Here is a 72,089-nt window from a genome sequence, read left to right on the forward strand (position 1 = left end):
TTTTCAAGTCCAAAAATTACAATAATTTAAAATATTTAGTATTGCTTTTAGAACATGATCAGTCCTGCAGAAAATATAAAAAAGAATTAATACCTAGAAGATAAAGCATCCAAAGAACACAGTAGTAAATGTTAATCAGGAAGCATTTTATGGAAAGACAGATGAGCCATGTACCTCTCACAGTCGTAAATATTCTTTGTGATTACTGTTTTCTTTGTTCCCTCCTAGAGAAGGTTCCTATATTTGTTTATTGCAGTCTGTTTATAGACTTAATGGAAACAGGTGAAGCAAGAATAAATATTTTCCTGATGAATGGGGATGCTTAAACCTCATATAATACAACCGGACAACGCTTCTCAATGTGCTGATTGTAAAAAGAGCACAATCCTTATTTGCTGATAGATTCAACTGTCATCAGGAGCCATTGTCAGAGGTGAAGGAAGAAGATTGCAGGTTGTATCTGCCTTTTTTTTTTTTTAAAGCTTTATCATATTTTTCTGTTGTATTTTACAAGCAGTGGGGGATGGTTACAAGTTAATGAGATATTGGAAGTATTTCAAACAAGTGGTACGAGTTTCAGTATCAAAACTAATAACAGGTATTGATTACAGATAACAGGTATTGCTGCAGTGAAAGATGACATGCATGTAAGAAATGTTTTTACATCTATCATTACAGGTTTGGTTATAAACATTCCCTCTCTAACAAGACTTGTATCTAAAATGCAAGTTGATGTTTAGTTGCATCTGAATGACCTCTGATTAAAGAATACTAATGGGCCTCTTTCACCGTTGAATTGTACTTGTGCAGTCAGCTATACATGTGGGAAACAAGCCATCAGAGTATGGCAAACATTTCTGGAAAAGTGGTTTCCAGTATTCTTTGGCAGGTTTGTGAGCGTGCAGAGTGAATGGGCAGTTTGCAAAGCAGGCACATTTTTTTAATGTATTTTATTCATCAGCTGTATATATGTTACAAATACATATTTTTGTGATTGACTTATATGCAGTGACTACACAGCAATTATCGATAGATACATAAATACATAAAGAACAAAGAGTCGTTTACAAAAACTTATGATGCACATGATTTTATCAGCTCTAGTATTGAATGCACTTTTTGTTTCACGTGGAAGTTTATCTATTAAGTGACTGATATGACTGATTGACAAGAATGGGAAAACCTTTATAGAGAAGACCAATAAAAATGCATTCGTTTTCATGTATGTAAACTGTTCTTTGCATTATATCAGTAATCTGGATGAACCCCTGTATATTTTCATGGCAGAAATAACTGCCAGAGAAGGGTGTCTGCAAAATTTCTCCAGGACAGTGATAACATGTGACATAATGGATTGTGCACAGTCCAAACCACTGTCAGACAGGCTTCCAAAGAAACTGAAGTTTCTGCAGCAGAGGCTACAGAATAAAGGTCTTCGACTTGATCAGCTCACAGCTGTTTCTAGTGTTAGGTAAGAACCTATACCAAGCTAGAGTTTAATTTCACATTTCACATTTCACCTTTCCCTGTCCTTGGTAAATAGCTTTTCTAAATACTTGTGAAATAAATGTTTTGTTTAGAAAGCTACAGCTCAGAGAATATTGAAGATGTTGATACAGCTCATAAACTATGCCAGTCCAGGCAGAAATATAATTTAAGAAACTCATCTTTTGCCTTCCAGTCTGATCCTTTTTAATGCCATATTAGATTGTTATTTACAGCTGTTTTTTTTTTTCATTAAGATAGGAGCAATTCTTTACCAGCAGCACAACAGGTATTTATTTGGCACGTATTAAGAGGTATGGTAGAAAAAAATGGATTTGTTGCACATTCTTGTTAAAATCTGAGCTTGTAACATCTACTTATTAAATATCAGTGCAATTAGCTAGTGACACTGATCAATGGAAAACATTATGAACTGAAAAGCTAGCTTATTTTGGTGTTCTCCTACATGATAAATCTTTTAAAATTTTTTATAACAAATTTTTCCATGCACCTTTTCTTCTCTAAAATGAAATTTCTAATGCCATGGCTTGTCACTACTGTTTTGCCAGCCTGTTTAAAACTAATTCCTAAAATCTTTGTAAAGCACTCTGCTTTTCTGCCTCCTACCGCACTTTTATATGTTTTAACTTAAAGGAATACTGTTCGGCACATCTCTTTTCCTTTCAAGTTACTTTCAAAGTACGTTGTTAAATATACAACTGTAAGGGCTCCTGAACTGAAAGTGGCTGTATGTTTTGCTGGGCTTCCTAAATATTCTGCACAAAACACAGATGTGACACATCTAGTATACAGCTTTGCCACACAGGTCTCCAAAACATACAGTCGGTTTTTTACGTTCATGTGAATTTTAGCACAGTTGTTCCAAACAGCCAATTCAACTCTCTTTCGCAGGGTGCAATGAAGGTAGTACAGTTTGGATACTCATAAGCATCCTATTTAATTCTGTATTACTCGTTCCCCAGTTTGAAAAACAAAACAAAACAAAACAATGTTTATTATTTCTGTGTTTAATAATATTTTTTTCTTTAATCTGGAGTTAAGCTTACCTTGAGCTTTTGCTTCTCATTCTTAAACGTGAGTATTTTTTAAAGCATTCTGAATGTAATGCTTCTCAGAGTTGCTGTTTTGGAATCTACAAGGTTTGTAGCAATATGTTGAATAACTAAACTGAAAACTAAGGACAGATGCCATTGCAGATTTCTTCATGCTTTCCCACTGACCTACCTTTAACTGCTTCGGAGGCACTTCTGCATTTTAGCACATGCTGTCATCAACTTTGTCACGTTCTAAGAGCTTCCAAAACATACTTGGTGCTGTCTAAATCCTGAGAGGTGACAGGTAAAACAGACAAATGTATCCTGCAAAAAAAGTGTAATTCAATTGAGTTGAGTTTCGCTGTTGATAGCATCACGGTTAAACACTGCAGTGTTCTTTCCATAATCCAGATCCAGATTTCTTACTGCAGCTCAAGTTCTACATTTTGAATTACACCATCCCAGCAATGATGAACAATTCTCCTGCTAACAAGTTGCTGAAACTACCAGCAGAGATGTCAGCTAAAAGGTGCACAGTTGTAGCACTACTAGTAGCAGTGAGAACATAAACTAACAGACATTTTTTGATGCTTCTTAGCACTCGTCACAACAAAATCCAACTCTTCAAAATTTAATTGCATCTCAAATTTCTATTGAGCTGATTACATTTAGGATATTAACTGCAGCTAGAATGTAAAATGTCATGCAGCAGTTACGAATCTCTAAGATTTTAACTGCAATCTTTTCATCTTCATAAAAAAGTTATTTTCACAGTACTGATGAATTTCTTAGCAGGAAAATGTATTTATTTATCTTCGTATTTATATGGCAAATGAATATTAACTTCAGTATCTCTGTGTATATAAACACAAAATGTAGCACTTTATTTACCCAGATACCAATTGTGTTGTAATGCTTCTAACAGTAGCCACACACACTTCTAACAGTGAGAATCCATGGGACTTACCCATTCGCACCTACAAAGGAAACTGCTGGAGAAGGGAACCACTACATGCTGTGCTGCATCTTGCATGGTACGGGTTAGCTGCAAATATGAAAATATGGCTTCTCACACCTGTTTAACAAGTTTAGCAGAAGAGACAGATTAATTGTAACTATAAAAAATAAAATCCAACTGTACTGCCAAGCTGGCATAAAACTGGAATGTATGCAATTATCACACTTGCTTAGGAGCAGAACTCAGAAGTACAGTTGGTTATTTGCGTGTCACAAAACTTGTATGGAGATTCCTCTGGCTGGAGGATTTAGTTTATTGAACTTACGCAGAGTTAAGCCTTACTCCTCTTGGTTTCAGAAAACAGTACTTAGTCAAAATCCAGTTGTCTCAGAAATCAGCTAAAATTTTCTGATATTCTTAGTAATAATTGGATCAGCTCCCAGCATTAAGAACATGAATATTCATTAAAATAGAAGCTGTAGTTCAGTTAATGATAATAATCTGTTTTTTTCCTGACTGCACAGTTCTTTTCAGTGCTTTGGATAATCGAGGAGAAACAGCAAAGGGAAACTATTGCTTAACAGTAAGACTTTCAGGTTGCAATAATGTACTGAAAATCAAGGGGCAATGTTTTGCACTGTAAAATGTCTTAATTTTTAATGCTTTTGGTTTACTGTATTAAAAATTACCACTGGAAGTTACAGTAATTTCTTGATATTAAGTTGCCATCCTTGTGAGGTTAGAAATCCAAGGGGAACAACCTGTAAGGGCCAGAGCCAGAAGAGATGTTGCAAGGCAAATCTCACAGAACATCCACAGCTGGTCAAGAAGAAACCATTGATTATGACTCCATCTTGGGAATAAATCAGCCAGCAGGGCTTTCTGAGAGGTGCAAAAAGTTAGCAATCCCTTGCTTTCCAGGAGTGAAAATGAAGGCTATTACTACAGCAATATGGAGGAAAGTGCTTAAGCCATCCATTGTATTGACTCCAGTGTCACCACCACGAATGCAAATGCATTTTGATGACTTAAGCAATCTGAGAAGGTAAACAGGAGAGGAATATACTGACCACCCTGCAATTCCTCCCTTCAGATTTAACCACACAGGAGCACATGGGTGAAATATTTGGTTTCAGCTCGCGTCATACAATTCTTTTGAGAAAAAAGGAACGGTAAACTTAGAAAGTCTCAAATAGTTAGGAACACAACCATCACATGCACATTTGACTTCAGGAGATAAAAGACTGTCACACAGAATAAGGAATGATACGATCGGTTTAACTCAAACTTGTGAGATGAGCTACATGACAAAAAGCAGTAAATGAATCAATACTTAGACCGTGCCCGAGGATATGCAGAAAGAGGGTGTGGGAAAGAAAGCTGGCAGTTTATGTCAAAGATGTATCTATCTCATGAAATTAAATAGTGCAATAAAAAGGTTCACAATTGAAGCCGTTTATCTCATTAGAAAAATAGTATTTTTTATTCAGAGGTATTTTCTGAACATTTATCCTTACGAGAACTGTTACCATGGGTGACATCAGCCTGAGACACAATGCTGACATTCCTGTGGATGGAAGACTAAAGAGTCACTGGGTACTTAAACAGATCAGGATGAGGTTTATTTTTACAAAGCACCTGTCAGTGCAACTGAATGGACAAATGTAGAAGTGAAAAACATTAATGAGAACAAGAAATTACTCATATTCCCCTTACGCTTCTTGAACAAGCAAAAGCTTTTCACATGCCAAGAAAATAACACTGGCCAAGAAGGTACTCTGGTGAAAAGATGACACAATAAATAAGATTTGATGGGTTAATGGCTGGGGGCAGGGAGGGGATACATCAACAAGTATGTTATGAACCCCAAAACAAATACAGAATCAGAATTACAAAATGGTCCGGGTTGGAAGGGACCTCAAGGATCATGAATCTCCAACCCCTCTCACCACATGCAGGGCCACCAACCTCTGTATTCAATACTAAACCAGGTTGCCAAGGGCCCCCATCCAATCTGGCCTTGAACACTTCAGGGATGGGGCATCCACAACTTCTGTGGGCAGCCTGTTCAGAATCTGTGTAACCCAAAGCAATCGACAGTTTTCAAAATTATTAAACTTACAGAATTAAAAACAACAACAACAACAACAAAAAGCCCAACAATTTGCAGCAAATGGGGAACATCTGTCAAAAGGAAGAATTTCACGTCAACAAGGGTGTATAATTAACAACAAAAACAATTAACTGAAAATTACCTTTGCCAAACTAGTTACATGTCATACAATCAGCTGAATGCGAGAGTGAAATATTGCCAAAAAATAAGGCAACATAATCCAAAACAGTGAATAATTTGATAAGAGTAACTTTGAGCCAGTTAATCGGAGAGCTCTCTTTAGAGAAACAATGGATGCATTATATGATCAACAAAGGAGGTGCTAATAAGAAAAAGTTGGCCAGCATCATGGCAAAAAGGTATTGTCAAAAACATGACCTGGCTCACAAAGGAAGGAAGCAAAAAAGACAAACAAAATTAAATAAATAAATGTACAACATGGAGTGATTGCCATCTTCTTCTCTTCCACTGTATCAGCCCACAACATTTGGTCTCCTTTCCAATGAAAAATAGGGAACATCGCAAATAAGAGAAGCCCCTTCTCTTGTGATGCATTCCACTGCTGCACCGTTCCCTCATTAAACAGCACTAAGCGTAGCATCAAGTTCAGTCAGCAAAGCAGGAGGGAAAAATGATTTCATGCAAATAAAGTCTTAAATCATCCTATGCACTGAAACAATATTAAAACACTGTTTTAGAACTCAAGATTAAAGAGAGAGAAAAAAAAGAAGAGACGACCAGAGTTACTTTCAAACATTTTTCATGGCAGATTTTTAAACCAGGGTCTTTGACAGATAGAGCTGTTGAAGAACAGACAGTGGCAGAAAAAAAATCGTGGCAGAGGACTGAAAGGGAAGATTTTTCAAGCAGTCTCATGAAGGCAAGTCAAGATCACAGTCTCTCTCTCCTATTTTACCTCACCCCTTCCCTTCTTGGTAATGGATGTTGTCCTGATCTGAGGCATTAATCCTGACATGAATGCTTCATTATGGAAAACTTAAAGGATTATGATTTAGGCTTCTGGCACTTTGAGGCCCAAGTGTGTAAATGCATGTTATTTCAGAGCCTCTGATTCTATGCATTTGATAGATTTGATGGAACCATCTTTCTCCCAGCTCAGACTAATACCAAAGGCTGGCTTCAGTTCTCATTTTTTGTTGTTTCAAAGTATGCCTTCATGCTAGGTTACAAATGTAACCATTAAGTCATGGAACCTAGGTTCAAGCTTGAAATACAGAGGGTACGATTGAATGTACTAGGCAATTAACACTGGGAAGATTGTAAAATATAGCGAAAGACACAAGAGTGATGCTATATAAGGACATCCAACTTTTCGTGTTACTATGACATTGGCTATCCTTAACACAGCACTATGAATGATAGCAACACAAGACATTTTTAAAGATTTGTTTAGCTTAGTAATCTCTGAAGTCCTGAAATCCAGGCACGCTGCACTAAATATTACAAAGTATACAGCAGAGTGTTTAAAGCTTAAAAATATTTTATTTACACTTCTCTTTATACACATTTTTATACAATGTTTTTTTTCAGTTTAAAAACTGAACAGAGCACAAATGCAAGTCTGAGCATACTGTACCCACAGCTAGGGAAAATTACCTTCTGCCAAAAAGAGACAAAGAGAAAAGGCTTTTTAAAACAGTTTAAAAGAGGCAATCGTAAATTTTTTCAGATAAGTATATAGCAGCCCTGATGTAGTCATTAGACAGTTAATCCAAATGTACATATGAGGTCACATATATATTTATATATATAACATTAATTTTATATAGGAAAAGTATTTCCAATTGCTAGACATAAACACAGCAGACTTCGAAAATAACTTTTCCTGTTATCAAATACATTCCTTTCAATACAAAGAATCTGATATTGTACACTAGAAACAAGTGGGATACTATAGCAGAATTGCATTCTCCAGCATATAATAATATACTTTAAAAAGATCTAAAAAAATAACAATATATAGGGAAAAATATTTAAAATTAAAAAACATAGCTCAATCTTCCCTTCACCTGTTCCCATAACTGATGTAGAAGTTAGGTGGGTTCCACTGAGGTAATAAATGCCCCCTAAGCACAGCTGCAGTACAGTCCTACGTAACACTGTATCTCCTAGACTCACAGCAAAGCTTTCTCTACCGGACCCATAAATAAAATCTACCATCTGCAAATAGAAGTGGTTTTCCCCTAGCCACCAACTCAATATTAATCCAAAGGTATCTGACCATGGAAAGCTATTTTAAAAGACTATCTAAATGTTAATTCTAATTTGGGGGAAAAAAAAGTAGTAGCGATCTAGTGGAGCTTTGCACAAAGAAGTAGGTTTTTCTGCCACCTGCCACATGACTGCTTTTACAATGTTTGCCTACAGAAAGGGAAAGTCTAAATTGTTTACAAACATCCAAACATAGAATAGAGATGCAAACGTAGTCATTAATATTTATTTTAAGCCGCTTCAAATTGCTTTACAAACATGAAAACCTCAAAATGTTAGCTACAGGACACTGGCAAGCTCTGTTCTAAATGGATTACGTGTATCTCTCCACTCTGTTCTCTCCCACATTCCTTCAGAGCACCCTGCCACATGGGACAGACCATACTGACTGAAGTAACTTCACCAGGTATTTGTTACTAAATGAAGAACAGGCTGGATGTTTTCTTTCATTACCAAACCCCCATAAGCACTTAGGCACGCGTTTAATCATGTTTGTGCCTTTATGCTTTCTTTTATGTAACTTAGAGCTTTATGAATTCTTTATATTGGACTCTTCACATGTGTAAAGTCCACATTTGAAGCATTAAAAAGAATGAGGGGCCCAATTCACTACTTTCCTAATGAAAAATACCTTTAAAAGGCAAATGTGATCTACAAATGTGATTGTCTCTATTTCTAAAAAGACCTTGTCATTTACAAAGGTGAAATAAATTTATTTTTAGGGTAATTTGCATCTCCCTATAATGCTTACCTTCATTTCACGAAAGAACAGACATAATGAGCTAAGCAGTGCTTTTCTTTTCCTTTTTTCATTTGTACCTGCTGAATGTTATCCTTCAGTTCCTGAGCACCAGTGCTTCGTTCTTGACGCAAATATGTACTGTATTATCGGCAGGAAAAAAGGCAGCCCTTGTGTTTGTAAGGCAGGAGGTCTGTAAGAAATAATGGCTGCAAACCTCGGAGACCAGAGAAATATTAAAGTCACAAACCCTTAGAACTAGTATGAACTGCCACACTGCAGAAAGTGGGGCATCCATATGTTTCAAAGGAGGTAACAAAAGCAGGTTGCCAGGTACATGACACACAGCTACTAGCCCCTCTCGCTGGCAGTGCTTTCTGAAAGAGCAGATCCTTAGAAAAACTACATACTGCCTCCCTGCAGTTGAATCAAAGGGGAAAGAATTTCAAAAGGGTTTTTTTCAGCCTAATACTTCCCACTGTGAAACCACTGCCAACACCTTGTGGAGAAAAAGTAAGCTATTTTTTCCTTATGTAGTAGTCTGCAAAGAATTATCTGTTCCATTACAACAGACATAGCAGCAAGCTGAATGGCAACAGGCAGCGTTAAGCCAACTCACAGAAGCACTATGCTTTTTATCCATTCTGGCTCATTTGGAAATAAAACTCCTTCCTGGAGTTAGATGCTAAATTAAGAAGTGAAGCCGATAATTTTTTGCTATAAGCGTGAATAAACTAGACTGTAACTCACTATGTCCACCTTTTCTTAAGAAAAGGCAAGTACATTTGCAATTTTAAAGGAGGTCATATGTTAAATTTTAAATATCTAGGCAAGATCAGATTTGCAAGTGTTGCAGGAAGGACGGAGTGGAAATAGACGAAACCCCCCTCAAACTTCCCAATCAAAAATTGCAACTTACCTTCTTCTTGACAAATGAAAGATGCTTTTAAAATCCTCCCTCTTTTACCCAGTTTACTTTCGTTTTTATTTTAACACTTAACAATCTGGGGCTAAAACTTTCAATAAAACAGAAGATACCCCTGTGACATAGAACACAACAACGATAACTGCCTCACAAGTTCCACTGCAGTGGAAAAGAGAACATAAGCCTTAAATTCGTGCTTGAAACAATAAAAACATGGTAGAAATGTGAATTAACAAAACATTCTCACATACCCCTGTGTTACAGCCAGCTTCTTGAAGACAAGACTGCATGGAGGCCCTAACCAACAGTTCAAGCTAGAATTTCACAATTCTGAACAATATATTTCAGATCTGGACAGCTGGAGATGAACAGGAACTTAAAAGCAGAGCATCTAAAAATGATCTGGTTCTTAATGCTTCAAGTATCAATACACACCAAAGCCTTCACTAGCAGTTGCTTTGCCGACGAAACTCAGAAGTTGCTTAAATACAGACCTGAAACATAACTTGAAACACTTCCATCGTTACCATGACTTCTAATTAAGTCTTAAGTAACATCCATTTACTACACTTGAACCATGGAAAACCAGATTCCCAGAACCACATCCATTTCCCAGACAAGCCCTTGTGGTATAATACTGTATGCTACAAGGGCTGCTCCAAAAGTAATGCCTCCTGTTTTATTATGGTGACCTATAACATCAGAGGTGGATGTTGGTGGTATGGCAGTAGATTCTGAACCTTCCCACCCATATTCTATTCCCTTTTGTTGCTGTGTGACAGATGGCTGCATAGGGACAGCCTGACACAATGATGTCTAACATGGAAGTGCAGGTGAAATAATGGTGTGGAATTTAATTCCTCCATGTGGAAAAATGGCTCCTACTGACGTACAACACTCACAGAATGTTTTTGGAGATCCAAGAGTGGATGTGAGCACAGTGAAGTGGTAGGTGGTGGATTTTAGCAGTGGTGACAGTGACACTGAAGATAAGCCACATTCCAGATGGCTGCTCACAGATGTCACACTACAAAATTTATCCACGTGAATCAGCAGATTGTAGTGAGGAAACTGTATAGGATAAGTATCTACTTCAATGTGTCGGAAATAATGTTGAAATATCACAAAGCTTGCGCTGAGTGCCAGAAACGCTCACACAGGAACAGAAACAACACTGTATGAAAGTTTGTCAGGACCTACTGAGGCTGAAAGTGAGTTTCCTCAACTGCACCATTACTAGTGATGAGATGTGGTGTCAGCACTGAGTGACTGAGTCAAAAATGCAGTCCTTGGAGCAGCAAGATGTGAATTTTCTATCAAAGGAAAAGACAAGACACAGCTCTCAGCAAGTACAGTAATGCCTTTTGGGATAGGAAAGGTGATCTGTCTGGATTTCCTGGAATCTGGACAAACCATCAACTCTGACCCATACATCATGATGCAGACTAAGCTGAAGGCTCCAACTTCCAGAGTCAGGCCAGAGAAGAAGACAACCTTTCTCCTGTTACACAATAACTCCAGGCCCCATACATGTTTGAAGACCATGGATCACACTGCCAATCTTGCCTGGACTGTCCTACCACACCCACTGTGTAGTCTGGATTTGGGGCCTTCTGATTTCCATCTGTTCAAGCTGAAGAAAGATGGACTGCAGAGGCAACATTTTCAATGCTGGGGAACAGTGGGTCACCACCAGTGGGGGACACAAATTTTTATAATTGTGGCATGCATGCTCTTGTTCATTACTGTTGAGAATGCAGAGCTAACGGTGGTGACTGTGGTGAAAAGTAGTTTTGTAGCTCAGAATTTGCTCTATCAAAGTGTTATTGTGCTCCTTGCATATGTTGTAGTTTCCATGAATATAAACAGGAGGCATTACTTTCAGAGTGAGCTACATATTATTAAGTCCCCCTGAAGCTTACTCAAGCAGGATTAGATTTTTGCTGCCCCACACATTTATTAAGAAATGAGGTTGTGACAAAAAGAGTAAGAATAATAAAGAAAAAGATTTTGGGTTTTTTTTGTGCCCTAATACTCTTTGAGATAGATACAGAAGAACCTTTTTACTTGCACACAGCCAGCACCTACTGGAATCACGTCACCTCTGCACCTACAAAGGACAATGTACGCACAAGTCTCACAGTAGAACTGAGGTTTTACTGTAAATGAAGTTGGCTTTAAGTTAGACTACTAGGAAAGTAAATGATATTTCTCACTCAGTAAAGACTTAAATTTAAAAGCAACTCTTAGTCTACATGAGAAGGCTGAAAATCAATATTTGGTCCAGTCACTACCGGCATAGATAACATTAATACAGCTATGATGGCATAAATTATCCTTCCTGTTAACTTATAGAAAGAAAATGCTCAGTAAGACATTTTTAAGAAAAAAAAAATCTACTGATCTGATTTAGATTACCACATCTCAACCCAGAACATAATTACTGCAAAGATATCACAAATTATATAGATGAGGAGTTGTATACGTTGTTTTCACTTCTGTTGATGATTTAAAATTCAGTTTAGGTAAGTAGGTGTTATTTTTAACACAGGACATTTTGCAGTGATTTTGGTCCTTCTGCAAGTGCATTCTTCTGAACTCCCTGAGTACTGTACATTCCTCTTCTACAGTGATTTTTAACTAGAAGATGCTGAATAAAGTCGATTTGCAGTGCTGTCTATTAAGTCTACTGCTTAAAGAAAAGCAAAGTAGCATAAGACTTTATAGAAGATGCAAATGCATGTTTCAGTATTTTCTCCCTACACTCCTGAATCAAGTGTAAGCCTATGAGTTACCCACATTTCTCCTTCGGATTCTATTAGTGATTGTTTTTACAACATTAAAGAAAGTAAGAATTGAATTGTCATTATTTATACCTTGGCAAATCATTCTTACTGATATCTGCAAGTTAACACAATGGAGTTATTAAAAGCCCTCAGGAACAGCACATTTCATTTCAGGCACTATGAGGTCAGTAGCTACAGCCATGAAATTTGTTATTTTTTTTTGTAGAAACACAAATGGTAGTAGCCATCCAAACACCTAACTCAAAACACAGTAGTTCACAGCAGCAAATAATTAAAAAAAACCCTACTATTAATAAAAGATTTATCACTTCTATACGAGTACAAGCAAAGCCACTGCTGAGAATACACTATAGTACATCCAGTTCTGAAAATACCTGTGGGTCAAAGCAGTGCTGGTGAGCATTTGCTTACTGACACTTTCCATTTTCATAAAAAACAAGACTGGTAGCACATCCATACATAAAACAAACTCAGGTAAGATGTATTTAGTTTTTTAAAATAATTTATAAAACAACAAATTATTAAGAGTTCATTACGTAAAGTCAGTATAAGGATTTTAAAGTTACTGAATCAATCAGTATATGCTAAAGATACTTTGATACCAAATGATGCTTCCAGTTATGTAAGAACTTTGACTTACTTAGCTCATTAATGGATAAAACTACACCTTAAATTTAACAGATATGGCTGAATTTGTGCAGTGGTTTAAATATAGCTGCATGTAAAAAGGTTGTTTTTCGTTTTTTTACAATGTATATGCATGTACATAATTTACTTACCAACAAACATAATGCAGACAACAGAAGGCAGCACAGAAATAGTGTTTCAAATAATAATATTTTTAAAAAGTTAAAGTTTTTTCAATTCAGTAGAAAATGTGTAATTCACATTTTGGCAGACTTACCAGTACTAATATACAAAACTTGGAAAAAAACACATGCAAAGAGACTGAGGTTATACTTAACAGTATTTAAGGGAAAACAGAAACACCTCGCAGATGTGAGAGTACTTTGCAATTAATGGGAAGAGCATCCAAACACAACATAAAACACAAAAATGGTTTTAGCTTTGTTCTTTTAAACTTAGTTGTATCCTACTACAGCTTATGAGTTCTACTTTGATGCTCAATAAAAAAAAAGAGAATCAGGTCTTTCTTCCTTCCACAAATGTTTTGTTAAATTCAATTGATTTCAGAAGAAATCTGGTACTGTGGCCACAGGAAAACAAACAAAAAACAAAAAAATCAAACAAGTATGGACATGAAATGCTATCAAAAGAATAAGCACACCCCAAAATATATATATTTTCTTTCCCCTGTTTACAACTGCATTTGTTAAAACAAAACAAAAACAAATCCCACAACTTTTACAGTATCAGACCAACTATTGGCTTTTCTAACAAACTTGGTAAGTATTCTCCCTGTAAATCCTGTTTCTCTTAAGCATTTAGCAGTTGTCCTGACACACAACATGCTAATGTCTCTGAAGGAATTCAACTAGATTGTATGTTAGCTGCTCCAAAAGTAATGCCTCCTATTGTATTATGTTGGCTCACAATGTTGGAGGCAGATGGCGGTGGTATAGCAGTAGAAGTTGAACTTTCCCTCCAGTAGTCCACTACATTTTGTTGCCATGTGACAGATGACAGCAGACGGGCAGTCTGGGGAAGTGGGTGTGAAGTGTGTGTGACTGAAATTCCTCCAATAAAACAGGGAACAATTGCACCCACTGACATTCACTGACGCATGCTGAACGTTTCTGGAGATCAACAGTGGATGTGAGCACAGTGAGGCAGCGGGTGGTGCATTTCAGCAGTGGTAAGTGATGCGAAAGACAAGCTATGTTCCAGATGGCTGTACACAGCTGTCACATCATGAAATGAAGAGTGTCTCGATCAGACCACTTGCGTGAATCAGTGAGTTATGACCAGGAATCCAGTGCAAGGCTGAAAGTGATGGTTTTCTGGATCGCATTACTGATAATGAGATTTGCTGTCAAAATTTTGAGCCAGTGTCAAAACAGCAGTCCACAGAACATGAATTCCTCACAAAAAGTTCAGGATGCAGCCGTCAGCAGGTAAAATGTGTGCACAGTCTTTTGGGATATGAAGGCGGTGATCCTTCTAGATTTCCTGGAAGCCAGATAAACCATCAACTCTGACCACTCCATCATAGCGCTGATTAAGCTGAAGGCTTAATCCAGAGCCAGGCTGTAAAAGATCAACAAAAAAATACTTTATGACCTTTTGGGGTGTGCTTGGTATGTCTCAAACACTTGCAGTGCAAAGCTGTTGCCATGACAACTAGCTGACAGGTGGGATGTGACACAAACCAAAAAAGAAGACAGCCTTTCTCCTGTAACATAGTAACTCCATGCCCCATACTAGTTTGAAGACTGTGGATCACACTGCCAATCTAGGCTGGACTGTTCCACCACATCCATCTTATTACCTGGATTTGAGGCCTTCTGATTTCCATTTGTTTGAGCCGATGAAAGACGGACTGCATGGACAACGTTTTCCTATCATCTATGCCATCAAAGCAGCCGTAGAACAATGGGTCAACTCCGCTGGTACAGGTTTTCACAAGCACAGCATGCAGGCTCTTGCTCGTTACAGTCGAGAATGCATAGCCCATGGTGGTGACTATACTGAAAAATAGCATTTTGCAGCCAAGAACTTGCTCAATCAAGTAATGTTACTGTGCTCTTTGTGTATGTCGTAGTTTCCTTGGAAATAAATAGGAGGCATTACTTTCGGAATGATCTACTTTTTTTTCTGACAAATAAGATTCAGCTTTTCATATTTCACTGAGAGTGTCTATTCTGTTTCAGCTGCAACGTCTAACGTGTTCCAAAACATATTCAGGGAAGTGCAAGCTGCAGACCTGTAAGCCATCCAGCTTGCAGGGCATCCTTGGGTATTCATCTTCTTTCCACTTGTTTTCCTCTGGATCAAAGGTGAGAATTGAGTCACTGTAATGACCATTGTAACAGAGGCCTCCAAGAACCATTATCTGTTTGTCCAGAACAGCTACACCATGACCACTCCTACCAATTGGCATAGAAGCCAATATAGTCCACTGATCAGTATCAGGGTCGTAAACCTCTGTAGAGGGACATCCTTGAGATTCAAAGGAAGCCCTGAGGATCACACAGACACCTCCAAAGACATAAAGCTTACCATTGTAAGAAATCATTTTGTGAAAGCATCTTGCATAATTCATTTTGCATTTATTCTCCCAACAGTTAGTGACCACTTGAGTTCTCCTTGTTCGCTGCTCTACTGTCCCTTCTTTACTGGGATCAAATACACACACTTGCTTAGAAGTTGAAGATGATGTAATTCCACCAGTGATATACAACTTGTTACCCAGCACAGTTCCTTCATGTCCATATTTATTGACTGGATAGGGATCTACAAATTCCCATTTATCTTCAGTAATATCATACCGTTCAGTTGAATAAAAGGTTTCGTCCCTGGTTCTCCCAGCCACTGCATAAACGTACCTCCCAATAACTCCGACAGCAAACTCAGAACGCGGGACAGACATGTCTGCCATTCGTAACCAAGTGTTCTGTCTTGGGTCATATCTAAACACTTTGGATGAAGCATGAAACTCACCATCTGGCCCCAGTTCTTCCCCACCTAACAGGAACACAAAGTTATTCACAATGGCAAGGCAGTCTGGTCGTAAAGGTACTTGAGGACCCTCTAGTTCCCACCAGACCCTCGGTTTGTGCAAGAGAAGAATTTTACTGTTTACCATACTGTGTCCTATCATTCCTCTAAACACGGCAGTCTGGGGTTTGGCAGAACGAATTTTGTTCGATTTCATTTCCATCAAAGGCTGCTGGTGAACGCTATGAAAGTAATTCATGGCTTGGTCAACCTCATGTCGCAGCTGCCGGGAGTATCGGTAAAACTCTGATGTTTTTACCTATGAATACATTTAAAAGATATTAAAATTCTGACCAAGAGAAACAATTCAGAAAACCTAAATGGCTATGTGTAATTTAAAAATTATTTTACTTAGTCTAAGTCAGGTGTTCTCAACAGCAATTGCATTCATGTATGAAGGTTTAAGATAACGTACAGTTATTCAAAATCTACAAGGTAGTTTAGTGATTAAAAGCCCAGTGGCTAATGTTGTCACTGGAATACTCACACACAAAATTTAAGCAGGGATTACGCACAGGTGAAACGCCCAAGTCCAAAAACCATTATTCCTTCTTCCCAAGAAAGCCTCTTTACACCTTCTGCTTCATCGATGAAATGTCTAAGTTAAAAGCGTACTATTTCCCTGGTTTTATAGATATCCAGCACACCCATTCTGTATTTACCTAAGTCAACTCTAGACTGACTTCTAATGAAGTCTCACAACAGAGCCCAAGTAGGTATTCCCAAACACTACACTCTGCTCACAGGACTATTTGTGATGGAAAGGCAAGGTTCAGAATCCCTTCCTTCAGAACACGCAATGACATTTCTCACTCTACAAGGTTCCCTCTCCGTATGTCTCCTCAAGCTAACACATACCTTTAGTACAAAAAGAAAACATATCAATCAATATCCCTTTGCTTGCACATTTTATTGGTGAATTGTGCAGGTAAGTTTGAACTTCCATCTCCCAAGTGAGCTTTACAACCTTTGTACTACTGCCTAGTTATGACACTCACCTCACTGTCAGTTCTCAATTTGAAGAGCCTGCTCAAATTTTCTTAAAGAACCATTATAAGACTCTACTTACTATCTAAGCTAATTTTAAGTTCCTCCAGCGGGTTCTGCGATGATTCCAAAACACATCCTCTGATTGAAACGTTCCAAACATTTTTATTTGTCTAGCACCAAACAGGTCTTGGATTACCTCCTGCTGTACAGACAGCCTTGTCTCACAACAGCATTCTCACTTATACCATTAAAACTAATTTTAAAAAAACAAACAAACCACAACAAAAACAAAAAGCTAAATATTGCCAAATGCTCAAATCCTCTATCAGATTTTTCACATAAAACTGGACTGCCTTCAAAAGCTCTGTACACCATTAATTCCCACCACCTCCAGAACAAGGAGCAGTACTTTAAAAAAATGTCATGCCAGTCCAAAATTTCAAAGCAACCACAAGAAAACATGAGAAGATAATGTATTTCAGTATCTGTTCCCCACCACTTTGCATTCCCTTTCCCAAGGGACAAAAGCCTGTAACACCACCTATATAAGTAGCAGCGGTGTTAATGAGTTTTCATGTATATGAAAAGCAATTTCAGACAGCTTCTCAAGACAAGTGAGACAATCTCTTAGTAGGTTACTACTTAACTTGGTAAGGGCACCAATATAAAAGCAAATCCCCAATCTCTTGCCGTAAACCAGTAAGGCAACAAGAAGCAAATGCATCTATCAATTATAAACAACTGTCTCAGACTAAAATATGTAGAGAAGTTACCTACAAGCACAGACCTGAAGAGATATGAGTTCTCAGAATATTGAGAAAAGAAAAACAAGGTGACAATAGACTGTTTATCTATATTTCTGTGAGAAAACATACCTGGAGACTTCCTAGCCTTTGCTGTTGGGAAAAAATGCTCTCACCAGCACAATCTCTACCATATACAAACCATACTTCTCCTGAGGCTCAAATGATGGTCTAAGATGAATGCTAGTATATGCCTACATGAGCAAGTAGAGACTGCTCACGTTTGCTTGATATTAACAAACACAAGGTAACTGTAGAACAGTTTGCCCACTTCCATATTCACGTGTTTTCTGAGTGAGAGCTTTCAAAATTACACTAAAGTCCTATTCAGCCCATCGTAAGGAAGATTTCCCATACACCTATACTTTTTAGTAATTTTATAATAATTTGCATGTATGTGCAAAAAATGAAGCAAGTACTGAAACTTAAGTGTTTCATTATTAAAACACAACAGTGGATTTGGCAAGTTTTAGTAAATTAAGAATATGACAGCAAGCCTTCTGTGGGGGAACTGCTGTCTGATACCCAAAATATGCTGAAGGAAAATGCTTAGCATCCAAAAGCATGCTTCCGTCATTCCCTGTAACCAAGAAGTAGTTGACCAAGAAATATCTAAGTGCTAATGTACCAACTTTTTTTTCTGTTAAGTTCAAATGAAGAAGCTCTAAAAGGCTCACGTACCCAATTGGTAGCATATAAAATCAAAGAGAATGCTCATAAGTTTGTTCAAAAAATGTGACACACGGACATATACACTGACTGGGATGAATCTTGAGGTGAAAAAAATGTGCACTGTCAAGAGCACACTATCAGCTCTGAATTGATTAGAAAAATACAAAAGCTTTACAGCATTCTCAGAGTTTAAAGAAAGACTTTCTGTTCCCCTTCCAGTTGATAAAGTTTCATTTGCGATTTTTTTTCACATTCTTCCCAATATTTCCCTTCAGTTTTCTCTATAAAATCTTCTTAAAGAGGGTCTGATAGGACATAGCATCAATGTAACTGCTACCCAGAGGTGAAATATCTTATTACATCATCTACCAGTTACAGCTGTTCAGTCAGACAGGCAGGGAACATCATGAATATAATGAAATGTGCCTTTTCGTAAAAAGAGGATTAAAGATAACTAAAAACATCAACCTACATTCATCCCTCAGGTAGCCAACACCAAACACATCAAAGTTTCAACAAAACTGTTGCCATCCACCCAGCCATAGTACATTGGAGCTGGAACACATTTTCTTTTCTTCATTTTGTATCAATGAAACACTGCCTTCCCAAAATAAAGCAGCTACTGATCCTTGTCTGTTTTCCTGCAGAACTGCAACAATTGCCAATTGCTCTTCTAGTCCGACTGGCTATAGGTTTAAGAATTTCTCTATCTACATTTTAACAAGAGAAGAAGTCAAAATACAAGCCCTCACACTAGTTTCTATCTGAAAAGTGAAGTGGCCCCTGCAAAGCATCAGAGTGTTCTACATTACTCTTTTCTTATTTTTCTCTTTTAACAAATAAGCAAATTACTAAGCAGAAGAAAGGTAATGAAATGCAAGATAAGTTTTCTGTAACAAAGTTTGTCTTCAGTACAGAGCTTACTTTTTTTCCAGCAACCACGTACAAGTATTGCTATATTTTTATTTTTGTTATCTGGTGTTTTAGGGAAAAACCATCCAGAAAGACACTTTTAGTTACCTAGTTAACACATAGCTGATGTTTGAAGTGGGCACTCAAATCTTAACATGTTACTGTCAGGGGTACAAATGAGCCTGGTTCCTTCTATAGAACCGGTAAAAACATCAACAACCACAGAATGGCTCAGACTGGAAGATACCTCAAAGCCCACCCAGCCCCAACCCCTGCCGTGGGCAGGGCTGCCCCCCACCAGCTCAGCTGCCCAGGGCCCCATCCAACCTGGCCTTGAGGCCTCCAGAAATGGGACAACACAGCTTTTCTGGGCAGCTGTGCCAGCGCCTCACCAGCCCCTGGGGAAAGTAATCCCTCCAAAAGTAAAAAATTTCCTCCTAAAATCTGGACAGCACATAACATGATTTTAGCATTCCCAGCCACATAAGAAAAAACTGTTTCAAAGATCATAAAGTTTCACTTACTTGTGAGTCTTCTAAAATAAGTAATTCTGAATATTTAAGTGAAGTAATACAAGGTCGATACACGGAATACAGAAATTATGCTATGTCTTTTCAATGAACAAAGATATTTGTATCAGATATCTAGAGAGCTGATTCTTCCTCTTCCTTGCAGATAAATAAACAATTGAAATTTGACCGGGGATTATGCTGACTGAAAACTAAGGATTCATCAGCCTTCCTACGGTTCATACTGTTTTCATATCTACTCATCTCTGGCCATATTCACAACATAATTATAAGCCTGTCAAAAAACATTATCAAACTTTTGACACGCTGACTGAATTTTGAAGTGAAACAGAAAAAGTTAAACATGTCTCTAAAATGGCAGCAACCAAAGTCAACCTGCAACCACATATCAGTATACACAACACTACGGAAAAGTTGCTGTATTTAACTTTTCCTTTTTCTAGTCTGGGTCTTTACTTACATGTGGAAACTGGGCAGTACCTGCACAGGACTTGGAAGGGCTATTCTGCAAGAGCTACAAGCGCTTGGCGTTCGTCAGCCTAGCTATAAAAAGATAAAACGACACAGCCTCTATGCAGCAAGGACAATACTGTCAAAATCAGTGTCTCACCAGTTTATAAAAGGGAACAGCAAGAGAAATTGTCACAGTCAAGCTGAAATGTAACTGCAAAGAACTCTCAGAACAAAACCAGCCATCTGTATGCCAGAACCAAGGTGCTCAGCAAAAGATAAATACTGCTAGCAAGTCTATCCAAGTCAGTGATAAACCTCAGACAGACAAATACAAGTGCAGAGCCCATTTAAGAGAAGTAGAAACCTCTAACCTTAACCACTAGGCACTTCTTGTTCTTAACTTCAGCATATGAAGTTGTAGAAAATATTTGAAGTGATTCACTAAACATGGAGGTGAGAAAAACATCGATAAAAAAGCACTGAACATCTCTAAAGACAAAATGACAGGGACATAAAATTATAATGCCATCTTTCAAAAATGATGATATGCTAGTCCAGGAAAGCACATACTCAAAGATGGACTAATTAATATGCTTTTCATCCTATCTCTGAAGTACAGGTTGATACTCCCAGTGATTAAGTTTCTGATTTAAACTGGGAATTTATTAATCAGCATGGACTAGTTGTAACCCTACACAAAAGGCACTAGAAAAAAAAACAGTTTTAAGGTCACAGAGTTTTGAAACAACGCTTCATCTGTTCTTATATACAAAAACTAAACGGAGATTAATTAAAATATGCAGGAAAGGCACTACATGCTCACAGTACAGTAACAGACAAACTCAACTTTCCTCAAGCCCTACAGAGCTCAGGATAGGTTTCAAATAAGACGGATGTAACATGCACAGTGGAACGCGTGCTTCCTAGCCATAAACCTCTCCTTTTTTTTTTTTTTACCAACAATTTCCTCAAATCCTTCCATTTTCCTCATCCATCTACATTAAGGGCCAAGCAACAACAGAAGTACCTATTCCTACCTCAGAGGCAGTTCTTCCAGGCAGTTCAGAGCAAGCACACAGGCTACACCTTCCCTTGTGCATCCCACATGCATGTCAGTCTTGAGGTATTAACCCAGTCAGTCATCACTTCCCTTTGAAAAATACAAGCCATCCCACTCAGATTGTAAATCTCTCTTAAAACTGCTGTAAGAAACAAAATGGCTTAAGATGCATAAAGTATTCTCTCTGTGACATGGAAAATTAAGTTATGTAAGTTATTTATGTCTCAGGATAATGCCAGGCATCTTAGAAATGTCTACTAGAAAGATTACATAAGAATACATATGACAAGTCAGTGACTGTATTGCGAATGCTGAATTTGCTCAACTGTAAGAGTCAGCCTCAGACTGTATTTGGTACATTCACACAGGATTTTACCCTGTGCTTCAGCGAAGGATAAATTTTTATCTGTTCTGCAACCTCCAGAAAAGCACAGTTCCCAGTATTTTCCCCTTCCTACACAAAGGAATGTGTTTCCTTCAAGTTACTGACAGAACAGTTAACAAACATGCTCTTTTATTAAATAAAGAAAAATTTTAAAGCTCGGTCATATTATTATGTTTGCTTCAACCGCAGATGTCTTTTGTCACTGGTCATGCTGAGTTACTCAGCACTCTCCAGCCAGGTCAAAAAAACATTCTTAGCTGCAGTGGTGAATGACATCCATGTTTAGCCCTTCTTCCCTCTGCTTAACATAGCACAGTCCCACAATAGAAATTTGACTGGTTTCGTTCCACTGTTGCATACAATTAACGGATAGGGCATTCACACAAAAAAATGCTTTTACAGGTGACTATGTAGCCTGGGATGCTGAAAAAGACATCTCTCCTTTAGTTTAGCTGCTTGTAGCTGCCAAGAAAAAATTGCAAGAAGCAACGCGTGCAGAATAGATATCAGTGATACTAAACCAACTTCAGAAGTTAAACCTAAATAGAACCCTAAAAAAGCACAACACACATTTTTCACTTGTGCATGCAGAAATTTCACTGAAGACAGTTTGATACTTGAACTCCTATCCCAAAAACTCAAAGAGCTGAAATAGCCTCTTTCACATGTATTTTAACCTATGTGATTGACTATAAGAATATCCGGTGATATCAGTTTTCCTAATGAAGACCTTAAACTATGCAATGAAGTAGAAGTTTTATTACAAGCAAGACACTACATAGCATCTTGCAGATTCCAGCTCTTACTAGCTGGAATCATTTTTAACCTGATATAAACATCACATTAGTGTTCTAAAACAATTCTAGGTAATTAGATTTATTTTATGTCCATAGGCTAATATAGGCTTGTCAATATAAGTTACGTATTAAGTCTACTCAATCCACACACACACAAAACAATAAAAAAATGTAATAATTCAGTCTGAAATAATTAATAGTTTTTATAATTTATAATACAGTCTTATCTGTATATAGATACCAAAGTAAAAACGTATGAGAAAATAATGGTAAGAAGCCCAACAAAATACACAGGGAGTTAAATCCTACTAATTCACTGAGAGGTGAAAAATACAGAATTTAAAAGTTCATCTGAACACACAAGATTAATAACAATGACATAACATAATAGCACAAGCTGAAGAACTCCTAACTTGAATACCCTTTCAGTTACTAGCCTGTGAGAGCTGCTTACAAGCTCTGAGTTCTCTACCCACATCAAATGTTCCCGAGTTTCTCAGGAACTAGAGAGCAACATTTTTTGTCTATTCTTCAACAGAGCAGTGGAAAAAGCAAGTTCTCATTTAACCTCTTAAAACATACAATCATTAGTTGAATTTTTTGTCACCTCTTACAAAGACTCCTCTGATATTTCAAGTAAGTCGTTACATTTCACACTGTCAATCACTTTTGATCATATGATATGCCTTGAGTAAAATCACATGGACGTGGAACTTTGCAGGATCGGGGCTTACTCCTAACTGCTGTGTAACAGCACAAGTGCTGAAGATACAATAAAAACAAAAACACTGCAGATTTAACAGCAGATGTCAGTTTTCATTTGTAAAGAAGAAAAATGTATTTAAAACACACAAAATCTACAGTGAGCACGTTTTGATTATATCAGTAACATTTGTCACAACGTATGCTCTACAAAATCTCTGGGAAGCAAGAAACAACTTGCAGAAAACAGAAAGAATGACTGAAATAAAACTAGATACAAGTGACCTTATCTTAAAATGTCCTTTCATATGAAGTTACTTCAACACATATATTACAACCTACCTGTTCTCCAGCCACTGTACATACTATCGCCTAACAATCAGGTGGCAGTACTTATAGATGTTTGTTTTCTACGGGTCTACTGTTCCTCCTAACAGGACTGGGAATCCTACTTGTTTAATGGTACGTTGCCCTAGCTAAATGATGAATTCTGCCTACTGCTTTTCAAATGCACCAACCTTCTCAAAAACACTGGATGGTGTCATCAAACAAAACCTGATGTTCTGAATGATGGTGTCCGTATGCCTCCAGCGTCTTCTATCATGGCGCAGCCAGGCCTGAACAGCTTCATACAGCTCTATCTCTGGAAACCTGCTCAGATGGTCATTATCCAAGTAAGACATGAGCTTTTCAAAGCTCAGATATGAAAGGAAGTCAGGTCTGGACATGAGCGGCACAAAGTTCTCTAGCAGGAAAGAGTCTAATTTTTCCCTGACTCCTTCGATGTTTACACCAAAATCATCCAGAAGTCTCATGATTTCTGCACAGTTTTCTAGGCAGATTTTAGCTAGGAGAAAAGAGCAGCAAAATTTTACCACCTCTATAAGCTGGACGTACATGGCAGCCTGAAGGATTTCGTGAACAGTGTTCATACTCAGTTCAATAGTTCCATAATACATGAATTGGAGGACATGACTGAAGCCTGTAGCTGTCAGACCTTTCAAATGGATTTTGTCCTGATCTCGTTCCCGCATGTCAGCTGTGAACATAATCCTGAAGTAATCACTCTGGGTGGCAAGCAGTGCTTTATGGGCCTGAAATTGGTGGTCTTCAATGACAAGTGTGACATCAAGAAGCAATCCCTCCTCATACAGTGCTCTGAATCCAGCAGAGACACTGGTGTCATGGATGGAGGAGCTAAACCCTTCCACGTCCCCTGCCATGAATCACCTGAAGAAAAAATAAAATAAAAATAAAAATAAATTATTTCTAGTATTGAACACATCACAAGCTCTTTCTGACCAGATAAATGCAAACAGAAGTTACTTTCATCAAGACTTAGAAGTCTTCCCCATCCTTCTTGCCTTCTGTTCAGCTGAAAAATTAACTTGAGATTTAAAACTGAAACTTCAATTATTTCCCACCCCAAAATATTCTCCATTTAAAGGTAATGAATGTGAATAACTATGAGAAAACACCAAAATGATTCTTCATTTCAAACTACTCAGAGGTTAGGATAATGCATATACGATGCCAACTTCACCACTGTTTTCTCCCTCCTCTCCTCTATCTTTCCATAGTTGTCCCAGGAAAGTAATGAAACACCCCATCTTGAGTATCAAAGGTTTAACAAAGGAAGCAGAACTTCCTTCACTTCAGAAACAAACTCCAGAAGGCCCATACAAAACACAATCTCCCCCCAAAATGTAGTATTTTTTAAAATGTGTGTTAGTTTACTCATAAATTATTGCGAGGAAACAGAACAGAGAGATATTATTCAAGTTTCTGTCCCGTCTTTCTCAGAACACTACAGTCCAGTATTTCCATTTCTTATTCTCAGCATTATTTATGTAATGAGATTTATAAACTGCTGAACACTAAAGCCATAGGAAGCACTAACAGGATTACATGATAATAAATAATATTTTACGTACGGAGTTTGGCGAAGCTTAAGTGTTTATTAAGCATATGAATATTAATAAACATATAGCGCTGCTTCTGTGCAAGCTAGAGTCAACTGCAAATAAGCAAAAAAAAAACACAACAAAAAACAAAACAAAACAACAAAAACAAACGAAACACAAAACCATCCCAATGCCCTGTTAAGGAAACTAAATATTCAGTGAAAAAAAGCTGCATCAAAAACTACTCCAAATACAAGAACTTCTCAACATCTTGCACCCAGTGTCTAGCTGAAGGGCAGCTCCATTAAAAAGTCTGAACTAAACCAACAGTTTATGATCGTTCCCCACAGCAACTGTTCACTCCACTCCCCCTATCTGTCATTCTGGAATCTGAGCTCCTCCTGTTTACTCTGTGCATTTTTTGGTGTTTCTTGGACTGTTCTGGAAAATCCATTCAACTCATAAATAAACCTGACAGAAAATAAACTGTGAGGAACACCAAATACAGAGTTTGGCAGCAGGACAGATGTGATGCAAAAGGCAGGACGTCACAAATTAGCAGGAAATTAGCAGGAGGGTAACACCCTCCCCTTTTGGCATTAATAATCCATTACAAGTGGCTCAGCCATTTTTATATTCACTCCACTTTGAATCACACTGGAGAATTCACTCAGACTGCTATTTGTGCATTTAATTACTTAACTCTGACATTCCCACGACTGTTAACAATTGGAAGCAGTACCGTATTGATACTGTTGGTCCACACACAAAGCCAAGTACCATTAAGATCAATACATGTAACAAACTGTTAATTTTCATGGCAACAGAGTGTTAAAACAGAGTATGGACGCCAAGTTGGCCGAGGTTTCGCAACTTCAGAAAGCAGTTATTGCGTTGTAGCCAGCTTCCTCAGTTCTACCTGCTGCCATTGTAACTGATGCGTATTTGATTGGACTCCATAAACAGATGATCAGCTCCTCCCTTCAATCTGCACCCATCCTGGGAAGAAAAAAACGGACTTTTTCTTTGTCCATGCGAAACTACAAAGGTGAGTGGGTGTCGGTAGCTGCACCTCATGGAAGGCTCACCACTCCCACACCGTTGAAGCCTGCTGACAGTAGAACTGTCAGGAGCATACATGAAAACTGAGGCCTGACAAGAGAACTCAAACTCCTCAAGGTTAGGGCAGGAGCAAGAGACAAAGCTGTCAAGTCAATCACTTCGCCAGCAGTATCCATGGTAGCACACTCCCCTCCACGTCCCTGAAGATAGAGAGAAAATTCAAACTGCTCTAGAACTACGTGTTTTGAGTCCCTTGCTCCTGAATACAGCATATCCCTACGAGAAAGGAAAAAAAATCATCAAACCCTTCTTTTCTTAGTTGTTAATCATTCTTGTATAAAAGCAGGCAATTATCTATCTCAAGAAATAGCTATCTCAAAAAGAAGCAACAAAGCGATGAGGAAGCATAAAGCTTGTGCTTCCCAATAGGATTTATGATACCAAATACAAGACAAGCAGTAATATTAGCATTTTTTTTTTTCATTAGAACATCTATAATACCCTCCTTCCACTCCCTGCTCTCTGATGTTGAGCTCACACTTCAATCTTTTCTCCTTACGAAATTTAATGGTCACTTGGCTTTTAACGCCATCTCCCCATTTCCATAAAATACTCAGCAATGTGAGACAACTACTTCTCAGTTTAGTTTGAAATTGAACCAGGGGCCCAATGGTGAATAAGATTCTCAGACAGTACAACTGGGTAACATACATTTCCTCAGGAGACCAACCAAGCTGTGTACCTCAGTTCCAACTCCAAGATGAACCGAGGTGACAGGACATAAGGACAGGACATAGCTGGAATTTGCAAATATTAGATGTGAACAGATTAACAGAGGAATATATATTAAAAAGACCAAAAAAAGCAACATATGATAATCTGGAAGTAATGGGATCTCTGACCACATTGAGTCATTTGACTCATGCAGGTCCAAATCTCAAGGAAAGGATTTCTTCAAAACAGAACACATTACTGCATACAGAAGGATCATAACAGTACCAAGAACCTCCAAAAGACATGCTGGGGTCTCTTCCCTTGACTTGAAAAAGACTATTACATTATATGTACTCTACAAATAAAGAAACTTGGGGCTTTAAGAGAACATTTAGACCAGCCTCAATGACATGAGGAGTTGGCAAGCGAAGGTAAGCAGAGACAAATCTTAGAAGGCAAAAGCACCAACTCCAGAGGACCACTTCCAAAGTTTCTTTTAAGCACAAAAACAAATGAGTATGTCATGACATCTCCAACGCAGCATCAGACAGCTTTGGGCAGCCAGTTCAGAGCAAGGGGCTCGGACCACACAGGTCCACTCCAACTTCAGCCGTCCTGTCATCACACTGCTTTTAAAGCAACTGCACCAATTTTTATTTAATAAAAATTCTATTAAAAAGAAAAAAAAAACATCAGAAATAAACAATTACCATCCAAATTTTCAATGTATCAAAGAAGTAAGGAGGTAGGAATCACCAAAATGTGTTAAATAAATAAAGACAGCATCGAGGGAGCACTTCTTAGGCTCCAATTTCCACACGTCCCTGAAAGCAGTAACTTGGTAAAAAACATATTAAAACAGGAAGTCAGATACAAAACTCTTCAACAGAGGCAAGTAATCAACACTCTGAAATCATTATTTCAGAATGTTTCAAAAACTATTAAGTTTTAAGTCATTTAATTCTTCTTTTCACATCTCCTGTATTATTTTCAGTAAATCCGCATTTTCCAATACTAAAATATGTTTCATCACACACATCAAACTGCATTTAATGGATGACTTAAGAATAGCCAAAAATTATAAGACTTCTTCAAAACCCATCTAAAGTTCCAGAATTTTACAAGCAACGTGGGAAAGAATACTCATCTCCCTCTATTAAATGAGTAAATTCCCCTTTACTGGTACTAACCCATACACTGTATCAGAAGTTATAGTTTTCTTTATAATACAAAAATGTATTGGGCAGCATATTTATTTTAACAAGGGGTTAAAACAGTAGAGAGACTGAAAGACTTAACAGTTAAATGCCTATTATGACCAAGTGGGAGAACTCCTCATTTCTAAAGCTAGCACACTAAGTCAAAAGCAAATGGCACTGCGGCCATTTGAATAACAGGAAAGCATAACAAAATACTCACAAATAAAGCCATTTTTCTAAAGCAGAGCTATCTTCATTCCTCCCACACACTTTCAATCTTAGATTCTATTCTATGAGCTATTCAAATGCTGCACCTTATTTCCCTGAAGATAATAACGTAACATTTTTTCCCCTATTTTCAATAAAAATGCAAAATTCAAGAGTTACAGCTTTTTCCACCCGTGCAAATCACAATGGCTCACTTGATTTGAAGGAAGACATAGCCTACGGTAGTCTGTAAGAAAATTGGAGCAAAAAGAAAATCCAACCTATAAACAATAAAGGGGGAAATAAAAAAATCCCAAGTTCTGCATTGTCCTGCGCATACTGGAGCTGATGGGTATAATGCAGTACAGGAAGGAAGATTCTCTGCTGGAAGAAAAAAAAAATACAACGAGAAATGCTCTTAACCTTATTCGCTTTTCCTGACATTTCTTTCTCTTCATTACAGCATCTACTCTGCCATGACTGTAAAAGCTCCTTCTTGGAACATCGATTTCTCATCTTTATTCTGCAGTTGTAATAGAAGTCTGAAAACCCTGTTCCAGACTATTTTTCTTGCCAAACAAAGGAACCTTCTTTACTCAGAGTGTCTGAGGCTTAGAGCAGAAGAGAGGGAGCCTCAATGCACAAGCTACCGAGGATGAAGTTAGGAAATACTCATTTGTGGGTTATGCCTTGCTTGAGAATCTACCCAAAAGCACAATTTCCCTAGGGGCGAAAAGAAAAATAAAATGCACTGCAAGAAGCATCTACATATATGCAAGCTCGCATGCACTTTCTGGGGATAGAAATGTGTTGTTCTGGTAAAGCAGTAATATATTCCAGCACAGCATCTGAAAGGCAGATTTTTGCTGATCCTTAATATCTCACTTGTGATACTGAGACAGAACTAGCCAACTTCTTATAAAACACTACTTGGTTCATTCTACCTGCCTCCTGGAAATTCCAAGAAAGCATCTACATGAGCACAGCTTTTTCACCGAATAGTACCTACAGATAAGACAAAATATATTTCACCAGACATACAGAGCAGTGCTTTGGTATCACAGTACTAAAACAGAGCTTAAAACCCCCAAATCTCTTCCATCTATCCCATTCCTTTCATCTGTCAAATGGAGGCATTTCAATGCAAATTTTAAAGCTGGTACATATGCTTTCTGTAGCATCACACACAGCAAAAGCTGCTTTGAGCTCATGTTTTTGACCCGAACGCTGTTTCAAGTGGCACTTTCCTGCACTAACAGGACATATCTCCATAGTCAAATTTCACACATACGTATCAAAATGCTATACATACAAACAAGACATTTCCAATTGCTCAAACTCACCACCAGGCCTTTGAATGCAGCTAGATACACCATTAGTGTATTAACATGTTTATGCAATACATGTATCCCCACAAATTTAAATCTCTCTTTACATGGTTTGACATTGAGCTATTAAACTTTGGCTAAGCCATCATTTTTCCTCACAATTCTCCACTAACAGCAACAGTAGGAATGACCTAGAAGTAAGCAAAATCAATAACCAGTGGCTATCAAAACTTTCCATTCCTGAAATAACTGCAGATGAGGAAACAAAATAAATAAGTAAATAATAACCAATTTTCTGCATATGTAAAATCCTTCATAATTAATATGCTAAGCCTTGGGAACAATTACTCTTAAATCCATCGACACTATCTGGTAGCTTCACTCTGCAGACTTCCCACAGCCCGAGGTGAGGGTTCCCAAAGCACCAGGCTGCTCCAGAAGCAGGGAGCTGAGCAGAAGCATCATGCTGCCACGGCTCTAGAAGCTAACTCTTGGGTTCTCCTGCAAACTACCCACTGCACAAAGGATTTCTCTTACTGGCACGCATCAGATGCTGACCGCTCCTCTTACAACCTTTACTGGTGCTGCTACCTGCAAGCAATCTGCACTAGCTCATAACAGCTGTGGCACTTCTGCAATGCGTCAGTTGCCTGCGAGGTCGCTGTGGTTATGCTGGAAGTATCATCAGAACTAGTGTGACCAAGCATACTACAACTCTAAACAGACTGTCTCAGCACAGCTTGGTTATACGTCACAGTGGAAGTGTACTGTGGCTGCCTTCACAAAGTACCTACCGTACTACGTGTGTTTTCTTTTGAAAACACCTCTAACCCAAAGCACACGTGCTGCTGCATGTATTCACAATGGACAACTTTTCAACCCATACTACTTGCTGTTCCTAAAAATTGCCACCATAGCCCGATTTAGTCTTTCTGTGCAGAAAGATACAAATGTAACAAGCACAAAAAAAAAAAAAAAAGAAATCAGAACCATTTTGTTTTAAAATACTGATGTAGAGCATAGGTTTCACATACACTGAATTTAGATGAATACTGGAAGATTTTATGTCAGAAAGTTCTCATTTTACAACAATAGCCACCAGAGAACAAAATGCGCTCCCCCAATGAGCTCCTAAATCAAGTCCTGCGATGATCATCAAAAGGACTCTGATGAAAGTACATGCCTCACAAACTTTTTAAAATGCTGCCAGACATATGCAGCAGCTGTAGCTGCTTGACCAGTTTAGCCTCACCAAGTTTCAATCTCATAAATTAACAGTATGGAGGTATACACCAGTTTCTCGTACCATTAGGTGCATTAAGTGGATGATGTAAGTGCACTTGACAGACATCAAAACAGCTATGAACCATTTGACTAAAAAATCAGTGCAGTTCTACCTGTACATAAAACCACGCTACTCGCAAGGAGCAAGCTCAGCCCAATCTTGGTCGAGTTACATTTACTGATGCCAGGAACCCAGTCTGAAATATTTTTAACACAACCTTAAGAATCTACAAGAAAAACTTGCATTGCTAATATGTAAGAGGTAAACGATGGCAGTGATCATGGCATTTGCCACTGCTCTTAAAGACAGGACCACCCTACCCTAAGTGTCAGCATTCTTTGTTATATATATTTGCATCTTATATCATAACTTTATCAAATGCCAGGATTATTAATAACCACTGATTTTCTCACTGCAAAGATACTCATTAAGAAAACTATGCTGTAAAAATCTAATTATATTTGTTTACAGGAGTGTTTGGGCTTTAACAGTATAATAAACGTACTAATAAATGGTAAGGAGCAGGCAGTGATATTGTAGTAAAAATAATTCTAGCTGTCAATGCTTTAGGATAATTTAGTAGTCCTCTGAGAAAATACAACTGAAAAGATCGTGCCCTTTGTCCAAGGCACAGCATTCAACTACACTGCCAAACACCAACTTCATTTGTCAGAAAGACAGAAAGCTTCTGCAGACTGGCAGCTCCATAGATGAATAAGACCCAGTACCTCCAGGGTGAGCCCAGCGGTGACCTGGCCCGCTCTGCCTGCTGAAAGGCAAATCAGCACGTGTATATCCATAGCAGCCATAGGATGTAATTAAGGAAAGTGAAAGGAGATGAGTGACAGTGGGAAAGTTTATAGGACTTGTGATGGAAATTAAACTCATGGGGCTGGATGTTGGGAGGAACAACAGAAATGATGCTGACACGTGGTGGTGTGCTGAAGGGACTCGAGTTTGAATTGGGGCAATGGCGGTGGAAGCGCCGGGTTACATCTGAGGAACATCTCTACGACACGGCAAAGACAAGAACATGCAAATTGCTGCAGCGCTGCCTTTTTAATCGAGGAACAGTTTGATGGCTACGATGATCTTTTAAGAGAAAAGGAAAAAAAAAACACACCGTGTTTTTGTGCGACATTTACGTATTAACCAACCTAAGCCAAAGCACCCCAGCACCAACCCTGAGCGGCTGCCCGCTCCTTCTACTTACAACCACTATTCCGAACGCTGCGGCCGGCACCGTGTGACTGACCTACTTTCGCTCGCCCACCGACGCGCACACACCGGCCCGCAGCGCGGGAACTGCTCCGAGGAGGACCGCGGCTGGGAGCCCTCAGCGGCCGCCCCAGGCCCCGCAAGGCTCTCCCGCGGAGGGCGGACCAACGAGGGGTTAAAGCGGGAGGCCCGGGGACGGCTACACCTACCTGCGGGCGGCAGCGGTGCCGGGGCCGCGGCTCCTCCCGTCGAGCCGGCAGAAAGGGAGCTCGCGCGGAGCATAAAGCCAGAGGCGGCGGGCCGCGCCTGGGGGCCGAGCAGAGGGGCAGCGGCCGAGGCACGACCGAGAGGAGGAGGAGACGGAGGAAGGGGGGACCCTGGACTTCCTCCTCCCCGCCGCCCGCGGTCGGGGGAGCCGCCCCCCGCCGCGCCGCCCGCGCACCGTCGCTCCCAGCCCGGCCCAGCAGGGCCCGGCCTCGCCCCCGGGGTCCCGCCCGCCCGGCCGCCCGCCCGCCACCGCGTTACCTTCGGCGCTGCCCAGAGAGGCCGCCGGCGCCATGTTCCCCATCCGCGGGCGCCCCGCGCTGCCCGTCACTTCCGCCGCCACCTGCGGGCCCGGGACGGCGGCCGGCGGCGGGAGGCCGCGCCCCGAGCGGCAGAGGCTGCGCCGCCTTCGCCTGGCCCGGTCCCGCGCGTTCATCCCCGCCCGGCGGCGTTCCCATACCAGCCAGGCATCGGCCGGGCCGCATCCGTCGGCCGCGGGGATCCCGGGCGGATTTCCCTCCGAGAGGGAAAGGCTCTCACCGGGGACCGGTAGCGGCCGCCGCTGGGGATCGGGAATGCGGTTCCAAGGAGCGTCATCTGCTTGGCTCGTCCGCAGGCGGCTGCAGAGCTGGCCGCGTCGTCTCGTCCTCCCGCTCGCTGCGGCCCCTTTCAGCTCCCGCACCGCAATTCCCACTCGCCTCGGGCGGCAGCGCGGCGGGGACAGAAGTCGTACGGAAACCCGCTCCGAGCGGCAGCGGCCCCTGTCAGGAGCCGGCTGAACTCCTCCCCCTCGCACCTGGCAGCGACGGGCACTGCAGCTGACCCCGGCCGCCTCCTCGTCACACGCAGCCCTGCCAGCCGCTGTGGGAACCAGGTCACAGAGCCAGGCGGGTCAGGGCCGCCGGCTACGGCTACTCAGCGCAGCCGCGAGCAACGAACTGCACGCAGCTCCCGACCCTGAGCGGAGCTCTGCCTTAGCCCAAGCTTCCCCTCCTTGCTTTCTGTAGCTTGTCACTGGCTGGCAAAAGGTAAAGAGGTAAAACAATCCAACAACAACCTCCTCATGTACTTCATGTACATCACAGAATGTCCTGACACTATACAAAACTACTGTCCTTTGGGCTGTCCCTGCCTTCTTCAAACTATTCACAGCCTGCTATGTATCTCCTATGTCACTCACTGCTTTAAATAACAGGCTGTGCTCTGCCATCCTCTCCCCATTTATTGCTGTTCCCATCCCCTTCGCTGTCTATTTTCAGTTGCTCATTACCACCCCCACCCCATTCTTGGTTTCTAAATCAACAGCACAATTCCTCTATGACTGCCACCCCCAATCTGAATGTCTATCCCACCTCTTACTGCTTCACACAATGAACCTGCTGTTGCATGCGCAGCTTCACAAAAAACTACCCACTGCTATTCCCACTCTGTTAACTGACCTCCCACGGCTCCCACACAGCCTACTTACTCCACACCACAAACAGCCTGCTCCCATTCACTGACTCCTCCATACCGGTAACCTGACCTCTCTCTGCTCAGTCAGATTCATACCATTCCACCTCCCTCGCTTAACTCATACAGTAAATTTGCCCCATTTCCCCAGTTGCTGTTTCAAAACCTGTTACTCGTGCAACCAAGATGATATAACCAACCATTATCAAAGCAGCTACCGTTCCTATCTAAGTCCCAAAGGAAAGACACGGAATCAAATGATCTTTCAAATGATCAAATGAGTTGGAAGGGCCCTTTAAAGGACATCTGGTCCAACTCCCCTGCAATGAACACGAACACCTACAGCTACATCAATTGCTCAGAGCCCCATCCAGCCTCACCTTCACTGTCCCCAGGGATGGGATATCCACCAGCTCTCTGGGCTGGGCAATTTGTTTCAGTGCTTCACTACCCTATCATAAAAAGCTTTTTTCTTATACCCAACCTAATCTCCCTTTATAGTTTAAAACCATTTTCCTTTTTCCTATAACAACAGACCCTGCTAAACAGTCTGTCCAAAATGCTCTCCTTTACACACTGGGTCTATCTTCTGATATACCAAGCACACTGACGTCTCGTGATTTGGCAAAGAGAACCTAGAGCAGAAAATCTATCTTTCATGTACAGAATCAACACAACAAAACATCATACATCCCTCTGCACTCCGCAGATTTTCAACCTGCGTAGGTCAGTAAGGGTAAAAAGACTGGCAGGGCTGTTTTGGCTTTACCTGACTGTCATTTTGCTGTTTGCAGTTTGTGGTAAGCTGAGGCGTAAGGTGATCTTCAGGTCTCTTCAATACACTGCCACAAAAGCGGATTCAAACCTACCCCCCAAAAAACACCAAAAAAAAACCAAATAAACAAAAACATCCATCAGCTGTGACATACTTATTCCCAGCATTTAAGAGCACAAAAAAAGTGACTCCTCCATACAGAAAATTTACCTGTACTGAAAAACTCAAACTTAATAACGATTCAATCTCCTAACTAAAACTACAGCGCTGTTAAACTTTACTACTAGGCCCTAGACAGTAACCAGTCTTCAGCTTTGCGTTTTTCTTCGTGCTACAATTATCCAGTACAGTAAATCAAAATATTAAGATAGAATATGTAAAGTAGACAATTTTATTGTGCAAATAGAAATGATAGTGTATTTCTTCAGATTTCTGACAGAATTCTTGGGAAGGAGTAAATCATTTCTACAGGCTGCTGCAAATGTAACAACTGTTTCTATAATCCTATACTGCACTGCATTATTGCATAATTACAGCAAGTAAGTACCTACAGAATCCAGTATTTTCAGCTCATTTTCATCAGTGATCATACATGCCTCATGCTGAGGCAACCACATTCAAGTATTGCATCATATTCTCTATGCTTGCTTTGTATGTCTTGGTCGTAAGCATATATGGTTTTCTCAGAAGCAAAGTATTTTATATAAAAATTGTATAACATCACGTAGTCCAACAGAAGATTAGAAATGAAAATTTATTTTCAAGACCAATGTGCAAAATTATTTGGTAGGAAGACGAAATATATTTTGTTATTACAACATCATTACTGTATTGTTTCTTACCACATTCTTGTATTCTTTCCTTCGAAACAAGAATGCTGGCAATGCATTTGCTATTGTATATCAGGAAATACTATCAGGAAAGAATGGAAATGGCATTTGTGGAAGTGGGAAGTGACATATCTTGTTAAACCAGGCATACTGGTTTGGCACACATTTCCTTCATCGCGTTCCAATCATATTGCTGGGTGCCTGGGAATTATTGCCTTGACATAAGCAGTCAGGCAAAATCTGGAAAGCTCCACACTTTCTAGTGGGCAAAAAACACTGCTGATGAATATGAATGTACGTGACACAGATGGTTACTAGTATTGAAAGCAGTTGCTCTGATCATAGGGGAAATTTTGTTAGCAACAATGTCTTCTAGGCCTGTAAGGTGTTTCCACAGAGGAGGAATCAGTTCAGTTCCCCACAGGGGAGAGTTGTGAATTTGGCTCTTAGTCTCTAAACTGGCTGTCATCAGTGGATTAGGGATTTTACTTCATTTTTAAGGAAAAACCTCACCTGACTCTTAAAACAACAGGTGGTAGCTGTCTGGAATCAAAGACTGAAGCTGCTTGTGTCTTCGGGCTGTATACAGCACTCAGCCTACAGAGGACACACTAACATGCCAACTGAAATTAACTTTCCACGAACTACATGGCCAACCTACAATACCTACGTTTGTCAATGGACAACTGTCAGATTTCTGTACTGGTTCCATTACAGTCAATATGTAATTAGAACTAACACTTTGGAGCAAGTAGGTCCTGAAATGTTATCAGCACCACTCATCTGAGCCTAATATTTCAAATGGCCACTTCTCCTCAAATACCATTATTTCCATTTTAGGTACCAGACAAAACTGCTGGCAAGTCATATCACTTACAGATACGTTCATTTCAGGGGAAAAAAAAACAACCCTACAAATTAGTTGCTTTGTGTTCTGCTTTTTTTGTTATCCTTTCTGTCAGAAAAGCTCTTTGTCCAGATACAGCACAAGTGTTACAATCCACTGAAACATCCCTCTGTGCCATTTTCTGAATCTGCTTATGGTAATTTCAAAGCCTGCAGTGGATCTCTATGGATGCTGCTGAGTTCAGGGTAAGATTCACGAAGGGAAAGGCTGATGGCCAGCAGAGATGACTAACATACGTACAGTGGCCTTTACCATTAGTGCCAATAAGCTGATGGCCACCAAACCAGAGATGCTCACTTCCAGTACATACAGTCGCACACCGCTTTAACTTCACCCCCATCTCCTTTCTGCACCACATCCCTCAAACACCCCCAACACACCTACGTTTCCATGCTGTTAGATACGCATCGACAAGCGCCGACGTCCTCACAGCCACAAGCACGGGCCGAAGCCTCCTGGCTTGGGGCGTCTCCCAACCAGGCCGTGCCTCATGCCGATCCTCCCACCGCAGTTACTCCGACACTTTACAGGCAGCGGCGGCAGGCGGTGACCCCGCGCCCGGCCAGCCCGCCGTTCTGAGAGATAGCCCCCCGTCCCGCAGGCACACGTGGAGGCACCGATGCCCCCGGCAGCCGTTACCGAGAGCCTCATACAAATCACCCGCACCGACCCGCCACCGTTACCCCGCGGCGGGCGCAAGGCGCACGCGCGCTGCCGCTGCGCACGCCCGCGCTCCCGCACGCCCGCGCATGTGCACGTCCTCGCTTCCCCGGCGGGTCCGGTTGCATCACCCGGTGCGAGGGTGCCGGAGGCCTTCTCGGGGCTGCCCGGCGCCGTGCCTGAGCCGCCGTCGCCTCGCTGCGGGGCTGAGGGCGGCTCCGCGTCGCTCAGCGCGGAGCGTCCCTGAGCTCGGGCGGGCCTTGTCGGGTGGCGAGTGCCGGGCGTGGCGAAGGCGGCGCCGAGGGGAGAGAGAGGTCAGGCGGCCGCGCGGCCGGCCCCGCTTCCTCTTGCAGCCAAGATGGCGGGGGACGAGGCGGGAGTGACGCTGGGGCAGCCGCACCTCTCCCGGCAGGACCTCGCTACCTTGGTGCGGCGCGTGCGGGGGGCGCCCGCCCGGCGCCGGGGGGTCGCTGCGGGCCGGGGGGCGTCGTGCGGCGGGCGGAGCGCTCCGCGCCTCGCCGCGGGGCGCCGCCGTCGCGAGGGCCGGGAGGCGAGCAGGCGGCGCGCGGGGGTGGCTGCGGCAGGGCGGCGCGGTGGGGCTCCTGTGGGGACCGGGTGGGTGCGTGGCTGAGGGGGAGCGGTGAGAGCCGGGCGGAACGCGGCAGCCTTCCGCGTGGCTGGCCGGCCCGATGGTGCCGAGGGCTCCCGCTGTGGTAAACAGGACGCTGCATCTTCGGAGCGGGCCGGCGGTGTGGGCTGTTCGGCGTGCCCGAGTCGGGTGGGTGTGCTGTGCAGAACTGTCGGGGAGGCGGCTGTTCTTAGCATCGCAGAATGGTTTGTGTTAGAAAGGATCCTTAAAGGCCATCGAATCTGTCTGCCCAGTAAGGGGCAGGGGCACCTACGGCTACATCAGGGTGCTCAGAGCCCCATCTGGCTTGACAGAGCCCGGTGCAGCTTGGCAAACTACAGAACGTTTTGAACATCTATATCACGTTTGGCGTTTTTTGTTTTATTATTATTAATTTCTTGTCACTATTCAAACTTGAGTTTGAATAGGAAAATTCTTTTTGTGTCCTAGCAAGTTTGTTAGTGAAGCACATTAGTAACTTCAGAAAGCTTCTTGACTTCTCTTCCTTTTTCACTGGGTATTTTGCCAGCTGGAAAGAGCCCAGCTACTCCTAATTTTCTGAACAACAGGAATTACCATTCAGCCCCATTCTGTACTTTGTTCAGTGGACCCTTGAAAGCCTTCAGCTTACTGTAGCCTGTTGCTGAGCTTAACCTTATGCTAGCCCTGAAGGAAAATGGCATTTGTGCTGATTCTGTACTCGGGGAACAAGTCTTTTGGTGGCGGGGTTTGCATCATTCACGGTGCTGTCATCCTGCTGTACGGTGCCCCCTGCAGGTCGTGGGCCTACTGCCGGCCTCAATGAGCTCAGGTGGTGAGTTAGCTGTCAAGTAAGAGGTACAAAAAATATAATTGTGGCAGATAGAAGGAAATTGTTTTGTTTTGGACCTGAACTTATTACTCATTTACTACTTGAGATATAAGTAAGATTGCACTTTTGTACGGTTATGGACAATTGTAATTATGTACAGAACCTGCTTGTGTCGCAGTGTAAATATCCTTTGATTTCACAAAGCTTTGTATCCTGTTCTGCAGCAAAGACACTTCATGAATCTTTGGTTGAACTCAGCAGCATCCATAGAGATCCACTGCAGGCTTTGAAATTACCATAAGCAGATTCAGAAAATGGCACAGAGGGATGTTTCAGTGGATTGTAACACTTGTGCTGTATCTGGACAAAGAGCTTTTCTGACAGAAAGGATAACAAAAAAAGCAGAACACAAAGCAACTAATTTGTAGGGTTGTTTTTTTTTCCCCTGAAATGAACGTATCTGTAAGTGATATGACTTGCCAGCAGTTTTGTCTGGTACCTAAAATGGAAATAATGGTATTTGAGGAGAAGTGGCCATTTGAAATATTAGGCTCAGATGAGTGGTGCTGATAACATTTCAGGACCTACTTGCTCCAAAGTGTTAGTTCTAATTACATATTGACTGTAATGGAACCAGTACAGAAATCTGACAGTTGTCCATTGACAAACGTAGGTATTGTAGGTTGGCCATGTAGTTCGTGGAAAGTTAATTTCAGTTGGCATGTTATAAACAATTTAATTTTGGGCATGGATGAGGTGTATTTTTTTTGTTTGAAAGTTTTCTTTTTTTGTATTTCATGCTTCTTTTCTTTATTGCTTTACAACCTAATCTGATTGTAGACTCGTTCCCTTTTTACCATTTCACATACTTAAGAAAACTTGAATGTATAACTCGAGTTACTTTAAGGAGTTTGATTGGATTTTGAGAAAATACGTGTAGCACTCTAAGCATTTTGATACCAAATGAGTAAATTGTAAAATCTCTTTCATACAGGATGTTACCAAGCTGACTCCTCTTTCACCAGAAGTCATCAGCAGACAAGCCACAATTAATATAGGTAAAAAAAAAAAAAAAGCAATAAATAAATCTAAAGAATGAATGGGGGACATGTTAATGTGGTGCTTCCTGGTGCTCATGTGTTAACGTATGGTACCTATGTGGAAAAATAAATTAAGAAATTCATACCTATACATAATGATATAGGTGAGGTATTTTTATTACAAATTTTGTCAGGATGCAGGAAGAGACTTGTCAGACTCTTCTAACTTAAAAAGCACTACAGTTTTACTTCAAGAGCACTACTTTGAATGAAGTGGGGAGTAGTTGCTACAGGAAGGTCTTTTTAATCTTTAAATTAGGAACTGAAATGATTTTCACAGTAGTAAAAGTGTTTGTTGAGAGCTCATTCTAGGCTGTTGTTCGTTTAGACAAAGTAACTGAGGAATCCATGTGTATTTTGATGGCAGCACTGGGCTTATTGGCTCCAGAGTGTTTGGGTAATTGTGTTGATGGTCACTGTACACATTGAATAGCGGTTAACTGACAAACATTTGCCTTTGAAACATAGGTACAATTGGCCACGTAGCCCACGGAAAGTCAACAGTAGTCAAAGCCATATCTGGTGTTCATACTGTCAGGTTTAAAAATGAACTGGAAAGAAATATCACGATCAAGCTGGGCTATGCCAATGCAAAGGTGAGTCACTGATAGAAATCGAGCAAGTATGTCTCTAAGATATTACAAGGTGGACATAAGCTTATCAGTAACTATTAATGAATTAAACTTTAAAAAAAAAATACTTACAGATTTACAAGTTGGATGACCCAAGCTGTTCCCGACCAGAATGTTACCGATCCTGTGGAAGTAGTACCCCAGATGAATTCCCTACAGATATTCCTGGCACCAAAGGGAATTTCAAACTAGTCAGGTAAATGCTGTAAAATTAGTGGTGTAAATTATGTTTGATTTAGTTATACTTTCTTTACGTAACTAAAAATAGTCAGGGTTGAGCTGCATGCTGAATGATAACAGCAGACCACATGCTCTTAGGCTCTGTAGATTGGATGCCCCAGATATGAGACATCATTTAACCTTTGTTGTTTTTATTAGTTGTGGTGCACGATCTGAGGTAAAGCACAGCTCTATTTTGTGTCCATGAGTGCTTTGTTCTGAAGTGAAACAATATTTTTTCCTGCTCTGAAGATAAGTACATGTTAAAGCCACCGGAATAAAAACTAATGTGGGCCTCACGTACCCATTCTTTTAAATTCCTTTTTTAAGTGTGACCTTTCTCTTACTGGAGGCAAAAAAGTTTTCCGAGTTCCAAAAAAGAATGTTAAATAAAGCCTGATTCTTAATGTGAGATCAGTCCTTGTGCTGGAGCATACGTGCCCTTTATTAATTTCATAATCATAGCATGGTCATTATACAAGTCTAGTAATCTAGGTAGTTGTTGTGTGAGTCTTTGCAGTGATTGAATGAGACTAGTCACAAAGGCTGTTGTATGACAGGATTCTTAGTTCAAGCGTCTGTATGAAATACATGCACTGCTCTAAGTGTGTATTTCCTTCTTTTAATCAGATCTCTGGTAGAGCACTTGTAACAGTAACTGCTGATGGTGTGTGATTGTTATGCAGCCGTTGTTAAGGTAGTGCTTAAAAGCATTAGGTTCTGTATCTTGGTGCTTATTTGCATGCAGTAGTTTTTAACTTCAGTTTACAAAGCAGCAAATTAGTTCCTTGCTCTTTGATGGTGTGTTACGTGGTTTCTTCATGGAGCGAATTGGCAGCAGAAAGCAATGTATTGACTGTGATGGTCTTGCACAACAAAAGCATAAGGTTGGAGCTCATGGCTGTAGTGTTGTTTCTGTGTGTAAATCTTTGAAGTGACTGGCAGTTTTAGTCATACAATTAAAGGCTTACGATTTTTGAAAATTTCAGAGTGGGAGACAACTTAAGAGATGGGAAATGGGATACAGTATGCTGTACCCTGTGAGTTTTGTTGTTGTTCTGGTGCATTTGAGTCAGTCATACATTTGTGAAATACTGCAGCAATGCCTAGCATGAATATAAGGTATTGAATCATAGAACTCAAAACGCAGAACATAGAATAGAATTGCTGTTCGGTAGCCTTTCAGTAGTCTGCATTTCTACAAATGTACTTCTAATGTGTTACTCCTCAGCAACTGGTTCCGTGTTCCTGTTTATTTGCTTTATTAATTTATCTTAAGGACTCATTTAATTGGTGTGTCTGCTTAGGCATTCACATTGACAGAAATTGTTGGTAATTGGCTTTTTGCCTTTCTCACTGTTGTCTACAACAGGCATGTCTCTTTTGTGGATTGTCCTGGCCACGACATTTTGATGGCAACTATGCTGAACGGCGCAGCGGTAATGGATGCGGCTTTACTGCTGATAGGTAAGGATTGCTGCACAAAAGCAGTGCTTCTCTTTGTTTTAAATGCCATAGGTCAACTTTGTGCAGGTTTTGAAGTCAAGTGGGATGAGGTGAATTATGAAATGAATGCTTTTGAGATGGGTTTGAGAAGCTTAAGTAAGTGGTTGTATAATGAAAATATAACCTAGCTAGCTGTTGTGTTTTTTCTTTAAAACATAGCTGTATGTACTCATTAGCCTTTTAGCCATCGGCTACGGTGATGGCTCTACGGTGCTATAACACTAAAATTTAGTCAGTGTATTTCCATGAGATGTTATTTTTGATTTTCCTCTGAAGTTCTCTTTAAATGTTTAGCCTCACCCATACAAAAGAGTCCACACACATCAATAGTAACAGTACAGCCAGATGGATATGGGCAAAATTGAGGTATAGGAGGCAAAACTCAGCTGAGGAAATTGTTCTGTTTTGCAAGGGATAGGATGTGAATAAAACTTATTTTTGTCTGTGGAACACTAGTGTCTATGATGATAGTCAGGTCTGTGTTCCATGCTGTTTGTTTTCTTTTGTTTTATGAAGACACAGCAGAAATTAGATTTCTTAACTGCATGAGTTTTGTCTACCTCTATAGCTTTTTATATTACAATCGCTTTTCTTCTTACAGCTGGTAACGAGTCATGTCCTCAACCCCAGACCTCAGAGCATCTAGCTGCTATAGAAATCATGAAACTGAAACACATTTTGATTCTGCAGAATAAGATTGATTTAGTGAAGGAGAGCCAGGCTAAAGAACAATACGAGCAGATTCTTGCATTTGTGCAAGGTAAGCTTTCACCAGCAAAAGTCTGGTCAGTGTAGAAGTTCTTCACTGTTGAAGCACAGTGTTTTTCTATATATTTATGAAAGAAGCCTCGTACTTGAACTACAGTGGTGTATGTGTTTGTGGAAATACGTAAGAGGAACAACCATCAGAGTTGTTCCTCTTCCATATTTCAGATTGCTTAGAGACAATAATATTATGGCTGTAGCTCAAAACACTTGATGTAAAATAGTAGCAATAGCTAATGTCTTGTAGCTTTCATTGCATTTGTGGTTTCTTCTTGGTAGTGCCGACAGTTTCTCTGCTAGGAACTGTACAGTAATCTTACTGCAATTCAGGAGAGAGTGAAACAGCATTCATAGGGGTACCTTGGGGTATAAACGTGTCATTTTTCATCTGTTCATGAAAGATTGGCCTTGCCTCTTTTTAAGTCCAATTCAAGCACTGTCCATAATTTCTATTCAATTTTATTCTAATGCTTTGAGGTTTCATCTTTCCCAGAAGCTTCTGCCATTTTCCTTGCTTGTCTGCTTTAACTGGGGTATGGTAAAAACTGCAGAGCTAGGTTGTCACCATCAGAGGTAGCTAATGGGTCTCTCCTTTGTTCACAATTGTTGCCTTGCATAAGCTGTTCTTAGCAGCCACATCAGTGGCTTTGGATAGAAAGCCAAATTCCTTTGTGAGAACTGCAGACACTGTGGGAAATATAGATAGAATTAAAACAAGTAATATTTAGCAAACCTTGATAACTAAATTCTTCTTTGCATAGAATTAGGTTTTTTTTCTAAAATACTTATTTGCATTGCAGAACTTAGAAAAGGTTGATCATTAAGTTGATAGGAATTTTGGTTCATCAAAATTAAGTCTGACTTGAAAATTAATATTGATGTATGGAATGTTTAGATATCCAATCTTGCTATGGAATTTCTCTTAAGATTTTTTTTCTGATCTGACCAAAAAGCAGAATATTGTCTGTCACAGTTTTCACAGAGCAATTGTGAAACTCCGTTGGAGCCAATTACCCAGTGGCAACACAAGGGCTGTTTCAGATTGCCTTGAAAAATAGGCCTGGCTGGTTTGAGCTGAAATATTAAAGGGAAGGGCAGATGCTGTGATACTTATTGCTTTGCAAAATATGTGTAAAGTGTACCTCAAACATTGTAAGTGCTTTTAACAGTTACTATGAGAATGGTGAGGTGCTGGAACAGGCTGCCCAGAGTGGTTGTGGATGCCCCATCCCTGGAGGTGTTCAAGGCCGGGTTGGATGGGGCCCTGGGCAGCCTGGTCTAGTATCAAATGGGGAGGTTGGTGGCCCTGCCTGTGGCAGGGGGGTTGGAGATTCATGATCCTTGAGGTCCCTTCCAACCCTGTAATTCTGTGATTCTATGAACAGTTACAGAACTCTTGATCGTGTTTCTACAAATACTGTATTAAGGCTTGATGTCAAATTTCTTTCAGGTACAGTTGCAGAAGGAGCTCCAATAATTCCAATCTCAGCACAGCTGAAATACAACATTGAGGTAGTCTGCGAATATATAGTGAAAAAAATTCCAGTCCCTTTGCGAGACTTTACATCTGAACCAAGGCTTATTGGTATGTAGATGCTTGTGTTTGAGCTTTTGTGGCTGCTATCTGTTATGGCCTTAGAATACCTGTGGCAGGATTCTTAAGAAGATGTGGGTTTAAAAAGAGTTTACAAGTGTTCTCCTCCTTTTAAAGTATTTTCTGGAAGCTGTGTTGTTTGTTTGTAGTTAAACTACTACACTTAAATCTATCTGAGGTAATTGTTGGCTTGGTATTGTGTGTACAACAGCAATAAAATGTGATAATGATGAGAAAGTTGTTGATTAAAATTTTAATTGCTAGAAATTCCATGTAACAAAGTACTGACAAACTGTTGTATGTGAGAATTATTTAATGAAAGTCCTACAGACAGGGTAGCCTGGTCAGATTTTCTGTATTAAGGAGTCTCAGTTCTTGTCCAGTATGCTTAGAAATCTAGTTCTGCTACAATGGATCTGTGTTTTTTGTCTTTCCCAGCAATCCCACAAAAAATGGAAGACCTTTTAAAAAGAAGTTTATAATTCATATGAACGCAGAATGTTAAAACACAGTTACAAAAATGTTGACATTGTGAATATTGAAGCTTTTCTCAGAATAACTGATCATTCCTTTCTTTTTCAGCTATTGATATTTATTCTTTGCTGTGAATAAATATCTTCTAAAATGTTGTTTATGTGGATGAGTGGCTTTAATGAATTTGAGAATAAAATCAGCTACATAAAATATACCTATTTTATTCAGACTGAATTATGTTTTTGTAAATAATTACATACCTTCAAGATGATAGGGAAATAATCAAGGTTGTTAAAGAAAAGCACGTGTGTTTTGAAAACTGGATCTTAACTATAAACTTGATTGTATTCTTTTTAGTTATTAGGTCTTTTGATGTTAACAAGCCTGGCTGTGAAGTTGATGACCTTAAAGGGGGTGTAGCTGGTGGCAGTATTCTCAAAGGTGTTCTAAAGGTAATCTTTTCTCTCTTCTTTGGAAATTTGTAGTGATGATAACGAGGAGGGTTTTTTGTTGTGTTTTTCTTCTTGCATGCTCAGTACAGAATCTATGAAATTTAGTTATATCTATATACCTGTTTTTTCTGTATGTGCTGTGCCTCATTTATACTTTCCTGGCTTTTACAGGAACAGCAAACACTTATTTTGCACTTAGGCATGTATATAGATAGATATCTATATAGATATATATCTGTTACTTTAGTCTTAGCTTTTTCTACTAATGATACCATCTTCATTGCTTACAAATGTGGAGGGAGCTGTGTTTTTTTTCTGTCCCACCACTCCTACTTTGTGAATTACTCTGAGGAGAAAGGGGGAAGCCTTCAAATGTGCCTCTGAGGTGTGAGCGAGTTCTTAAAGATCCCACTTTCCTGCTGAAGTATTCTGTGTATGCATACATATGTATATATTTTTTTCTCATGGGACATTGTCAATATATGGGAACTTTAAAAGTTATTCTTAGGCTGAAAAACAAATCATCTTTGAACGTTCATTCAACGTACATATTTTTGTCTTTTAGTTTATTGGTGATCAGTTACATGAATCAAATTAACTCCATTTTCCTCAGTGCTGTAACATTTCTAAATGAAATAGTTAAAAATAAATGCAAACCCTACAGTTTGAATGTTGGAGTTACAACTAATAAAGATCCTTTGCAAAAGCATTATTTAGAATGTAGTGGAGAGAGAAAAGTTTTTGTTTCATTGGAAGTAAGATGCAGAGGTTTAGGTATTGTTGGGTTTATACTAAGTAGTGCAGAAGAAGTACTCAGCTCTGGTGAGGCCGCACCTTGAGTTCTGTGTCCAGTTTTGGGCCCATCACTGCAGGAAAGACATTGAGGTCCTGGAGCGGGTTCAAAGAAGGGCAACAAAGCTGGTGAGGGATCTGGAGCACAGGGCTTATGAGGGGTGGCTGAAGGAGCTGGGAATGTTCAGTCTGGAGAAGAGGAGGCTCAGGGAGACCTCACTGCTCTCTATAACTACCTGAAGGGAGGCTGTAGTAAGCTGGGGGTCGGCCTCTGCTCTCGTGTAACTGGTGATAGGACCAGAGGGAATGGCTTCAAGCTGTGCCAGGGGAGATTCAGGCTGGACGTTAGGAAATACTGCTTTTCTGAGAGTGGTCAGGCACTGGAATGGGCTGCCCAGGGAGGAGGTGGAGTCACCGACCCTGGAGGTGTTCAAGGAACATTTGGATGTTGTTTTGGGGGGCATGGTTTAGTGAGAACTATTGGTGACAGGTGGGTGGTTGGACTGGGTGATCTTGTAGGTCTTTTCCAACCCTGGTGTTTCTGTGATTCTGTGAAGATCTGCAGTAGCCCAGAACCAAGGGTTTGTATCAATCCTACAGTCTTGGAATAAGCACATCTTGCCTGTGACTAGAAAACTAGCTTCATGTTCCTGTGAAACAAATTGTTAACAACTTTCTCACTTCTGTAATTAGGTCGGTCAAGAAATTGAGGTCCGACCTGGTATCGTGTCCAAGGACAGTGAAGGAAAACTCATGTGCAAGCCAATCTTTTCCAAAATTGTGTCACTCTTTGCTGAACACAATGATTTACAGTACGCTGCTCCAGGAGGACTTATAGGTAAGGATATTCTTTCATTGAAGAGATTTGTTACCTAATGCTTATTGGAAACACTTGTTTATTACACTAAAAGTCACTGCTAAGTGAAACCAAGAAGGCTATGAGCAGTTTAATGTGTATTTATAAAGAGGCAGATGAATGACGTGTATGGAAAGCCAGTATTTATGAAATAATTTGCCTGAAGGTCAGTAGCCAACTCAGTTCAACTTGAATTGTTAATTGTATCACCTTTAACAGTAGAATATTTCTTCATCTGTTTAGACAAAGTCAGAATGTCAGCAAGACTCTGATAAGTGCTGCCCAGGTAATAGGGAATTCCCAGTACATTCTCATATTGTTTTTAGATCTCATTCAAGTATTTGAAGATGCAAATGTGACAGCCACCTTTCAATTATTCCTTGTGACGTTCCTTGTCGTGTTGTAGGTGTTGGAACTAAAATCGACCCAACGTTGTGCCGGGCTGACCGAATGGTGGGGCAAGTTCTTGGTGCGGTTGGAGCGTTGCCTGAGATATTTACAGAGCTGGAAATTTCCTATTTCTTGCTGAGACGACTGCTAGGTGTGCGCACTGAAGGAGACAAGAAAGCTGCAAAGGTCTGTACTGCTTTTTGGTTGTTTTTTTAATATAAATTGAAGAGCACCGTGGGCTTTTCTCTGATTTCTGTTAAGACAACTTGTGCAAAGTTGTATTAATATGTACGTTTTTGTATCATACAGTGATTCTGTTTCCTGTTTGTAGGTGGCTGTCATAAATCTGTTGTCTCTTTAATGTTGTAGAATAAAAGTTGTCAGAGGAGTAGGAATTCAGATCAGAGTAGATTAAAATACCATGAAGTATTTACGTCTACAATTCAGATGTTCTTCAGACCTCATTTGTAGCTGCTATCCTTTGCTGTCAACCTATTAATGTGTGCAATAATCAGTTTATATACACACTGATCTACTTTCTGCTTGCGTGCTCTTTGTAGATTCTCTCTCTGAAGAACTTTTTAAAGCTAACTATTTCTGAAACACTGCAGTCAAAAAGAAACAGTGAGCTTAATATGTAGTATGGTCTTGTGTTCCATAATCCTTTTTGCACTAATCAAACTACAAGATCATTTTTAATATTAAAGCTCCTTTTTGAATTAGAATCTTTTTGAATTTAGAATCTAAATGATTTGGAAATCCTTTTGATGTGTGTAGGCAGATTATTTAAAGAAACAGTAACTTCATAGCAATATCTAAGACAGTTGTTTTGCTTTCAATGCAGTATATGCAATGCTCGGTATGTATTGTAGAAAATTGCATGACACACCTTCTTGGAATTCCTCTATTATCTGTGCTACTGCATACAGAGCATATTCATATGTTTGTCCTTCACAAGAGCTAAAAGTAGACAATTTTTTATCCACAAATGCTCTTTTGCATCATTTGTGCATGGGTTATATATAGTTTTTGCATTTCTCAGCTATCTTGTTTTTGTTTTGCAGTTAAATCACAGATGTTCAGTACTGTCTGTGGTATTTCTCTTCATTTGAGCGATTGTGTTGCTAAATACTGTTGCTTAGTGTGAATAGGTTATTTTAAATACTACAGCTTACATTTAGAGTGTGTGTGTGTTATTTCAGGTGCAAAAACTATCAAAGAATGAAGTTTTAATGGTAAATATTGGATCTTTATCTACTGGAGGGAGAGTCAGCGCAGTAAAGGCTGATTTGGGGAAGATAGTGCTGACTAACCCAGTATGCACAGAAGTGGGAGAAAAAATTGCCCTGAGTCGAAGAGTTGAGAAGCACTGGCGGTAAGTTGGTGCTAAATTGGTAGAATACCTGGCTGTTACCATGTAAAAAAATAAATCATGTTAAAAATAAATAGATAGATCTGATCATGCTCTAGAATAGGAATCTCTATTTAAAAGAATTTCTCTGAATTCTAACACACTGATACTGTTACTGTGGGGTGCTTCATCTTATACTTTTGTCCTCTTTTAGAAGAAGCGTGGTAGGTGATGAGATGTCTGTTACTTGACAGACAGGGAAACATCTGATATTTGTGGTTCTGTTGGTAAAACAGCCATGCAGTTGAGCTAACAGTAGGCAGCCTTGGAGCAGTGGGTTGAAAATTCAAGTAATGTTAACACCAAAGCCTGTCTTCATGTGTGCCACTGTCAGTGGAATTCAACCTGTGGAGCAGTATGGAACTTGCAGTGCAGCCTCTAAAGAAGCAGTAGGGGAGTGGAGATGGAGTGTACAAAGTTCTAGCATTTTACATTCCCTGAACAGAGGGAAAAGTATTAATTACTTCGATCTGTGTAAATGCCAAGTATAAAAATGGCTGCCTGCACTGAAATATATGGAGGCTGAAAATGATGAGCAGGTTTAACTGATGATTCGTTTCAGGCTTAGTATCATACTTGCCTGTAGATGATTATACATATGGTGCCTTTTACATGTTCTACATATTCCATAAGGATTTAACAGTATTTGGATTCCTTGACCCTACACAGCTCTTACAATGTGAGAGACAGTATAAGGGAACAGAAGCATTCACCTGAGATGTTCTTGCTGTACGAAAAAGAACTAAGACTAATCATCAAGAACTAAGAACTAATCATCAATGGATGATTTTTCAGATAGAAAAAGCATGAGCAATTCAGTGTGTGCTGTCCTGGAGACAGCTGATAAATCAGAGAAGTGGTTATTCCCTGGGGAAAGGGAAGAAGAAAAAATGGAAAAAAAAAAATGACGTGTCTTAAGCAGGCTTAAAAACCCAAACCAATTAAAGTCAGTGAAAGCAAAATGAAGAGGAGAAGCTATGTATATTGGAAAGTATGTCGTTTTAAGCCACGACTGCCAACCTATGCAAATTTTAATGTGAGGTTTGTTCCAAGGCATCTGGCCTTTGTAGATTACTTCCCGATCGTGAAACATAACCAAATTTTGCCAAAAGCTGATTTATTTCTCTATGGTTGGTATAATGAGAAGGAACTTAACTGCTTGAGGGAATGGAATACTGAAAAATGAGAAAGCAAGAGAAGAAGAAATAAAATAGGAAATAAATATGTGAAGGCATAGAAGTTAAGTAGCTAGCACACGGCGAAGCAAACAGCGTGCATTAGTGAATTGGAAGGAACTGTGGTTTCAAACATGGAATAGCTTACAAGCTATGAATGTGGCCTCAGAAAGTAGGAAGTGCTGCAATAATATAATTCAGTTCCTCTTTTCACTTATCTGTCGGAGTCCAGAGGGAGCCCCTACTGTTAGCAAATTAAATGGGAACATGCTTGTGGTTTCTGTGTAATTCCTTGCCAAAAATGAAAAATGTGTTTAAGGTAGTTCTATGGACTGCCTGCTGACTGTGGAAATGAACACAAGTTCTAAGTATATTCTTCTTCTGAGGCAACAGCGGCCTTTAAAAGGGACTTTAGTGGTACTGAACTTACCTGAGGCTTGAGTTACCATTAATTTGGGTTGGGCTGCAAGCTCATTAAGAGTTAAATTTGCATTTTTACTGCATTTGTCTGTATTTTTCCGTGTACGTTTCTCTTTGAAAGTAATGCAGCACTTAGAGGTAGAAAGAGAGAAAGCTATAGTTAGAGTTAACTGTTGCAACATACATTACAGAATTTTCCATTTTTAAGTTCACCATTCAAAGGTACATGATTACACACATGCCAATGTTCTGTGTCCCCCATCCTTCATTCTGTTTCTACTAACCACTCTTAGATCTGGCGGGATGTTCTGTGAGGGAGGTGAGTGGGGAAAAAAATCCAAAAGGCTTAAGTGTAATAGAAGTTTGCTGATTTGTTCTGGCTGTTTCTGCCTGCTATCGAAAGTGATATAAACTGGTTTTCGTTTTGCAGTTTAATTGGTTGGGGTCAGATCAGAAGAGGAGTGACAATCAAACCAACCGTTGATGACGACTGAAGAACAAAAAAGAATGCTTCATTTGTAAAGATGAAGCACCCATTTCTATTTCGGAGGGAGGATAACTTCACAATGGAATTGGAAGCTGTGCAACCATTGTCTTTGAATTGTATGGCTGTCCTTGTACATTTTATTGAATTTTACCCTCTTACTAAAATACTAGTCACTGTCACCATTAAAAGTGTAAAAGAATTGGCATAGAAGTGGGTTTCATTTTCCACATTTTAGTAGAAATTAATTGTACATGTCTCATGGCATGTCTAATGTTATTTTGTGTTTTGGACATACCTGTTTAATATCAGTCAAGCCAGCCCCAGTGTAACACACAAATGATAAATGTGGTATTGAAATAAAATATTGCTTATTTTCATCATGTAATGTTTTGAGTAACAAAAGACAGTGGTGATTGTTCAACAAGTACATGAATTAAAGGCAAGCAAAAGCCATTCTGGCTTTGAAGACTAGTAACCTTTCTGCACAACATCTTGGCTTCTTTAGGTGTTTCTGCTGTTTACAGGAAAAGCTTTCTTCCTAAGTTTGTGTGTTTTTGACCCATGGGTTGTGACTGTGCTACGCTTTCTAATTAAGATGGCAGCATTGACTGACTTAAATTTGTCCCTTCCAGTGTTACGAGGAGCTTTAGATAAGCCCTTCAAGAAAGAGACACAAACTGGATCCGAATTGGCAGTGCTTTCTTTGAACTTCATTTAGAATGGATTTATGAAAAGAACATAGTTAATGTGAACCATAGCTGCTTGTCGTTATGGAACTTGATGTGGGTGACCTGGCAGAGTTTGAATTTCTGTTAAGCTCTTGAGCAAATCATAGCTGTGATCTTGAACTACAAAATACCAGGGAAGTGATGTAAAGGGAATGGTACTGGAGGGAAAAAAACAGTTTGTCAACCACGTGTGCTTGGCTAGTCTGGATCTTGCTCCTTGGGAGAAAACAATGTAGTATACTCACTGTAGGATACTAACACTCATTTAGGTTTCATGTTTTCATTTGTACTAATGTATTTAATTTTAGGTATTTTATATATACTGGGCTCTCTATGAAATCATGCTACTTTCCATATTTTTATACAAAGTACTGCCTTCATTTTCAAAACCTGACTTGAGTTATTCTGTTCAGTATCTTAAAGAGCATTCTAAGGGTAACTATTTTTTTCATTCATCACGATGGACTTCAGTGAAGCAGACTGTTTTGTTTTCAATTGCACGTTGTATTTCATATTGCCTTATTCCATCTATGTTCTTGTACTCAGTTTCTCTGTTTGTAAAGTACTTCTACCTCACGTGGTGTTGAGACTAAATACATGAATATTTGTATAGTGCTTCTCTTTTTTAAAAGAGAGTGTCAGATACAGTTCTTCCTGATTCTTCCATTACTTGACCAGCATAAAGCTTTGAATATCTATTTCAAATGCTTCATCTTCAAAGCTCTGGAAGCTCATTTCTGTAACTCTTGAATTCCAACAACTTAGATAAACTTAAGTCTTAACTAATTTACGGGCATGGGGGCACAAAAGGAAAAATAGGCCACCACAGAGAACAGGCTTGATACTGCCACAAAGTTGAAATCTATTCCTAAGAGTTCTTCCTGGATGTACTGAATAGTGCATGGGTGTAACACTGCAGAAATGCCAAAGTGCTTCAAAAGTGGTTAAGCACCCATAGGTGTTTCTAGGCATCCAGATACTTTGGAGATTAGATGTTACTGTCTCAATGTGCAATTCGAAATGAGTGCTGTAGGCTTTCCGAAAGCCCTAATATATTCCTTCATGTAGGGAACTAGTAAATACAAAGCACTTGTCTCCTTCTGCTAGGACTAGCAGTCATGTTTCCTTCCAGCTGAACAGCTGTGGGTCATTACTTAATTTGGGTCTAAACATACTCTCTGATACCGTCTGCCGTGGTAGATACTAAATTCATTAAGTAGGTAGTGTAAATGATATTAAGGAGTGCTTAGGTTTGTGCGTGCTGTGCCATGCAGAACAAGCATAGCCTTAGAGCATACTGTTGTTGAAGAGCTGTCTGGACCCCACTCTGTTCCTGGCCCTTCCTAAGAGAAGGGATTTTAGGCACATTTCTAATTGACTTGTGGGCTGTGACCTCTGTGACAAGCAGCATGCTAAATATTCTACAAGTAATATCCATGTAGTTGTGACTTTGTTGTTGTTTTTTAGAAAAGGGGCAAGTTAGTGGTAGACAAAATAAAATCAAAATGCCTTTTTGTCTTTCCCCAGTACTTTGGCTGTTTCCGCTGCTTAAGTTGTGTTCAGAATTAGGCTGAGCTGACTGAAGAGAGGAGGCACATCAAAGTATGGAGCATCACTGTTTCCTGGAATACATTGGTTGGCTCTGCAGCTGGAAAGGTTACACAGGAGAACTTCCAAATGTGTGGTAGTGCTACTGGTAACAGCTACAGGCTGGCTTTGCCACTGTCACAGAAATACTGGGAAGAAGTCCTTCTTTGGTGACATAGTGACATAGTGACATTTCTCAAAAGCATCAGTACATTTGTGACTTACACTGTTGCACATATGCAACATTAGCTCACCAGCAAAAGGTCAGTGAGCAGCTGTGCTGGAAATAGAATAATTCTGAAGTGCAAGAAAGGAATAAAGAAAGCTGAGAGCTTCTATTTGCATGTGTTACAACCAGAAAGATTAGCATGGTGGGAGGGTAACACAAAAATGTAATGACAAAGACTACCACGGATAGAATGGTATTTCACAGGAAAGAAAATGTGCTCACCTATCTCCAAAGATCTAGGCTCAGAGAAAGGACTCCACAGGAGCCACAGGATCTCCAACCAGAGATCCCTCCCCAAGTGGCAGTCAGCCCTTAAATGAGGTCTAAGAGGGGTGCAGCCAGGCTCCACTCCTGGTCACACAGCAGAATTGCCCTCATCTGTGCTCCCAGGGCTGACCGGGTCCTTTTCCCAGGTGATCAATCCTTGGTTCAGGCCATGCTTGAACAGTTCCTATACAGCGTGTGATGCTTTATGGGGTCTATTCTTTGAAGAAAGAATTATAAGGCACTGAGAAAGATATCAAGTCTCGAAAACGTGGTTAGGCTTAGATTCAGAAATAATAAAATAAAAAAATAAAAATTAGGGCAGTGTTTTCTTTTGTTGTATTATATGCTTTAAGATGAAGTGGTTTTAGGAAAAGTTGGTTTGTAATCATACCCAAAGGCAGTAAGAAATAGATTCCTAAAATGCAGGGCTAGTTGCTCTCTCCTAGTTAAACCCAGTGGGGGTTTCTTTAAGCTAGCCTGAATAAAAGGCAGGAGGGGAATAGCGAGGGCAGTAGCGGTTCTGACAGTCCAGCACCGGTTGTGTTAGCTGCTGTGCAACCCCAGCACAGTTTAAGCTGTCGTGCAGCGTTTTGTAGTGGCTCGGGTTAAACAAAAGCGTCGTGACAGGGCCGCTGCTGACTGCAGGCGTTGTGCCAGGCGCCGTTACTTCGGGATGATGTAACGAGGCGGTGTGACGCAACGGAGCTCTGCGGTACCGCGCGGAGGCCTCTGTGCAAACGGCGCGGAGCTGCAGCGCTGCATCAGTAATGCTTTCTGTAACTTTCACGTGTCTCTGGGAAGTGCCAAGCGCAGGCACAGCTCGCACCAAGTTCTGAAGAAGCGTGAATTTTTTTTTCAGGAAAGTCTTTGCTGATTTTGTTCCGCTACATACAAAATCCGGACGGCGTCTCGCTGCGTAGCCAGGGCTGGGCATCTGCAGGCTTCCCAGCGGCCGCCCTCCCTTTCTCGCAGCGGTATCCAGGTATTGCACCAAGCGCAGCCTTCAGAGCCCGTCCCTTCCCGGCCGTACGATGGCGCCTGTGCCTGTCTGATGGCAGCCAGCTGCCTGCCAGCCGCGGTGGGCGTCCGTCCTGCTTCAGCTCTGCCATTGCCATCGTCATTGCCATCGCTGCTCGGCGCAGTGCCCGATGCTTCCAGCACCGCAGTGTGTGAGCTTTTCAGCTGCAACAGTCAAACATGTTTGTAAATGGCACAAACATGTAAGTTCTCCTTACTTTTCTCGAAAGGGTAAAAAATGACAACCTGAAAAAAGCACCAAAAACAAAACAAGCAAACAAACAAAAATTAGCAAATGCCACCAATTTAACTCTTACGTTCCATAATCATAATAAATGTTGGTCATTCCAGCTCCCGCCCATGGTAGGAGCAAGGCCTGCTGGGCAGCTCTGCATGCCTTTCTCCCACTGGCAGCTTAGGGTCCATTTGGTGTGAGGCTGATCTGAAGGGATTTTGGAGCAGTCGGATGAGTCAGGGCACAGCTCTCCTCCACTGCCTCTTGGTCAACACTGGTAAAGAAATCAGACATATGAGACAGGGGTTGTTCTAAACAGAAAGATATTCTCAGCCTTCTTCCTCGCCAACACTGCAGTTAGTTACTGCTTCAGTTTATTTACAATATGATCGAAGGGCCTGAAAAGCTTTTCCTTCTTCAGATGCCTTAAGGTTTTCTCTCAGGTTGTATGATTCATTTTTGTTCCTGTTTGTGCTTAATCATCTGTTCTTAATCTCAAAATGTTTCATTTACTCTAACTACTCCCATTCAGAATTGAACATCTCTGCTTTGGGAAGGTTTCATACCAGGACTTTTTTAAAAACTATTTGATATGATTGGTACTGGATATACAGATATTTTTTTTCTTTTCTACTTTTTCCTGCTTACAGTGAAAATGTCACTGATAACAAAGCTTAGCAAAAACTATTCCCCATTTGTTCCCGCAGTAGTAAATGTGTATGACTCAATTATCTATAAATTTAAGATGTTGTCACACTTTACACCAACAAAGGTATGAGATCATCATTGTTCGTTCCACAGCACTTGCTGGCATTCCCATATTCCCACGTGGCTTTGGCCTCTCACCTGCCTATCTGATAACACGTGTATTAATGTGCTGAGCCAGCAGCACCAGTGTGTCCCAGCACATTGAGTGTGTGCACACCTCAGGCACACAGTGTCCTACTAATACCATGGGACTTTCAGGTGCTTAAGGATAAGCTTGTGTTTTGTTTCATTGCTTTAATCTTAAATCACTTCCATTTTCCTGAAGGAGGCACAATCCTTTCTTCATGTTACTGAGTTCATACTATTGCTATTCCAGCAGTGTGTATCTTTGTGCTGGAAATTTACCTTTTCAATGGCACGTTTGCCTTGTAAAGGACTTTCAACTTTTTGTCAAGGTGTCTGTGTATACACTAATAGCACAGACAAGTGGAATCTCCATCCTTACTAGTGTAACTTGGCAAGCTGATGGACTGCTGACAAGTTCCTGTGCACACTATTACAGAGCACAAACCCCCCCACCAATGTAAGGAGCCTAGAGACTCTGCATTCCAACTCAAGTAAGGATGAAGAAATAAGGGGCTTCATCAGAGAGACCTTTACTTCCAGAAGCTGTGCTTTGCTTTTACTTTTGTTCCATTCTCAAGTCCTGTAGGTCTAATCGTACATGAAAGTGTCACGTCACAACAGGTATTTTCATGTAAGTTTAGGAAAGAAATTGCTCGTGTCTGTACTGAAGGAACCCATTTTTCATGACTATATGGTATCTGAGATCCGAGAGTTTCCACGTCTCATATACACATAGCTGCAAGAATTTTGCTTGACACAAAGTTCACTTTTGGATTCAGTTTTGAAACAACAAATACATAACTAAAAAAAAAGTTTATACTATTCTACAATTCAAGTCCTACTGAAAACAGAGTTTGCCACTCAACGTGATGATTTGTTTTGTAATGCCCCACTGTCTTGCTTAACTATTTATTAGAGAAGGGAGGGGCTGGCACAGTCCTATTTCAAAACACAATGCTTGTGTAGTCACCAAGGCAGATAGCCCTCAGGGCCATGTGCAACTTCTTTAGCCAAAAAGAGAATAAAAATACCTTTTAACTGTCTGAGTCTTTCCTGGCCCTTCTTTTTCAGGATCTCTCAGGCTGTCCTCCAGCTATGTTAGGTTGAAATACCACTTCTTTCACCTTCATCACAAGTAGCAACAGCTTGCAAAGAGGTACCTTTGGTTCTTGAGAAATAAGACAAATGAAATGTGAGCCTACAGAATTATAAGGTAAGCCTTGGACTGTTTCCCCTAATCTTTTGTTCTCTCTAATACAATGAGAATTTAAACCAAGAGGATGTTATTTGAAACTGTAGAATGAATGTTTAACCTCTCTACCCTGTTAAAAATTCCTTTAAGCTTGCACAGCACTAAATTATGAAATTAATGCGGAAATTCTGCCTTTAACAACTAAATGTCAAGAAGTCTATTGAGTACTGGTAAGCCAAGAAATGTCAATGCTTTTCATGCATTATCCAGAGGACAGCCTGCTCCACACAAGGACCACTCTGCTGTTTGAAATTAAGATCTCTTTTAAAAACTTTTTTCTTTCTACAAATTTGATTTTCTTTATTACTATCATTTTTTAACAAGGGAAAATAGCCTGCAGCTTTGGTCTCAGGCAGCTGTAAAAACTGTGTCTGGAACCTTTCCAAAAACAATCAGCTTGAGGCCAACACCCCGAATGGAAGATTTCAGACTTGTTAAAGCTGGCAAAGTTCTATGAGCATCTGAAAACTTGTATCATGCAAAATGTCACACATCTTCAAAGTAAGGGATGCTATGCTGCCAGCCTCCAATGATTTAACTGAAGAGATTACCTGAGATATACAACTGCGCAGATCTCATTGGCCTTCCAACATTTTCACCAGTTTAAACATATTAGGTCAGCTTAAACCTACTGCTTTTGCATAACAACCATGAGAAAGAATGTAAACAGACAGATGCTCTCCTGACACTTCTCTACAGCCACCTTGCAGAGCACAGCACAAGTAGACCCAACATAGACCCTTTACGTTCCTCTCCTTGTTCCAAACACACTTCATGCTTCTGCTGAGATGCATGAAAATACTTGAATAAAGAAGTCAGTCATCAGATTGGTAATTCTGAACGCATGATTTTGTTACTCTTCTTTGTAAATAGAACAACTAGAGGCTCTGTCCAAATCTGAACCCATTCTTCAGATATCAAGCTACACTGACAAATACAATGCTTACATCCCATTTTATTGTTCAGCATGTGTACTTCCTATTCCTTTGCCATTCAATATCCCATCCTCACCATAATGAAATGCCTCCAAATGAAAAAAGTTGCAATTCTTTCATAGGTTTTCCTTTATACCTTATTTTTAATCATTTTACAGACCTCAGCAAAGGTATATGGCAGGACTAGGAAAAATTATTTGGTCGAGCATTGGAACAGCCTGCTCAGGAAGGTGATGGAGTCCCCCTTTCTGGAGTATTAAAGGGAAATATCAAAATGGCACAGAAGGACATGGTCTGGAGAGAGGGCTTGTTAAATCAAGCTAATGGATGGACTTTCAACGGTCTTAGGAAGTCTTTTCCAAACTCCGTGATTCCATGATTGTACGAAAGTGTGCTTTGAAAGACTGCTGATTACATGAAAACTTGCTTCTCTGAGAGTGGTCGAGCATTGGAAAAGGCTGCCCACAGAGGTGGTGGGGTCATTGCCCCTAGAGGCGTTCAAGAAATGTGAAGATGTGGCACTCAGGGACATTGTTTATTGGGCAATATTGGTGGTAGGTGGACAGTCGGACTGGATGATCTTAGAGGTCTTTTCCAATCTTAATTAGTCTATGATTCTATGACCATATAAGCAGTTTTAGAGGAAATTACTTCAAAAGAATTTAGTGTACTAACCGACAATTCTTCAAGTCAATCATTTTTTCATTACTTCATTCACTACAACTAGCTTTCCCATCAAAGGAAAATATTTCTCTTATCCCTTCATTCATTTTCCTTAGTACCTAAACTTTTGGCTCCCAAGCATTTCAGCTGCCTGTGCACATGGGCAGCCCAGTGAACATCTCCAACGCATCTAAATTTGTCCTAAATTTGGAAACAGATACATGTGGTCAAATTCAACCACACTGCTGAAAAAACAGGAGAGCATTTCTGGTCCTAGAGATAATTATTAGGCTACATCATGGGGTGGCTCTGTATGCCTGAGCTCACTTGGCACTTATGTCTCTGAGTCCATGGGCTGAAGTGAGTCAGTAGCTTGGTGCCACGGATATTGGAATGGGCTGTAATGTGCCTGTCTCAGTGGGCCAGCCATTTATTCTGACAAACATCAAGCCAGATGCTGCCTAAACCCCAGGCTTTCTGAAAGCCTGGACACTTCTCCAACCCAGGTTGTGCCTTCTAAACTTTGTATTCCATGAGGAAACAAACCCAGGAGGACTGCTGCTAGGTGCTGGAGTCAAGAGGATAGAGCAGGTGACTGTCACAGAGCTTTGTGCTGATTTTATCCTCTATTCAGTGATGCAAATAACTAGCAGAGCCACCTGAAGAATGAGGAAAACTCTGTCTGTGAAGAGCCTGTGACCATTTTAGTGCCAGAAGAATACCAACAAGAGCTGTGATTTGGAAGAGGGTTGCAAGGTTTTAAAGCATTTGCCCTCTGATACTTATGGACCACACAATGCGTAGTGAGACCTGGGCAGATCTGTAGGCTTGCAATTCCCTCTCTGCAAGACAGATTAATGGAATTCATCTCTAATTCCTCCATGCAGCAGGAATTCCAAGCCTTGGCTCCTCTTAATATCCCTTCGTACCTTGGAGCATCTTGAATTCTTTGTCTCACTGCATCTGCCCCATGCTGTGATTTCTCTGAATTTGATGATGTTGGTTTCTTGGGCATAAAATGACTCAACGCCTCATACTGCAGATAAGACATTTTGTCACTTCCAGATGACTTCAACTGTCTTCACTTTGCTGTAGGCAGTTTCAAGGGTCTTCATACATTCAGACTTGTGCATGACCATATTCCTTTATTACTGCACACAGCAATAACTGGCACTGCCTGTTACTCTACTTGGAACTCTCCGCAGGTTTGCTTTCAGCTGGGACAGTTATTTTTTCTTCATAGTGTCTAATATGCTGTGTTTTGCTTTGGGAGAAAACATGTTATTACCACATGTTTTACTTCTTGCTGAGCAATGCTGTACAGAACCAACAATGTTTCAACTTCTGGTATTGTGCTGTCAGTGATGGGGGCTTCAGGGCACAGACACAGACAGCTGACCATAACTGGCCAAAGGAATATTTCATACAATATGGCAACACTATAAAGCTGAGGGAAGTTGGAAGGATGGGCAGCCACTGCTTAGAGACTGGCTGGGCAACAGCTGCTGGGTGGTGAGCAATTGCATTGTAAATCACTTGTTTGGTAAATGCATATTATTATCATTACTATTAATATTTTCCTTTTCTCTCATTTTCTGTCTTAGTAAAAAGTTTTTTATCTCAACCCATGAGTTCTTTGTTTCCTCCTCATCCAACTCGAAGCGGGGAGAGAGCGAACAAATATGTGGTGCTGAACTGCTGCCAGGTTAAACCAAAACAGTATTAGCTAATGACATTAGTTTAACTTATAAATGTAAATTAATGTCTGGACAATCCTTCAGAAATTTTGAACAGCCTTATGCAGACTACAAAAATTACAGTTTCTTACTGTCTACCCAACAGCAATAACTACTACAGGGCATGTCCTGACACAACAGAAGGAATGATTTGAAACTATTCTTAAGTAGAAATATGACATATTTCTAGAAATATGACTCCATGTATTCTTACAGATACCTGTAATTCTTTCCTCTTCTGAAATTACAGGGTTATGCGAATTTCTCTATGGCATAAGCCATTAAATCTCACTCACTCATGAATCAAATGGCTTGGATTCAGTCAAAAATACCAGAAACCCATCCTACCTTGAGCTGAAGAACTGAAGGGGAAAGGAACCAAATCTGTCCCTTGTGTTTTGGTTGTGGTTGATCACATTTTATTGTTTAGAAAGTAAAGTCTGATTTTTAAATGGAATCCACTGTTCGAACATCCAGCTACCAATTTTGGCTACATCTTCATGTATTTCTCAACATAGTAATCACCATTAGCCAATTTGTGTGGATGAGCTGATTAACACACTCTTCATTTTGTGGGGCAACAGCTCTGCATGGCTGTCCAGAACGTGGCTTATCTTTCACATCACTGTCACCACTGCTGAAATGCACCTCACTGTGCTCACATCCACTGGTTGGTCTCCACAAACATTCAGCAAGTGCAGGTGCCATTTTTTTCACATGGAGGAATTCAATTCCACAGCATTACTTCACATGCACTTTGATTCTTCAGACGGCCCCTCTGTCACATGGCAACAAAATGTAATGGGACATTGATGGGAGGGTTCAGCCTCTACTGTTACACCAACGTTCTCCTTGGATGTCGTGGGCCAATATAATAAAGTGGAAGGCATTACTCTTGGAGCAGTCATCATACAAATACTTTCATATTTGGACATGTTAAAACATAACTCATTTAAATGGTTCAATTTACAGATTAATCCAATCTGTGTAATTGTTCTGCATTACCGTACTTCTTCTCATTACTTACCCAGCCCACCATCATTGTCACAATGACAAAATTACTAGATGGAGGCGTGCAGCCAGATACCGTAACTAAGCCTTAACCTCTATGAACAACCAGCTTTGGTTATTTCTTCAGACCCATTGGCCCATCAGCTTTTAAACCATTAAATATACCGCACTGATGCTAAGTGAGACTGAGTAGTATGAAGCACTCTACCAAAGTTCGCTCTACAAAGTTTTGCTCTCAAGCTTCTTACAACACAAGTGATGAAAATCGGTATACTTGCCAAGATCTTTTCTCCCTAAGCCATACTTACTGGTGTTAGTTGTAGTCTTATCATTTTATTCCTTATCAAAGAAATCTCGTGTTTTCCATTATTTTAATGAGGACTGACTTTAACACGATGGGCTGGTTTATTAGTACCTGACTCATCTTGCTCAGCCAAATGGGAACTGGTCCTGACACTCTCCTTTCTGAAATTGCTCAAACATTTTGAGATTTACATTTATTACACTAAATGGACCATCCATCTCCTCCAATGACAGAGGTGGGCAGGAGTGTATTTTGAAGAAGGTACCACTCTACACTTGCCTAGTGAGAAGTACAAGTGCAGGGCATTTTCTATTTGTTAATGACCAGAAATACCTTAGGAGGTCTAACAGATCTTTGGTCTGGCAGCCTTTTCTTTACTATGATTACTTATAAGACTCCAGGGTTATCTGAAACTGCTGATCAAATAATATAATGACTGCTCACCCCTCATACTTCATGTTCAGACACCCTTTTACAAGCAATCCTTTTCAGTATAACTATTCCAAATACACTGTGCATGAAAAATGCTCCTAGTACAGTTGTAGCTTATACTGTAAACCACCACTTTGGTTGTTAAGATTTATGCCACGCTTCTTCCTAAGTAAAATAATTCTAATAATGGAACTAGCTTTGCTGACAAACCTATCCCAGCAAAAGTTCACAATTTAAAACTTGCCCAGTGCTTGTAGACTGAAAACAGCTTTATTTAATCTCCATGAGCCACAAACACATATAGCTATTGCTCCTACTTTGAAAATGGGAACACTTAACTCCAGCATCTCTCTTTCATCTGCTGATGGAAATATGCCTTTGCTTAAACCTGTTGTTCCTAATGTACTACAAAGCTCCTTGTCCTCTACTTTCCATGTCAAGAGCAGTTTCAGTAGTCATAGCAAGCAGTATAAAAACCAATACAAATACAATACAAATACTCAGGGGTCTAGGGTTTTGAAATCCGCATTTGTTTAAAAGAGATGTAATCTTTGCTACATATCACAGGTTGCTTGGGTGAACAGCAGAGATGTTACTAATAAAAATATTTCATTCTTCCTGTGTATCGCTAATGATTTAGCAGATACCACAAGTACTCTGGTTTTCCTACATACAGGTTTTCATAATTAACTACATCCAACTTTTGACTGTTACATAGTCAGTTTTAAAAGTAGATCATACTCAGCTAACATGAAAAGATGTATTTCTCCAATTATTTCAGTAAGTTAGCAGCTACTACAAAGTAAACCTTTCTACCACAGCTATAAGCAATCTTCTTTATTTTCCTTATTTATTTACTTTAATTAAATAATTTCAGGTAAGTATTGAGACATGAACAATATTATTAATAACTAAAAAAGAAAAGGGTATGCAAGAGTTTAGACCCTCAGACGAGAGTATTTCCTCTGTATTATATTAAAAAGTTTCAAATATAAATGGGAAGACACAAAAATTTATTTGTACAAGAGCTGCTCTGAAATAACACCTCCCATTTTATTAAGTTGGTCCACAGTGTCAGAGGTGGATGTTGGTGGTGTGACAGTAGAGGTTGAACCTTCTCACCAATATCCTATTGCATTTTGTTGTCAGACAACAGATGGCAGCTGAGGGGAGCGTATGGGAACTGCCAAATCACAGCCTGAACCTCTGATTGACCACCTGAGGCAAGCAATGAGTCAGCCCTGGGAGCACAGATAAAGGCAATTCACCTGTGCTACTGGAAGGGGTGGAGCCTGGTTCCACCTCTCCTAGACCCATTTAAGAGCTGGCTACCGGGGGAAAGGTTCTCTTTTGGAGATTGTTCTTCTTGGGGTCTTCTTAGTGAGCCTAAGACAAGGGTAAGCTTTCTATCCATTCTTCTTTGGTGTGGTTACCTGTTTAGCCTAACTTTCCTGTATCTATTTCTTAATTATAGCATCTGTGTATTTACTGATTATACAGACAAAATAGCACCTGATATGGAAGTGCACATGAAGCAAAGTTGTGAACAATTGCACCCATTGACATTCACTGATGCTTGATGAACATTTACAGAGACCTAAAGTTAAGTCAGCACAGCGAAGTGGTAGGTGGTGCATTTCAGTACTGGTGACAGCAACAATGTGTCACCTCCACTGGTGCAGGTTTTTACAACTGCAGCATGCAAGCTCTTGTTTATTACTGGTAAGTATGTTAAAAAGTGTTTTGTAGTTGAGAATTTGGTCTATCAAATGGTGGTACAGTCCTCCTTATATGTATGGTAGTTTCTGTGGAAGCAAATAGGAGTCATTACTTTTGGAACGACGTTCCAGGTCCTTTTCAGACCAGCTGCTCCAAAAGTATATTAGCAGAAGACCATTCTGAGAGAAACTAGAACAACCCCCCCACTTCCCTTCCTAACCCAGCAGCCTTTAATTTTCCTCCCTTACTGTGGCTGCGTAGGAAGACCTTGAATATGCCAACAGGCTCTGAATAATTTTTTGTACTTGGCAGCTGATTTAACCCCAAATTGATGACTCATCACCAGTTGATGGGTTTGTCCACCATGAAAGGAAACATCATAGTGTCAGTAGCTGATAAAACAACTCAGTGAGGTGAAAAGGCAAACAGATCTTACATAAAGGCCTACAAAGCAGCCAACAGAAAGTTGACTACCCTGAATGTAGTGTCCCATTTCTGTAACTTATGACAGTTAGCAATGGTAGAGCTAGAGCTTCAGAAATTTGATAGTTTTACTTGGACATCTGTTATCAGTGACATGGGTGCAAGCATTAACAGCCGTAGCAACTTGCAGCCACACCAGTTTTTCATGATGAACAAAGCTTCTCTCTTTTTGAGGAGACTTAGATGGAACCTGAGCAAAACAGCATAATAAGCAATGCAATAATTAAGTCTCCAAGTAAGAGATTACTACTGTGTAGCTTTGGAATTAACCCAGTGACAAATGAGTTTGAGTAGAATCCAAAATGATATTTCATCAAAAGCCCCAAGCTCAATTGGTGAGAGCAAAGTCAGACATAGCACGTTTGGTTACTTCTGGGTGACAGACACTAAAACAAGCTTTAGGGAAGACTAAAGACACACTGGACCATAGGTAAAATTAGAGTCAAAAGGTAAGAGCTCTGTTTGTAGGCTGTGGAACAACTGAGCTACAAACTAACATAGAAGCATCTTTTGTCTCTGTATTAAATCTAACCCAATCTCATCTCTAAGGTCTGAAATCCTACTGCTTATGATGTATTTTTTTTTTTTACCATTTGTCTACTGCACTCCAAAAAGTGCAAGTTACATAAACATTTGTGCAAATACATTACTGTATGTTTTTACAAAGTGGTGCAAGCACTCTTACTTTATTTACAGCTTTCAAGCGTTCCCGCTCTTGGACTCCCTCATTACACGTGAGAGAAGAAATGGCTGAGAATATCAGTTGTTTACATGGCTTCCTTTCTGGCAACTCAAGAAATGGGAGTTCCCCCATTCCTGATCATGCCAAACATACAGGCTGACATCAAAAACATTAGTAGCTGGGGATAACATTTAGGTGATGAATAGATCAGGACAAGTAGTCTCTCCTTAATGACTTAAAAGCTGCTGTAGCTGACTCTTGAGCAGCAAGGAAAAAGTAGATAGAGGTGAAATGGTTATATGTTGACAGGGTGAATAACCAAGAATGACCAGAAAAAAGTTAACATTCCTATTTTCACAAGACATTTGGCGATATGCCTTCCAATGGCATCATAGCTTTTCTTTTGACGCCTGTCCTTCCGATGACCTAATGTTTGGATATGGTGAATATTTGAAGGTAATGTGCCACATTCTGGACTTCCATTCCTCAACTGAATGACTAATTTGTATGTTCTCAGAACTAAACAGTTTGTGGGGTGCCCTGCAGTTCATCATAGTTTTCAGTGCACTTTGAATTTGTTGGAAAAAAGGCTTCAAAAGTATAGAAGCATGAAAATGGCAGGTACCTCTGCAGAACATCTGGTCCAATTCCTGCTCAGAACAGGGTCTTGAGCTACAGCAGGTTGCTTGAGGCTTTATGCAGTTCTGTTCTGAGCATCTCCGAATTTACCAGTTCAATCAACTTTAAGGTATGGTTTTTTTTCTTCTCATATTCCAATTTGTGCCACTGCCTCTCCCTCTGACACTGAACACCAATGAGTAACATTGACGATGTTGTCTTCACTCCCCTCATGAGGTATTTATGCAAAGTAAAATTCTCCTGAGCCTTCTTTCTTCAGCCTGAATGGTTCCAGCTCTTTCAGCCTCTTCTCATACATCAAATGCTCCAGTACCTTAACCACTCTAGTAGCTTGGCTTCTATGAAATATTGTATAATAAAGGCCATTAGAGGCAAATCCCAGCCATGGAACTTACCAATGCACATGTGAAAAACAAATAGTTTGACCTTTTTAAAAAATGTCTGTATGAGATCTGACTTGCTATTGATTATGAATACGTGAACATCTTTCTCTACTCCTGCCTCCTCGGCCTCTTCCATCCTAACAAGGATATTAACTTATATTTATATCAGACTTATGGTGAAGACTAACAATTCTTTTAAAGGTAAATATTTTAGAAACCTGTCCTGCAATACAAGGTTGCGCTGATTCTATGAAAGCTTAACTAACTGGGGTGATGTGAACCAAACTAAATGTGTTTTTGAAGCATAGTGACTTCTCTGTTAATGGTACCATGGTCAGAGTACACACTTGCCATGTAAGAATTTCACAAGCAATCCCAAATTACTTTCAAAGCCTGTGTGTTAGGACAGGAAACGCTAGAGCACAAAAGTACAGCTGAGTCAATGCTGAGCCCAAAGCATAAACATGCCCAACATAAACATTGTGTGTGTGCTGCTCATGTCCAGATAAGTAATGCTTGCATCAGTTGATAAGTGTGACAGTCAGTTTACTTCTAGTTTACTTCAATGGTAAGAATAGCACAAGAAGCAGTCTCCTCCAGCCCTGATCACATAATTACATGAATTTAACTCTTTGTTGCCATAAGGCTGCTTGTGGTATGTAATTTCTGATAGCTTGAACACTCTAGGCTGCATCTCTCATGGATCAACAGTGACTGTTTTCTTTGAAAATAAAAGAAAATCTGATCAACTTTTAGAACAAAGAGCATAAAACACTGCCAGCCAAACACACCGTTTATGACAGAACATTCCTCCAAATGTTCTGCAGTCTATGAAAGGAGACCCCTTCTCTAATCTTCTCCCATTTCTGTCTTCTCGTGTGAGCAGCGCTGGGTCGAGGCACCATGGCTGCCTTTTACATAGGTGCCAGTAGCCCTGGGGGTAGCACCGTTCTCAGTGCGTGCAGGAGCTGCTTTCCCCACTGAAATCTGGGGCCCCTCTGCTTAATTGTTATTACTGTTAGTAATACCTGCGGGGTGCAATCGCACCCGGTGACACAAGGCCGCCCGAGGCCCCCTAACACCCGTTTCTCCATCTCCGCTCCCCGAAATCCCCCCATGTCCGCACTCCGGGACGCCTCGTCAGGCCGGCGGCAGAGCGGGGCCCGCCGGGCAGCATCACAACAAGGCCGGGCCGGGCCGCGGGCCTGCACCGCGGGATAGCGGCCTTAGGGCGGGGGAGGCTCCAGTATGGAGGGGCCGGGCCGGGAAGGGGTCCCCGGGACCGCCGCTCCGCTCCAGGGGAGCACGCAGAGCCCCGAGCGGCGCTTGGCGGCCGAGCAGCGGCGGAGGCGGCGGCAGGAGGAGCCGCGGAGAGCCGAGCGCCGCCGCGCCGCGCCTCCCCCTCCCGCCGCCGCTGCCGCCACCGCCGCCGCCGCCGCCACCCTTTCCCGCGCCGCACCAGGCACAGGCCCCGGCCCCGGCGGGCGGCTGGCCCGAGGCGGCGGGCAGCGGCGGCGACGCGTTCCCTTCCGCCTTTTCCTGGGTCTCTCTCGGGCAGTGACGTGACGTGCTGACGGCGGGCCCGGCCCGGGGAGCTTGGCCGCTTCCACTCAGCTCCGAGCTCGGCCCCTCCCTCCCCTCCCGCCCGCCCGCCCGCCCCGCCGCAGCCGCCGCCGCGCTCGGCCCAGTCGCGCTGAGAGAGGCCGCGCCGAGCCGAGCGCCGCCGCCCGTCACCCGCACGGTAAGCAGCCCGGGAGCGGGCCCCGCCGCCCGGCCCGGCCCGGGCCTTTCCCTGCCCGCAGCAGGCCGCGGCGCAGGCCCCGAGGAGGCCGCAGGTAGGCCGCGCCAGGGCTCCGTCACCAGAGCGGGCCGCAGGGCTCGGGCCGGCGTTTTCCGCGCGCCCGGGGCGGCCCTGAGCGGCGGGGACGGCGGCGGGAGGGGGGCGGGAGCGGAGGGGGGCGGTTGCGGGCCCGGGGGGAGGCGGGCGAGGTCGGTGCCAGGCCCCGGGCCCGGCCGAAGGGGGTTCGGAGAGTGTGTGGAGGAGGAGACAAAATGGCGGCGCGCGGGGGGGGGTGGCGGAGGGCGCCGGGCGCCATCTTGAATTAATCGCTCGCCATAGCCGTGCCTAAGCGCAGCCCGGCCGGGCCGGAGGGGGGAGCCCCTGGCCCCGCTCTGCGCGGCGCCGGGCCGCAGGCTCCGCAGAGGGACAGCCTGCCCACTCCGTCGCTCCCCCGCCTCTCCCTCCTCCCCGCCTGGCAGCCGGCGAGTCGTGGGGGAGCTCGGCGCTTTCCGGCCCGCGATAGCTTCCTGCGCTGCGGCGCCGGGGCTGCTAGCCCATCTCTCTCGCCTGCCCGCGGCCTGGGCCGGGCGGGTTTTTGCGCAGTCGGCGCGGCGGTGGGAGGTTTGCCCTCAGCGTCCTGCCCCGCCGCCAGCGAGGACCCAGGTGAGGAGGCGCAGTGTTCCCGGCCCTCTGGGCCCCCCTCGGTTGTGGCCTCTTCTCCTCCAAGCTGACCGACCCCTCTGCTGTAGAGGTCTCCAGCACAGTGGAAAGTAGTTTCCGAGGGACACCCAGCACTGGTTATATCTTTAATGTAGGTTTTGTTGAGCGTTAGCTTAGGTGTCGCCTGGTGCTCAGCAGCTCTGTGAAATCTGGAGAAGGCCTCTTTTGTAACCAGTTTCTGCAAATACTCACACCCCTGAACTACAACAAAGAGGAAAAGACTTATTTTTTGTTTTGTTTTGTTGTTTTTTGTTTTCTTTTTTACCGTACCACAATGAAAACAGCAGTGCTGATACTCCTGCCAAAAATGAGGGAGATGCATAAAGAAATAAACAGCAAAATGATTACACTGTCACCTTTGTAACATTGTTTTTATTCCATTTATTCACCCAGTAATGGTGGGGGTTATATCCAAGATAAGGATTAGGTGCTGCAGGAGTCTCATTTTTAACCTTTCGTGTGTGTGATTGAGAGCATGTGTGCACATGGCATTCTCTGTAAATGGGTCACGTAGGGAGTTAAGACACTGTAGTAGTGGTGTAGGCTGAACCCATGGTGGTCTCATGCCACCACGAAGCTTCAGACAGCAAAGGGCTCCAATCCAAATGGAATGTATGAGGCATGCTGTTTTTTTAATGTGATGTAGCAAGGCATGATGGGGACGTGGTTGTGGTTGTACTCAAGTATTTTTAGTGTGGGCTGGGGCTATTGGACAAGAATGGGAAATTTTGCTGTTCTTTGCTTTATTCTAGGATGAGTGCAAGTTTCACTGTGTGGTATTTGGTTCTTTTTGCCTCTCGTTCTGGATGAACAGATAAACTGTTCTTTCCTTAGGAGTACACAGAAGAGTAGTTTGTGTATTTCTTTATCCTAAGGATGGCTTTTCCAAGGTCTTCCTCCTTTTTTTTTTTTTCCTTTACTTCCCCACTCCCTCTTTTTTTAGCTCAAATACTGACCACTTCTGTTGCGTATAGTTATTTCCTTTTAAGTAACTCTATTTTTTGCCCTCTCTCTTGATAGCTTGGTCATTTTTTCTTAGTTCATCTTGATTACGTTGCTAGGCCTATTAAGTCAGGGATTTGTTTGTGGCAGAACTATTTCATGTCTGCATTTCTTTTCTTGACTGATTGTATTCAGGGAGGAGTTTTATGGAAAAGGCCATATTTTGCTTGTGGAGTTTACTTTATTGCTTAATAGCATTCATTCCACAAATATGTGTATTACTATTTGTCCTTTCACTTGAAAATATTGCCTTCATATTCATAAAACCAAAACCAGGCAAGTCTCTGAATAAATATGTAAAAGTCATCTTGTAAGAACTGCCTTTACAGGTCGAATTAGAAGTTTTTTAGGGTTGTATTAGTTCTAAATCTACATAACAATAGACTCAAAACAAGTAAAAGATGTATGTGTTTAGTTCTTTGTAGAGATGGAAACCCATTGCTAAGGTACCTGGGCTTTTCCCATTCTAGTTAGAAGAGCAGTTCCCAAGTTACTGGGCTTTGGGCAAAGAACCATATAGATTCAGACACTGAGAAGGACTAAGTATTCTCTTTCTGGGCACCTGCTTCTCTTCAAGAGTTTTGGTTCCCAAACCAGAACTGGAAATGCTTCTGTCTGCTTCATTGCCAGAACCTGCTCCTGAGGTAAGTGTTGTTGGAATATTTTGAAGAGCTGAGAGGAGTTTCTGCCCTTCTTGAAACCTTGCAGGACGAATTGCTGGAATTGCTTCTTAGCCTGAAGATAGAGTTTAGGGCGATCACCAAGGAATGTGAAGGTATTTTGGTGTGGTGCTCACAGTGAGGCGCTTTGATGTTTCTCACGTCACAGCAGAATGGTCTCACCACAGAGCTGCCACTGGGAGCAGAACCACTGGGCATACCTTCCTTTGTGTGGTGAACCTAGGAGCACTGTGCTGGTCCACTGATCAGATGAAGAGCGAACAGGAAGAAACGCAGCATTTTTTCATCCTCTGCTTAGAAAGTTCAAACCCTGAAATGGTTTCGGGATTTTTTTAGGGATTTTTTTTTTTTCCCTACCCATGGACAAATGCCTGGATGCCTTCTGTGCTGCAGATTTTGAATTAGGTGCCTTTAATGTTTTAAACAGTTTACTTAAATCCTGTTTTAGATGCCTGACCTGATCCTTTACCCACAGCACACATTTCTATGTATGAGTGGAAGTCTGTGCCCTACTGGAGCACTTTTGAGGCCTCTTTGGCCCTGCACAGGTGTAGGAATTTGTGTACATGGATTTGTTGGCTGGATCTAGATACAGAGTTCATTGTGGGAAACCTTATGTAGGAAGAAATGCAGATAAAATGTTTTTGTTTGTTTGTTTGTTTTTTCCCTTTTTTTGATACCGAAGCATGAATCTGTGTCCTTTTAAAGACTGAGTCTTGAAAATTCAGTTGCTTGGGAAGCTTCTCCAGTCAGTTTGTGTAGAACATGAGCCTTCATTTTGTGGAATGTCATGCCTCTGTACGTATAAAGAGCTGGGTGATACAGAAGAGGCCTTGCTGGTACGCAGAGTATGCAATTGAAGGTTTACTGGGCTGTCAGCACAGGTAGCTGCGTCTTTGCAAAATTGCATCATCGTGAACACAACAGAGACTTGCTGGCTTTAGCAGATATCACTGGGGATTTGGGCAGCAGGGGTGAAAAAATGGTGTCGGTGGAGAAATGGTGTTGGTGGGTTTGCTCTGGAAGCTGGGATGTGGTGGTGGTGGTGGTCTCTGAGTCCCACATGTGAGAGGACAGGCAATTGGAAGATGGAGAGCCTCACAGAGACAGTGAAGAATTTGAGGAAAGGGCAGGGTAGAGAAAGCAGGAGTGCATGTATCATAAGCAGTGGGAATTTGTGGTTGTGCGGTGGTCAGGTGGATGACGAAAGCAGGAAATAGAGAAAACTAATGCCAGTTCCTCCAGTGGTTGGAGGTGAACTGACACTTCAAGCTCATTGGGTTCCAGTTGATCTGAGGCCAGTACGTATGGTAATAAAGCCTTCACAAGCATAGTCATAAACAGTGCCTAGGCTTTTCTCCGAAACCTGGACAGTGTGCACTAGCTTCTGATGGGCTTCATCAGAGGAGGGAGGCCATGAGTTTCCACTAATCTGGAATGACTCTGCCTCCTCCCCAGAAAATCTCCAGAGAGCTGATACAATTTTGCTACAAATTTATGGGTGGTGTGGTTTTGTTTAAGTTCTGGGAGTGTACAGTAGTTGTAAACTGAAAAGATCAAATGAGCAAATGAGCAAGTAATGGACAACGTAAGTACTGAGACACCAGAAGTTAGAGAAGAGTTCAACAAGAACTAAGAACTGAAAATAATGCTGAAGATGACAGCATGTTTAGGAGAGATTTGTAATGAGTTGGCTGTGTGTGTTGTGATGGAATTTGGGCAGGAATAAATCTTTAGTAATGATTGCATGAAACCTTGTTTCTTCTCTATTCTTGGTTCTCTGGCCTAGCAGAAGTTGATCACATCAGGCAAGCAACGTTTTGAAACAGATTGTTTGCTACAAATGACTGTTGCAACTTTGTGTTTTTTATCCCCATAAAGACTTACTTAAATGTTAGTTGGTATTATTTTGAAAAGATGATGTTTCTTATGGAAACCTTGGGCAAAATCTTCATGTT

General features: G+C 41.1%; 2 protein-coding genes across 2 annotated transcripts; one reads left to right on the forward strand and one right to left on the reverse strand.

Annotated features, from left to right (window-relative positions):
* Window positions 1–15,141: 15,141 nt before the first annotated feature.
* On the reverse strand, window positions 15,142–24,519 carry KLHL15 (kelch like family member 15; the record flags this gene model as incomplete). The annotated part of the gene is made up of 2 exons (XM_079541162.1): window positions 15,142–16,251; window positions 23,815–24,519. The coding sequence occupies 2 exons, from the start codon at window positions 24,517–24,519 to the stop codon at window positions 15,142–15,144; spliced, it is 1,815 nt and encodes a 604-aa protein (XP_079397288.1).
* Window positions 24,520–37,459: 12,940 nt separating this feature from the next.
* Window positions 37,460–50,891, forward strand: EIF2S3 (eukaryotic translation initiation factor 2 subunit gamma; the record flags this gene model as incomplete). The annotated part of the gene is made up of 12 exons (XM_079549618.1): window positions 37,460–37,528; window positions 39,535–39,598; window positions 40,109–40,236; window positions 40,347–40,468; window positions 41,864–41,958; window positions 42,599–42,757; window positions 44,213–44,347; window positions 45,188–45,282; window positions 46,768–46,912; window positions 47,337–47,506; window positions 48,523–48,695; window positions 50,757–50,891. The coding sequence occupies 12 exons, from the start codon at window positions 37,460–37,462 to the stop codon at window positions 50,818–50,820; spliced, it is 1,419 nt and encodes a 472-aa protein (XP_079405744.1). The 3' UTR covers window positions 50,821–50,891.
* Between the last annotated feature and the right edge of the window lie 21,198 nt (window positions 50,892–72,089).

This window comes from Tetrao urogallus (assembly GCF_951394365.1).
Source record: "Tetrao urogallus genome assembly, chromosome: 1".
Classification (NCBI taxonomy): domain Eukaryota; kingdom Metazoa; phylum Chordata; class Aves; order Galliformes; family Phasianidae; genus Tetrao; species Tetrao urogallus.